The sequence below is a fragment of the Channa argus genome, chromosome 1 (assembly GCF_033026475.1).
Source record: "Channa argus isolate prfri chromosome 1, Channa argus male v1.0, whole genome shotgun sequence".
Lineage (NCBI taxonomy): Eukaryota > Metazoa > Chordata > Actinopteri > Anabantiformes > Channidae > Channa > Channa argus.
This window is the reverse complement of record NC_090197.1, coordinates 31,763,074-31,835,162: the sequence shown is the minus strand read 5'-3', so window position 1 is coordinate 31,835,162 and position 72,089 is coordinate 31,763,074.

Genomic DNA, 72,089 nt, shown 5'->3' with positions numbered 1-72,089 from the left:
CGGGTCACGTCAAACAGGGCATTGCAAAGACAAATTGCATTTTTCAACCACCTCACACAGATAGGCAGGTTTAGTGCACCAAGCGGCATGGTTTTATGAGTCCTGAAACTTTATTTCAGAGATGAATCTCCACTCTTATTCCAATGTTGTTGCTCTCTTTTTGTGTCAAGCTATCTCTTCAGATTATGGAGGTGGAAATAGTGTAAATAAGTTTAATGTTATTTGTTTTAATATATATATTCCTGGTATGTACACAAAACATGCTAGAAAAGGGGGATGTTATAACAATAATTTCATCTTTTTTTTTGCTGCAGTTTTAAATTAAACCGTGTAAGCACACGAATTATATTATAAAGTACTTGACTACGATCGAGAGCTTGGGTGTATTTGTCCGACTGACACATTGTGTTTTTACTGTGTGTGAGGAACATCGTTATGATTATTATACTAATATAGTCATAGTCTCTAAAAACACTTTTAGTATGAAGACCCACAGGTACTGTAAGGGTGACAGATGCATTACTGTACAGTATAAACACATGAGGTTTTGAGGTCTTGACTTACAATCATAGCTGGATACCACAAGGGTAAATTGAGTAAATTATTACTGCATGGTGCTTCATATTTTCACTTTTTCCTTCTGCTTCCTTATGTGCATGTAAGGCCCTGACACTTGCCATCAGTGCTGATTTTCTTTAAAGTTTTTCTGAGTGAGAATTTATACTTGACTACTAACTTTTGTATTCTCATTAATGTCAATGACAAGAATGTAATTTACTGTAATTTTACAACAATGAAAGCGCTGAGCAGAACGTAGCAGAGCACAGCAGAGCAGGGAGATGGAGGTCTGTGCAGGGCAGAGTGGATCGATTTCATATCTCATGCTAGTGCTAGCTTAAGTTGCATTTTGTAGCTTTAATGTGTTCTATGTAAGATTTATGAATCGTTAGTATTCTGAGAACCACATGGATGGAAAATCTTCTCTCTCTCTCCACATTAATGATGGTACAAGAGTGCAAGAAAAAGAAAAGTGGCTGCATATAACTAATGGCCACTGACTTCCATTAGGGCAGAAAACAGATCAGGCATATTTTTTTCTTTATATGTGGTTACAATTCAAATCAATTCCCTTCTGTACAATTTCATACAATTTGAGTCATCTCGGCGCTGTGTGTGGGTGGGGGTGGGGTGGAGGTTCTTAATGTGATTTAGGCCAGTAGAATCATGTCTAGATTCCATTTAATTGTGATAATATCATGGTCTTGATGCCCCATTCATTTATTCATTTCTTTTATTTATTCTTTATTCGTGGCTCAGTGTTGGTTCACACAATATCCAAATGCTTTGATCCCAATCTATAATGGTGCCTGACAATAATACCTTGACTGTAATACTGTAAGATAAGAGAGGGATTTAATAGCGAAGAGGAATGCCTATTATAATGTCAGAAGTAATGCACCATAAAATATGGTCACACGTTATATGTTCAGCAATAAAATGGAAACACCTTTGTGCCATGCTTAGTGTTGTACAGTAAGTTAGAAAAGTTCACCTTGTTGTTTTTCATTGTAGTTATGCTGAGGTCATTGGTTTCATCTCTGTCATACAGCATGCCGCAACCCAGATAATGACCTAAATTTGTTCACAATGTGTATGTGTTCACATCTAACATCTATGACTGTGAGTTACATTCTGTGATATACCACTAATTGGATACCTACTTTAGTTTGCATGCAACTTTAGTCTGTGCAGAATTACCTGTCTTCATGTCTTTTTCTTCCAGCTGTAACAGTTCATGCTTGTAGGAGAGAGCTGGGGGAACTGCTCTTCCTTCAGCTCTGCTGCTTCAAATAATGTTGCATATTAAAGACCAAACACTCTATTGCTTTAAGCAATATAGCTTTTTTATAACTTAAAATGTGTGAAACAATGCCTTTTACTAGCAATAAAGCAACTAAACTAGAAAAATTTTTAATGGGTAATTATGTGAAACATTTTCACTGACTGGTATATTCCAGTTGGGTGGAAAAGTTTGGATCCCCTCATTTTGAAATGGCACAAAAAAAATTTTTCATCAACATAATATTTAATATGCATTCAGCCAGTATAAAAGTTTCTTCATCAGAAATTAACATACATTTTTAATGAATTTGTCAAGGTAGTTGCAAACTTTGCACCAATAAAATTGAAATTATTTTGTTCTACTCTTTTAGCCATTTCCAAGTAAGGGGATGCAAACTTATGTACTAAAGCATAAGATTGTGTATGTACATTAATGTTTCAATTAACACTAATTTATATATTTTTTTAAATTAAGAAACAGCAATACATTTTTTCAGGGCTGAACTGTAACAGAAATTAATCAAAACACAAGTCATATTTTGAGGCAATCTTTGGTTTTTACTATATATTCTAACTATACAGGGAAATACAAGACAGAGTTGCTAAAATCCAAGGAAGGTGATGGTGGAAAAGAAGCAAAAGAAAATTGGAATTATAGTAGTGACCCTAAGCCTTCCTTATACAGTAGGCAAAGGCATTTAAAAAAAAATTGCATCTGCAAAATTCTGCAAGCATCAGCAGAAGTGCAGTAGGCATTTAATGGGAAATACTTAAAAGAACGGAAATAATAAAATCAGAGACTATAATTATAGTAATCACAGGTGAGAAGTTACATAACTGTGTAGCACTGTATAGGGTGAGAATAATGTGACAGACTTGGGTGGGAGGTTTAAGGTGAGGGAGGACGGCAGTGAGTGAGGGGTGAGAGAAGCGACTGAACGAAGATGGAGACAAGAGATGAGGAGGAGGAGAAGATATGGGGATGTGTGTGTTTAAAAAAAATTAAAAAGGCATGTCTGGGTTCTGGAACAGAGCAAAAGGGTGTGAAATGGAAAAAAGTGGAAAAATTGCCAGAAGCGACAGTGCTTACACATGCGAGGAGGTTTGCTGAGACATCCAGCTGTACTCATCTCTAAACTAGATGAAAATTGAACCTCATGCATGATGAGCTTTTTCTGAAACCTTAATTTGAATAGACAAACAAAGATAATACAGTATATACACTGGACATTGAGCTTGTTGGGTTTTTAAATGAACTAAAAACTGTTTAGCTATGTATGTTCTCATTTATACAATAGTCATAACATGGTATATTTACACAATATAAAATGGGGTGGCAGTGACTCAGTTGTTAAAGCAATTATATACAAACACTGGGGGTAGTGGGTCAATTCCTGGTTCTTCCTGGACACAAAGTGTACTTGAACAAGACCCTACAACCCCCATAGTAGTACCATCATGTATGTGCAGTTGTCCAACAACAAGTTATCAAGGGGGTCAATCAAGTGCATCAAAAACATGAAGGTAAATAAACAAATGCAGTGTTAGAAATCCCATTCCCTCCATTTTTGATCGTCCTTTAGGCCACCTCCAAGAGGTAGGGTTATTTCCCCCAGACATGTGTGTAAAAAACCTGGGGGGTCCTTGTGTTGATCGGCTAGAGGGGGTGTGAAGTTATGACATTTTATCGTGAGACCGGTCAGCAGGGGTGTTTTTGCCGGGAGACTCCCATGTGCACTGAAGGGGGAACAGCTCTCAAGACTCAGCAGGTAAATGTAGTTCTACAAAAACCCACACCAATCACAATGCGTTACTCTTTTATTTATATACTGCTGATTTTTTACAACCACATGGTTATCAATGCCCTTCATTAATTGTCACAGTGTGTTAACTGTTGGGGAATGGAGGGTCCATCTACTCAAGATATGTGCTCAGGCTGTACAATGAGTTATCTGCATACCTTCTGTTTTGTTTGGCTAAAAGTTATTAAATTCCTAAATTTGATTGAGATTGAGCAAACGTAAGGTGAATCCCCTCTACTGACCTACTGTGGCAGCAGCACTGACCTACAAACGCATTTGAGAATCTTGACAGGAAGTCAGAACACAAACTTTAACTCACCGCCAGAAAGGCAGGAGGATCCTCACAACATGGTGCATGAAAACAAAAAATCAGCTTCACATTATTTAGAGGGGCAGAAAGATAGGATAGAGTGTGGAAAGAAAAAGATAAAAGAAATGGAAACATGACAACAACCACAGTACAACTGTATATTGTTTAGTTTTCTCTTTTGTGTTTACATGAACTGAACTGAAACCAACTCTGACATGTGAGCTGCACATTGGAGACACGAAACCAAACCCAGGTCGGTGGTGGAGTGACGAGTTCAACTGAACAGGGCCTGCATGGTTTTACAGGCATCAGCAACTGAGAGCACTCAGCACTGTTTATGTTTTGGCCCGTTAGCAGCTACTCTAACATCGTATCCCATTTCAGACCAACAAATAATGTTCCCCTAAATAGTTTAAGTTACTTAAACCTAATTATACTTATACTTGCTGTAATTGTCATAAATGGATTATGTCAGGGGCCTTTTGCATAATGGTTCTATTTTTTCCACTTCAGTTGCAACACCTGCATCCATTTCCTGCTGTGACTTTTTTTTACTTGTCCAGGTATTTGATGTAATTCAATCTGCATGACTGTCAGCTAAAGGATTTTAGCTGAAATCTTCCTTCTGGTTAGGGCATAAAGCAGTAGAGTAAAATCCGGCGCTTCAGGCCTTCAACACCTCAGGACCACAGCATCATATTCTTCCCGGGCTAAGGTGTTCTTTCCTGTGAGACAGACAGCCTAATAGGGGTCACTCATCCGAACCTTCGGGTGCAGTCTGGCTGATCAATAGGGCACACAAACACAGAGGCACACTCAGAGACCACACATTTGAGGAAAATGTGCATTCAGACACATGTTATTAATGCAAGGACACATCGCTGTCCAAACCACCCACACCGTAGCTGTGAAGATGCATGTACATATAAAAAACATTCATAGATATAAGAGACATGTATTAATGCAGAGACAAGAAGACGTCCAATAACAAATCGACATTCTAGGCCTCTCTCTTTCTCTCTCTCTGTCACTCACTCACACACACACACACACACACACACACACACACAGAGCCTCTGTACACCCCAGCACTACAGATCAGGGAGGACATGTTGAGCCCACAGTGATCTGTCTTCATAGCGGCAGCATCTGCTCTTGTCCCTGTCTGTCTGTACAATGTATGAGTGGGAGGTAATTGCAGTGCACAACACCATCACGGTGACATTAACACATGATGGGGATTAAGTGAAGCCCAATACTGCAGTACCAATATTATCACTCTCCTTTTTTTTTTTGCCTCATTCCCATTCTCCTTTTTAAGGCATATTTGGTATTGTTCTTGTCATTATGTTATTGTGTTGTCTTTCGATTTGTTTGCTGCCAGATAAACGCAGTCAGTTGGATTGCTACTTTCATGGACCACTTGCATAATAACTAGTGCTATCACAGAGGCTCTCGACGGCTTTTTCTGGATTATTTTTTATGGCTTATCTTCTGTGTCAAAGTGTATACAGACACCATATAATGACATTAATGCTGTACACAGCGCTGGTCTCAGGCCACTAATCTTTCAGGACAGTGAGTCCTGAAATGCAGATTGGGCGTACATGTTGTATACAAGTTCATGTGGTGATACAGGAGAAGAAAATGAAAGCAAAGTCCTGCCGTACAGGAATAACAAACACATGTTTAGAATCTATTTTGTAACACTGGACATATGTGGACACATTTCTACAGTAAATGCAAGCTAACTGATTAAACTATTAAATGAGAGTTTAATAAGGAGAGTGGCTAACATATCTCAGTAATTAGCAGCATTTAATATACATAGTTATCATAATGAAGCTCTTCTCTAAACTTTTTGCCTCAAAATTATAACAGGTTGGTTATTAATCCCATCATGTGTCTTCATAGCTTTTTAGTCAGAGAATACTTAAATCTTGCCACACGGCTTGTTGCTCCCACAGCCCTCATGTGTCATTATTTGGTATTATTTAGTGGAAATAAAGGTCACAACAAATAATTATAATCTGATTGCTTTGCTTATTTCAGTAAGTGTTACAGATTACAGCTTCATTTTTTTTGTCATAGTCACATTCCTATAATCCTGTTACACGTAATCCCCCACTCCCCAGCCCAGACGCGTCATCACATCCATTAAGAAACAGTCACACACATTACACAGCTGTTATCTTACATAGCCTTTTATCTTGCTTTGCTCTCAGCTGGTTCCCTTATCTTCATAAAAGCAAGCTTTTATCCAGTGTTTTGCTCATAGCACTGTCTAGGGGGTAGGGTGGAGTGTGAGTGTGAGTGTGAGTGTGAGTGTGAGTGTGTGTGTGTGTGTGTGTGTGTGTGTGTGTGTGTGTGTCATGGTGGGCATTCCTCTTACATCCAAAGCAGGTTTCAATATTTGTTTCCCCTCTGTTGTGTAGCACAACATGCTTCTGCAAAGCATATTGGTTAAATGGCTTCATCTGTTATGTGAGTTTGCAATTTGGTTATTTTATCTCTAAGACAACAACCTTTTATCCAGTTTATTGCTCCTAACATTGTCTTGTTGGCCTCTGTAATCTTCTTGTTCTTATCACGGGCCTCTTGTTCCAAGCTGCACTCTTTTCTTTCAAAGCTATTTGTTATGACTGTAAGATAAAAATGCTGAATTATTGTGTTACCTGCTTCTATTGTAAATGCTATCCTTTCATTTAGTTTTTGGCCATGTATTGCCATCCCTTGAACATTTTTTATTTGTAAGCTACTGAAAATGACAGTATATAGTGACAAAGCTGCTTTATACAAATCTCTGCACTTTTTGTAATTTAACAGTGTTGGCTGCAAACCTGAAGCGTGAGTATAGGAATGTAATATGTTACCTTGCACCTAGAGAAATGCATCACTGTCGATGCGGATAACACAGCGGGCTACACAGTGTAAAAACTTGCCTCGGGCACAAAGAAGCAGAATGAATAGTGCAGCTTTTCATATTGAAAATTTCATTTCGAAAACGTTTGGCCAGTGCACTGGCGATTGAGCAGAAAGTTGATAAAACCTGCCTATTGACCCTTTGCTGTGTCAAAACCTCGATCAAAATCGTGTCAATGTGACATCTTTGTGGGAAGTGTTATCTGTTTATTTGTACTTGACCCAGCAGGATGTCTGCTGCACTGATAGTTATAATATAGATTTTTTTTACCGAGGGCAGAGCTTATAAAATGTTTGATAAAGTTGCCATGGTGACCAGCATTAAAAAGTAAAAGAAACCGAAAAAGTACATTAAAGGCAAAGGCATAGGCATCACCGGGGACTTATTCCACGCTGTGATAATGATTTAGAATGTTTTCGGGGCAGCTATGGCAAGAAGGTTAGAGAAGCAGATGGAGACAATAGTAACATATCTGAACAAACTAGGAAATTTGGGCAGGTACAGTAAATTAGAAACAGCTTCTCAGCATCTAAGGTGCCACTGAACAAGGCATTTAACCTTCAGCTGCTCATTTGCGATCAGTTAAACACAGAAGCAGATACAGTATAAACAGGCATACGAGTGACACAGGGTTTCGGTGAAAACAAATATTTGTGCTGTTAACCTGTGGCAGGATGAAGATGATTTCACAGACAAAACATTTTTGAGTGCACAGCGTTCTTTTTCAGCAATAACTTTTACTTAATCTCCAGAAATTCACAAATGCTTGGACAAAGCGGTATGTGAATGTTCTACCATATTGTAGTTTGATCTAAATGTCGTATGTGCTGTATTACCAACATGAAGGAAACGCCACCTATATTATTTACTAAGCATCTTTATCTCCCCAAGTAGTGGCTGTCTTATAGGGAAATCACTTGAGTACATGCGCACAGAGATAGGGAGACAGACTAACAGTGCAGAATACCTATGGGGGCGATGAAATCTAACCAGGCGTGTAATCTGAAGATTTATACCAGAGGAATATTCACTTTTCCATCAGTCTGTTGCTTCATCCCTCTGTTAACACCATCCCTCTGCCGTTTATTCTTACCTCCTTCTGCCTCCGCTCTTGCAGCAGCAGACGCTCTCACTTTCTAAAGTAAACATCACCAGATGGAAATTGACTTATTTTTTGTGTGTATTTGTGTGTGTATGAGGACTGCAACTCACCTTTTTCTTAGTGTCTGCTTATATATAAATATATTTTTTCTAATTATTCTGCATTATGCACTTCCTTCTCTCCTTGGATTTCTTTCTAAAAGCAAGTATCTCTTTCCAAGACACACACACACACACACACACACACACCCCTTAATGGACCAAAGGGCTCCCATGTGCCCAGGGGGAAGGCCAATCGTCCCATCATGGTATTTCTGCTGTATGAAAAATGTATGATAGGATATGATACAAAGCAGAACTCATATTGAAACAGTTGTGAATTAATCATTTGGTTTTAAAAGCACACAATATGTCTGCTACTTCCTTTAAAATATTTTTTATAATTATTTATAATTAATATACAGTATAGTCCAGTCCCTTTGACAGATTATGTGTTATTCTTTTGCTCTTCGTCCAATGCTAAGTTTCCATGTTTTTGTACTTGCTGCTTTAGTGTTTTGTGTACCCTTTTCTAACCATCTGCCTCCCACTCTGCACACTCCTCTATCACCTTTTTAAAATCACTAGTTATGACTTTTTAGGAACAGACAGGAAAAAGGACAGAGTCTGGCTGGAGTTCATGGATAATCTTCTTGTCAGAATGGCTGTCCCTGCAGGAGTACTACTGTCCACTCTGACCAAACTAAAGTTCTAAAGATAAAAAAAAGTATTTAGACTAAGATTGGAGTAGTATGTTTTCTGTTTTTTCCTGGCAGATCTGGCCCTTTGCTTCACCATCAATATCTGTGTTCTTTAACCAGCGCATTTGTGCACAGCTGAGTGATAATTAATTTAATGTAAAATGGATATAATTGCACTTCTGCTTTTTTGCAGCAACAGCCAAAGGTCGAAATGCATCTAGGGGATATGCACATTGACAATACCTGACAATGCATAGTCAGCCCTGTATTTGGCCATTGTTGAAATCTTTTGCAGATAGGTGTTAGGAAATAGTGGAGCACCTCAGTCATTTGGCCCTTTGGATTACCTGATGTGACTGAAGGTGTGAAAATTCCACTATGTTTCACAAAACCTAACAGAGTCATTTCTGTGCCTAAACTAAACCTAATGTTAGCTCAAGCTGAAGACTCTTTAGTGGCAGATAGTCAGTGCAATATGCAATGAAAAGTACTTACAAGCATGCAAAGGTAATCGGAGAGAGCAAAAGTAGGGGTGGAGAAGTTGCAGCACAAAGAATCAGGATGCTGTTGTTTCACCTAATGTCATTTGCAAACAGAACAAATGTCACCTTTACTCATATGAAAAGGGTACTTTGAAGTCCTCAAGAGGGTATCTTGAAAGGCCAAGGCCTTGAGCCACACATGTGAACACAGTTCTCACTCTCACTATATCAGGACCAAATGGCCCTCAGCTACCACTTTATACTCCCACATGGCCATTCCCTAGATACCCTGGATACACACACAGACTAGAAACACATCCCTTTTCTGAGAAGTACATCGTTTACACTACATCATATTCCTAAATTTGGTTAATCAGCCCCCTTGGTTATCTATGACAGTTAACAGATGCAAAAATGCAACCATGCTGGGCAAAATTTACAGTTATGTTCCTAAACTGTGAGGCTTGATGATATGATCACAGGCAGTCTTAGAAAGAAGCTGAGCAGTGTGATTATTTAATAACTGGAAAACATCCCTGAGCCCCTTTTAAATTTTTAAGGCTGAAGTTATTCAGTTGTTACTTCCTGGAGGTAGAATCACTGGTTTATAATATTACCCATAAGTGTTAAGTTACAGACCTAAATTGTAGCTTTTCTTGGAAGCCATTAGGTCCTCATATTGAACTGTTAGAAGGCGAGTAGATGTATTAAAACCTGCTGTGACTTTAATAGCAGGACTCGGTTAGAGTCATCCAGGGCAAACCACTCATGCTAGTTTTTAAAAGCCAGTAGCCAGGGTTGGCCATAGCAGTCTTAAGTGGTCGCCCTGTCAATTTCACAGTCAGGCATCAGGGCCTACGATGGGTAACTTGACACTGCAGGGAAAACTGTTGAAAAGTGATGAAAATATGGTGGGCTTTCTTTTCCTTTGCAAGTGATCTGTAATATTATAATCAAGTTCATTTTTTAAAACAAATATTTCAGCACAGGCTAGGTCATCACTGTGGCTCTCTCTATGCTCCCTGCATTAAAAGTCTCGTTTTCAATGCCTTGAGTCTCCGATGCTGGGAAAGCTCCTGTACGGTGGAATTCCCATTAAGACACACAACTATTATATCTGTGTTGTTGTTGTTGAATGTGATAAATCAGCAGCTCTGAATAATTTACCAACGTAGAGAAAGGGAGTGCAGGGGCCTGGTGACTCAGTGGTAGAGCAACGGGTTGGGATGCAAAAGGCCACAGGTTCGAATTCCACCACACCACCAAGGGCCACCTTGGTGCCAATCCTGTGCCCGGATGAAATGGGAGGGTTGGGGCAGGAAGTGCATCCGCCGTACAAAAGCCCATGCCAAATCAATGTGCGGAACACATTCCGCTGTGGCGACTCCTGAAGGGACAAGCCGAAAGCCGTTGATATTTAAGTGGAGAAAGAGAGCGGTGAGAGATTGAAAGGTACCAAACCAGAAGAGGAAATCTCCCGTTTGTTTGTCTTCCTCTGTCCCTCTTTCTCTCCTTCTGTTTCCGGATGTCTTTCTGTCCCCATCTGTCTCCATATATCTTCTCTGTTTCCTCTTCCAGCTAGCTTTAGGAAGGAATAATACCTCCTAATCTCATCCCTTTCCTGTGTCTTTAGAATCACATGTTGCCATAGGCAGGTCTCTTATCGAGCTAAACTAGGGTTTGGCACGTTTCAAGCGATACTGTTATCTTAATTATTTTCACAGAAATTTTCAGCTGATAAAGCTTATTGATTGATGGAGACTTTTTGATAAGGAGTGTCAAATGTTTGACAAAGACAAGGGTGGAATGTGTGGTAACCTTTGTGCAAGTGGTTGCTCCCTATCTAAACTGCATGAAGCACAATCCCACACAGCAGTGTTTCTTATTGTTAGTGTTCTGCCAGAACCTTCCATTTCCGAAAGGTCAGCTTTTCAGCATCTGAATCTGGTCTCAAGTAGTCAGACCTTTGCCTACTGTTTATTCTCTGTGCAGGAGAAAGGTCTTGCTGTGGCTTTTCTTAAGACAGAATGGAGACAGACGATAGTATCCATGTGTTTCTTTGTTTCTCTGAAATAGACTAGTTTAAAAATAAAATAAGGTCATTAAATTATAAGGGAGTGACTTACTGTAAATCACACTTGATAAGGTAGTTAAGTAATAGCCAAAAATGTAAATGTAGCATGTCGACAACTAGAAATGAACGTGTTGCAGGAAATGATGACGCGGTGGAGGTTATTTATCATTAAAACTCCCTCATTTCGAGAGAGGAAGTGGTTCTACAATTACTGTAATTGTGAGTGAAGAAAATATTTTACAGAAAGAAGTTGATATCTTCAACATCTTGTTGCACTGTAAAGCTTTGCCAACAAGTTGTTGTTGACTTACTCTTATGACTGAACTTCTCCTTCAGGATTCTCTGGTAGAGTGCAGAATTCATGTTTCCCTCAGTAACTTCACGTCATCCTGGCCCTGAAGCAGCAAAGTATCCACACAACGTCATACTGGCACCTCCAGGCTTGACTGCAGGCATGGTGTTTTTGTGGAATTGTGTGTTTTATTTAATCTAGATTTAATGGGACCCTGTGCTTTCCAAAGAATAATTTTTTTTTTTGTCCTGAAAGGTTGGAGACCCATCTAGGTGTGGTAGAATTCAGACAAGACGTAACGTTCTTCTGGACAGCAGTAATTGTCCACTCTTTCATATAGCCTGCAGTTTCTTGGATGTTTTCCTTGGATCGTTTGTGACTTCCTGTTTGAGTCATTTCTGTCTTCTCCATTTGTCTCCCACTGCAGATATGAGCCTCAGAATTTTACTTTGCAACCCTTCCCAGGCTTATGTATTTCACTTTGGTATTGTTTTGGCTCTATCAACCTACTGTAAGGAGGCAAATACTTCTTCCCATACCTAGATGGTATTTTTTAATCTTTTGCTGAAAGCTGTATTTTAACTGTACCTGTGTCTATACCTATTCTTAAGCTAAAGATTTAAATTATGTTTTTTTTTTGTTAGAAATTGGGGTAAAGCAGTATGAAAATCTTTGAGTCTTTGAATCTTTAAGAGAAAATAAGAGCAAACAAAGCAAACCTCAAAATCCAAATCCATTTAGTCAACGTACTTTAAGGTAATTTCCACCAATCTGCCAATCTATGAATGGGTGTAGAGAAATTTGGGTTTAAAAGCAGAAACGATTATATTTCTATTGTACTGTTTGTGAAAAGCCTTACACATTGCATCTATGACATTCTTTGTTTTTTTTCTCCTCTTCTGAATTACTTTTTATTTTGCAGACTAAAAAAATACCATTTTTAAATTTTGACTTTCAAATCCAACACTTCTTCAATCTTGGAAAATTCAAACTTTAATTGAACGTCCAAGGGCAATATGAAAAATATGCATTCACTTGAATAACTTTACAGACCAGGCTGTATATTAACAAACTGAATAAACATGCACTACAGTACAGATATGTAAGATAAGCCCCTTCCAATATTCACGTTGTGCATGTTTATTTATCAGTTAATAGGTGCTGCTTCTAAATTTAGGAATTTGTTCTAATTAACACTGGGTTCACTGCTCCACACTGTTCTTTAAAAACAACCAATTAACTTCATTGTGCAACTTTTCTATCCAGCAAACGTCACTGCCTAATTAACTGTGAAAAGGCAATGTTAATTACAATTATGATCACTGATGTATGTAATTTCTTAAATATAGTTTTGTCTTTAAAACTAATAAAGTAACCATCAAATTCCTAGAGTCAAAGAGTCGAAAAGTTGAACTTTCCAATTTGATAGATTTATTTTACAGGCTGCCTAAAATTCTTTTAGTAGTTTCAGGGCCCTGTTTAGCTCAGTGGATAAAGGAACATACTAAAACTGTCTGAGTTTTCGGAGGATGACTCCCGCTGGGCCACCCATGCTGGTGAGCAGATGCATTTATGAGAGTGTAAAGCACTTTGTATAAAAGCATTTGCCAACTGGAAGTTGTTAGTTATTGGGATGTTAGCGGCTGTGCTTCTTCAGCTGAATGAAGAATCAACTCAGCTGTGTCTAAACAATGTGGTTGGCTTCGTCAGAGGTGCAAAGTTGCAATGTCCACATATGAGTCAATATCATTTATCTCTTTTTTCCCTATATGAAACCTGAAACCTGAATGGTTTCGTGTTGCATATATTTTTTACATGACTTTTTTACTTAATTGTCTTCCAGACAGCATGGCAACTATGGGCATTTAGCAGGTGCTTCTATGTTGCTAACCTGATCCCATGGCCAACTTTTTCTCACCCGAAAGCACTGTACATCCCCCTTTCTCACGGCTGTTCTCAGACATTTGATATCAGTGACTGGTATCCACAAGTGTAGCAATGAATGAGAAACAAACAAGCTACAATTGTTCACTAATAAATGTAGCACGGATGCAACAGAGGAGAACAGTTCTCTTTTATAATGCATAAATCAATGTTCAAGGTAGAATGTATTGACTTTCTCTTCATAAACAGTACTCAATATGCATGGGAATGAAATTGAAAATAATGAATGCTAAATGGGCTGAAGCTGACCCGATATGCATTACTCAGGCTCAGGTTGTGTAGCAGATTTCTGTTAGTTGCCTTAATCCAGATTTAGATTATGCAAATATCTTCTGCCCATCCTACTGCAGATCTATCAAGAATAGGTAATTTATTGATTTGTGAAGGTGCTGCATGCTATGAAATTATTCCATGTAATTACATTTACATAGATTAATTAAGCTGTAGTACGGAGCATTATGGGTGGAGGACGATTCAACTGTAGCATTAGTAACTACAAAAGCGAAACTTTCAGCATGCCTGCTCACTATGAACGTGCTCTGCTGGCATCAGAAAAATGGCAAGAAGACCAGTTGTAGTAACATTACACATTCATTTTCATCTTCAAGGTGCATCTGCTACAATGGTGGAACTGTTTTATGCAACTACACTGCACAGACGGGTAGGTTTTTTTGAGGAACCTGATGCACACGATAGGCTAAGATACTCCTTAGACCAGAGTTCAAGACTTTGTCTTTGGTTGAGTTTAGAGCACTTTGGTTACGGAAAGATGGTGATTTTCTTTAAAGGTAACTAAACACATCGTGTGTAGTATCTATTGAGGCAGACCACAGTCTTTCCCTAACCTTAAAGTTGCAGTGTGCAATATTTTTTAATGGAGTGAAGTTGCCCTACTGACCAAAAAGAGAAAAGCAATCATCTATGCTAGATTATATATTTTTTGCATTCTCTTTCCTTGTAATTTGATAGCTCTGAACACCTGACTGGCTGTGCAAAATGTTGGAGAGTGTAAGAAATGAAACAAAGCTTTGTCAGACCAGAGGATGAAATGTTCACTATCAACATATTTGTGACTTGCCATTCACATTATTTTAAATATATTCTCATTATGTTAAATAAAAACCTTAATCCAGTTGAAATTAAATTCAATACAAAAGTTATTTACATTAGCGCTTTATTTATATCTAATATTTATTTCCAACAGACAGGGTTTCTTATCTTGAAAAGGACTCATATGTTTCTTTTTGCTCTCGTAGATCACAGTAAACAATGTACACATTTGTTCGCATAAAAATGCAGATATAAAGATTTACACAATCCCGATGCCTGTATTTATATGCATAATCCCAGTGTCTCAAAGTTACTCGTGCATTGGTCTGTTGAAACACTCCTGTGTAATGAAGCAGAAACTTTAATACGGACTTCACAAGGCAGACATTTGATTCTCCCTCTCTCACTCACGCATTCCTGCACACACCATTTAATTTAAATATCACCCAGGTTGAGCAGACAAGGGGGAGAGGAGGGGAAGGGACATGTAATGAATATTGGGACATACATTATCTGTCACAATGGGACATCCACTTTCATTTTTTTTATCTTCTCTCTTGCTTTTCATCCGGGTCACTCACCCTTCACTCTCCCTCAGAGCTTTAGCTGCTCTCCTGCTTTTGATGCCCCTGTCCTTACACTGTCATACTGACTAATACAACTCTTTGAGGACAAGAAAATGGGGAAGGAGACACAATGCATTTAAAAATTATGAATATTGCTATTAGTAATCAGGCAAACCTGATTGTGTATATTTGTAAATATATAAATATATACATGTGAAGGTGCAAATTTCTTGTTTGTAGAATTTTAAGTAAGATAATGAAATAATCAATTATTATTATATTTTATTATATATATATATATATATATATATATATATATAGTAGTACATTCCACTAAAGAAATTGTCTTTATGACTGTTGATCATGAAAATAGATGGTGTCACGGTGACACCAGATACCTCAAAGACATATATCTTAATAAGTCTAATAGAAGAGTTAATGGATAGGATTGTTTAACTGTAAGTTTGTTGTTTAATGTTTTTTCACGTTCTTTTACACCGGCAGTGACTAATAGGTAGACCAAGGTCTGGGTCCGGACCCAGACACTATTCTGTCTGGACCGTTAGCCAGAACATTGTTTATTCAGTTTTGGTGGAGATTACATTTCGAGCGGCAACTCTTTTCTTACATTGTTTCTACACCGCTACCCAGCAACAGGAACATCCTACCTGTCTCTGATTGGCCAGTACTCATTGCTCTCGGTTTAGGTACAAGGACTAGGATTGGTCAAGATGAGGATTTCAGCCAATCAAAACCAGCATCCTGAGTGAAAACAGTGACAGTGAGTGCGAGAGAAAAATATAAAGAGAGAAGTGAGAAGATAAGTGAAAGAAAAGCGGCAAAATTCTAAGTCAGTGTGTCATGGCCGGTGCTACAAGCCAGAGGTTAAGACAACAACATTTTGGGATGCCACAACAAGAACAAAAAAAAACATCTTTTGATGGAGGCATTGCCAAAGAGTGCCTGAGTGCAGTAGCTGATACCCTTTTTAAGTGAAATCTAAAAAATCAAACAAATACCTCTGTCTGCATTAACAGCCACAATGGAAAGTGAGGTATTATCCAGTTCAATAGCCAGTTCACTTCTATATAAATTAATTGTAATGTATAATTAATTTATAATGCGATTTAAACATGATGATGCTGTATAACTGTACATGAGGAAGTTTTCTCTATCCAAACCCCCTTAAATCATAATTGATGACCCCTGTTCTACACTATTTGAACACTCTTGGTGGGAGTACTAGAGCTACACAGAGAGAGAGAGAGAGAGAGAGAGAGATGGAGGAAAAAAAGAAACATGGGAGTGGAAGGATTGTAACCACAGCAGGGGGACTTGTCTGCCATCTCTCACTGAGACAATCTATGAGAGAGATCAGGGAAGGTGGAGGGGGAGAAACTGAGAAATGCAGGGGTGCAGGGAGCCGAGGAGGACAGGGTTTTCTTGAAGCTCAGTGGAGCATTGATGTGTCTCTGTCCAGCTGAGAGCAAAGAGATAGAGAACCTATCTGCTGTACCAGGGGGTCAGCACAGAGACACATGCAAGAGAAACAGAGAGCGACAGGAGCTGGAGAGGTAGGTTGCAATAGAATGGTAAGGTGAGGCAGTGATGCTAAGATAGAGGCCAAAAGAGACAGAGAGATTAAAAAAGACTGCTGTGATAATGATTGCTGTCATTATCGTTTTTTATTCAGTTCTTGCGGTGAATAGAGAGAGTCAGGTAGATCACTGGAGGACATTGCACCAGGACAGATTTGCATGTAAAAGCAGCCGGCCTAAACCACAGGCCAGTGCTACAATAGTGAAAAGATGCATACATACTCACACACGCGCACACGTGTATTTGTATATAGAGGTACTTCTACTACTTATAAAAGCACTCAAAACATGTCAGTGTTCTTATGTGAGCCATGCCTCACAGAAAGAGATCTCAGAGGACCTACACTCAAGAGTTGTTCATTTGCAAGTAGCTGAAAAGGGTTACAGAATAATGTCAAAGACTTTAGTTAGATATCTAGCACTACAACTATAGACAATTCTGTCTAGCTGTCACTACCCTCCATAGAAGTGGGCACCCAGCTAAGATCACTTGAAAGGCAAAACACAGAATGCTCTATGATGTTAAAAAACGCAATGCAAGAGTAGCAAGTAGAGCACACCCAAAGTTTGAAACTTCTCAACACTAGTGAAATAATGTCTTGTGGACAGATGAAACAAAGGTAGAATTGTTTGAAAAAAATACACGCCTTATTTATTTTAAATAGGGCGGCCAAAACATTAGAACCATCTTCTTAATGTATAATGCGCTCTAGTACAACTCCCACTTTGACCTCAATAATAAACAACGAGTAGAATGATCACCTTTCTGAAAGTTTCAACTTAAAGCTGAGAAAAAGTAAAAGTAGAAACTTGTAAAAGTAGGAACTATGGCAGAAACACTTTATTGGATTGCATTAAATTATAATGTTATGCCTGATCATATGCCTCTATATTGGAGCTTTAATTATTATCATATCCACATTATTCTGTTCCTACAAGATGTATCTGCACCTGTAGTGTAATTGCATAGAAACACATTATTATAGAGGACCCTCTGGTCAAAGCAGAACAACAAGCATCCACTGTTGTAGCAAATGCCCCATATTGACATGTTTGTAACAAATAACTATAGCAGAATAGGAGCAAAGAAAAAAAGTCACATGACAAATCCATGTTTTGTCTGATTTTCCTTAACACAAACAAGTGCTTATTATTGTAACCATGACAACTACGCTCCCTTAACCTTAACAAAATAGTAATTTTAAACCAAATCATGATAGTTCCTTAACCAATAACCAAGTTGTTTCTCTGTGTGTGTGTGTCTCTGTGTGTGTGTGATTAAATGTAAGTTGTGATGTACCACACGATAGCTTTGCATTTTGACCCCCGCTTTTTTGTCTTTAGTTGAGGGCAATGTTCTTTACCTCAACCTTCCTATTATTAAAACATGGAAATTAAACATCCTGAATACAGAAGACAAAGGAGAGAAAGAGGTAAGGAGGAGATGATGACGATTGCATGGGGAAGATGAGGAGAGCCGAGAGCAGAGAAAAGGCAAAAGCTCTTGTATTTAGAAGGTACATTAGAACTATCAATGAATCAAGAATCAAGAAAGACTTTAGGATACATAGAAGGAGAGTTTTATAGTTTTTTTGATTTTTTGTATTTTATTTTTCTATGTGAAGTGATGTTTCCAACTGCTGCTGTGAAGCTTTGCAATAGCATGTTTATAATTAAAACAGATACACCAAATCTAATTGCATTCCAGCTAATGTGTAATGGTTGGGTGGGCCACATTCAATTATGAAGGCTTTATATTTTATTTTAGGTATTCTTAATTATTTATGCCAGTTTCTAATAAGATTCCATGTTCTAATGACTTCTCTGTCTTTTTTTTATAAAATATTTTGTTTTCTTGTGAGCACCAAAATATGGTTTACAGGGTTATTGTCTTCTTTTCTGAAAATTCTTCAACTGTTTTGTTATTTTACAGGTCCTCTACTTCCTCATAATTTCCAGAGTAATGTTTTTTTTAGAAATAGCTCTCTAATTTGTTACTAATTTAGCTTTGGTTGTCATGTGGCGTTTATTAGCTGTTACTATCTTCCAGGGTAATTTCCTTGAAAGAACACAACACATTAAAAAAATTATTGGGCCCTTAATTCTGTTCTGTTTTGCTTATTCTTTATTTCTTTTCTTGGTTCACTTTGTTTAGATAAAGATATGGGACACATTCTCCCAACTACTTGTGTACCAACTAAAAAGCCTTGGTTTGTATAAAACATATCAGTCTTGTCTCCTTGTTTTGTTGCTGAAACATAATTTTCTTGTGGTAACGAGGGGTCAAGAACATTGTTAATAAGGACAGAGACGAAGAACTTGCTTTTCCTTTCTTGCTGCTCTCTCCCTCTTGAAATTTTATATACAGACAGTATTTCCTATTTATTGCTAGTTGGCCTTATATTATGTCCCATATAAAATCTAGAAAACTCCCGTTAACGTGTCAACTATAGTGATGAGCTTGTTTTATTGATATGTTAGTGAATGTATTTTTAACCCTTTGAGTTGAAATTTGTTTTGTGGTTTAACTTCTTCTTAGCCCTAGCCTGTAGCTCTCATGTATTACACACATTCGAGTCAGAGTGATAACTCTCCAGATACTTTTTAAAGAAGTATATTTGGCGTCAAAATCCTCAAAGTTGTCTGACAACATTTACTCAAACTCTAAAGGTATCGAATCCCCCTGATTCAAAAATAATCCAGTCTGGTCACAGAAAATTATAAAACCAAAAAAATTCCAGTTATTTTTATAACATCTTCGTCTCGGCAAAAACAAAGATGGCAACAGAAAAAGACCATTTTCCCCAAGGAAAATATTCTTTACCATTTCTCTTTATAGTAACTATCTTCAGCTTTATTCAGCCAAAATTATCACCACAGTTTTTTATCAACATTTTCTTTCTCTCTCTCTTAAAAAAATCATAAACACCCACACTTTTAAAATTATTCTAACTCCAGTTAATTTTTGAGTAAAATATAGTCAAATGGCTGAGATGGTTCACCTAAAAAATTACCTTAAGTTAGGTAACTGACTAACGTGAGAAAGCTTTGTCAACAAATCAATCGAACACATATATGGTTTTGCAACTATCCTCCAACTGTCATATAGTTTCTATTTTGTGGTCAGCTGTCCAACCATACTAAGATGGCATTGGTGCCCATGTAGCTGTGAATATATGTGAATATTCATTTACACAAGAGTATATACACTGTGATGTTTTGTGATATTTTGTATCTTGGCACTTTGTTTAGAGTAACTGTTATGGAAACTGTTAAGTGCATTGCTGCTAGAAAACAAACCCAAAATGCAGACATGACAACTTACTTTGGGGTTTCTTTGTCCTCAGAGGATAAATCACTGAACTTAACTGCTAAGAGGATGCATGATGATGCATCATAACATCTATAAATGAAAATGTAGAAAGAGAAACGAGAGAATGAGAAAATAAATGTTTTGATTTTTCCATCCAATACTTTAGTCTTGCTGTAGTATCAATATACAGTGTAATGAAGCAGAGCATGTAGAACACTGCAGCCTTTAGGTTGCTACTAGTGTACACTTACTTTTCGCTTCTTTCACTGCTAGTTGTTTCTAAATCTAGGGATTTCAACATGAGATGAAAGAGCGAGTGCTATTATGTGTGTGCATATGTACATACATTCTGTATGAAGGAAGCATGAGATACAGTTCTGAAAAAAAAAGGAATTTGCACGATAGTGACAACTGTTAAAGGTATAAGGCTATTTGTAGCTGGTAAAGCTGGAAATTGCTAGGTGTGAAGCTGTGAATTACTGTACGTGTAAGGCTTAAATGATGATGCCCACTGGCTCCTTTGTTTAAAACAAAAAGGCCTGTATATTGAGAACACCTTTGTTTTATCATCTTGATGACATTAAGATATATGTTGAAAGATAGAAAGGCAGACCCGAGAATGGAAAACGGAATATGTGTTTAGCATTTATCTGGCAGAAATGAGATCTGGTCTGATGACAGAAATATCAGAAATAACATTGAAACCAATAGGAAGCTACATACAACGAGTCAGTTTGAACTGTTTAGGAATTTGCTGTTTGAGAGTGGATGACAACAAATAGCATCTTAATATTTACATTCTTCTGTGGCTGATTGCTGACTGTGCCATACACAGAGAATGACTCACTGTTAAACTAAGCTGAAAAAACATGTACTCTATTTAAAAAAAAATCACTAGAAAGACAAATGTGTGCAGATGAGATAAAACAGAAATAAGAGGCTTATGAATGCAAGCCAAATTCAAAGCAAATACAAACAAAAACATCAAAACAAGCAATAAAACATCTGACTTTGATAACAGCATCAAAACTGGCAACAAATTGAAACATGACGGGGAACTGTACAACAACAAGATGCCGAGGTTAATGTTCGAAGAGAAAGTCAAATGAGAGGTGGTGCATTTTTAAATGTCAAAATCATGCTTTAATGATTGAAAACAACCAGTTTTAAATTAATTGACCTTCCATAGGCTGGATGTTTGTAACACAGCAGTACAAGTGTCACGATCTGGCCCTCAGTTACACTTCCTCGTTTTGGACTTTTATTTTGTAGTCCTGCTTCCTGTTCCTAGTCTTTTCCTTTAGCTTTACTGTTTGTTACCGTCATTATTGTTTGCACCTTTTCCCCTCTGTATTTAGGTCCAGCTTTCCCCACAGTTCTGATCCTCATCTCTCTCCCAGCCTACATACCAAACGCATTATTTACCTGACCCTAGCAATCCTGCTCCAGTGAATCGGACTCGGTTTCCCAGCAACTTTTGGTCTTTTCTGTTCATTTATCCCCTCACTCGTTCCCGAGTGTTAGTTTGGTTTCCCCGTTTGTAGTTTAGGTTTAGTGTGTTTGCATTTTTGTTTGAGAGTTCATTAGACTTTCGCCCCCGACACTACCTCTGAGTCTACCACGGTCCTGCCCATCTCCAAGCCAGCCAGCTGCCCACCTGTTCCTGTTTTGTCCCCTGTAGAACCGACTCCACCGACGCCTGAACTGTCCCCTTCTGTTCCTGGGGTAGCTTCGGGTATGGTCGACACCCTGCCTGACTCGGTCCTGAGTGTGACCGACCAGTCGGCCACTGAGCCACAGGCAGCTGATACCACGTAGGAAACGCTCAGCCAGACATCGAATGTCCCGTCGCACCTGCTCCCCCAGACCTTCCAGCCGGGAACCTCTCTCCAATATCACCCTAAGATCTGACTTACCAGTTATATCAGCCCCAGACGTCAACCCGCAAGAACAATACACGGTAATCCACCAGCTACTAGTTAGAGTCCATGAAACCATAGCAACTTCCAGGTTTCCCGAAGCTCGCATTTCTGCAGCATGCCAGCTGGAGGAAATGGTCTGCTTCCGATCCTGGCTGTTGAACCTGCCTGAGGTGCCCACCTTACTAGCAAGGTTAAGCGCTTTCAGGTGAGTCTAGCTCAACCCCCTTCTGTCCAGAACTGTTCGCCGCGCTTGGAGTTGGCCAATGTTTCACAGATTCAGGCTCTTGTCCCTGAGACCACCGACAACCTGCCAGAACTAGCCCCTGCCTTGGTCAACACCCCTGAGAGTGCTTCAGGTCCTGGGTCAACCGACACCTGTCCTGGTCCTGATTCTGCTCCATCGCCTGCATCCGGGTTGGCCGACGTCGACGCAGGTTCTGAGGTCCCAGAGGTCTCCAGTCTCAGACACCGGCCCCCGCAGGACTTTCACCATCATCACCGGCCTCCAGCTCAACCTCCTGCCCAGACCCCGAAGGGCTTCAGCCTTAGCCGGTCACCAGTCCGGCCTCCTGCCACACCTCCAGCCTGGCCACCAAGAAATTGTACGTTACTCATCAAGAAAGGATGAGTAACATGCCATTAAAGGACATAAACAAAATCAATGATCTCAAGAAAGATACGGAGTATTACGTATCGCTTAGCAAAGTGAAGAGTGTGTTACTAATTTTGATAAACAGTAGCTGGTCTTGCTCAAATTTGTATAAAAGCTGGTCAAATTTGAGCATAATACAAACACCCAGCAGGTGTATTGGCCAACTTTATCCTTTACTATGCGCTAATATTTGAGCTCCCTCCATTTGCACAGGCTTCTTCCTGTGATCATGTCTGCAGAATGGAGTGGCAGAGTGACAGCACAGGGGGAGAGAGGAAAAGAGAGGGGAGAGGTGCACAGCTGATACAAAGCGCAAACAGCCTGAATTTAAAAAATATGTATATCCGCAGTGAAAACCATGGCTCTTTGTTGCAGTTTCATTTTCAGTTTGACTTTGAGTGGACTTTGATTTGAGGCATCTTTGATTTGTTAATGAGGTCTCCTTCATTTAGCCATTCACTCAGCTGCTTGCCCCATCTGTAGCCTTTTGTTATGCACATTCACTATTGGAGAAAGACAATTAAAAAAACTAGTTATGCATATACATGACAAATTGGGATTGTCTGGGAGAAATCTACCTGGGGAAATCAGGTTTACCTAATCCCCTACTCTGATTATTAAAGTAGTAAGAGATACTGCAGATGTGAGTGTTTATACTTCTTCAAAGTGGAATGGTTCACAGGGCCACATCCCATCCATTTCCTACCGTGTGTGTGTGTGTGTGTGTGTGTGTGTGTGTGTGTGTGTGTGTGTGTGTGTGTGTGTGTGTGTGTGTGCGCGCAGAAGCGTTAAGCTGTGGAACATCTGTCCTGCAAGTTAGTCATACCACATTTAGAGAATATTAAATATAAACATGATCAGCAACTTCCTAACATACAACATTCATTGATGTCACTGTCAATAGTAGCACAACTAAAGAAAATAAAAGAGAGTGTGTCTGCGCATTCCAAAAGCCATTTAACACAAAAGAATCACAAAGTTTTAAGTAGTTTTTCTAACATAATTATCAGTATAAAACAGACAGACAAACGTGGTCACAATAAAATGTGCGTACACAAGTGCACAACAAGCTGTCAAGTCTGTGTGAGTGATTGTCATGATTGTTGGCAGGTCATTAACAACCTAGCAAGCTACAAAAATAGCATCCTGTGACACTGACATAAAGACATGGAAAGAAAAAACTAAACATAAACCAGTACACTGCACTTACTGGAACAAATACTTCAGCTAAAGCACACAAAGTATGTGACCAATTAGTGGTCAGAGGGCACTCATCCTGCGTTTAAGTCTAAATGCGGAAAATTGGATATAAAATTAAAGATTGGAGAGAGATAATAAAAAAGCGAGTGAAGCAGAGAAAAACCATACACTTGTTAACTAATCAAAATAATCACTAATCTACTTTGAGAAATTAACTTTGACAACACTGAAAACCACTTTGACTATAATTTTTAATTTCAATTTCTCTTCTTTGGACTTTGGTCTGACTCAATTCCCCTCAAACTATCGCACTAAAACCTGAAAAATAAGGTTTGGTACCTGTACAATCACAACAGTTTCAGCTACCGCAGTGCAACATGTTGACATCCAAGATTCCTGCACAAGCATTGCACAATGCAGGGAATTTAACCTCCAGTATTTTTTCAAAGATAGACCAGCACACCAACTGAATTTCCAGAATTAATTAATTTTTAATGCATTAATAATTGTATCTATTAATCACAGACTAGACCACAGAAACAAATTCAGATACAACATAAACTGTGTTTAAAAGCTTGCCTATACAAACATAACGAAGTAGAAAGCAAGACATTTATTAATATTTAACATATATAGTTTTTTCTTCAAGACCGAGGAATGGTGTCCCTTTTCCAGCTGTCCCCGATTATTCAGTAACATCAGTTAGAATGATTAAGTCACAAGGAGGGTTCTTCAGTATTGACAAACATATAATTAATACGATTAATGAAGAACGAAACAACATTCTACAGGCATGTTACACCTTAAACATACGAGTATATGTGTGTGTACTTGTTTATAACGATTGTAGAAGGTTGTATAGTTTTGAATCTTTGTGTGCCTTTGTTTTGGTGAGTTCAGTGTGATTTGACTTTGTGTAATGATTTAAAAAAGTGTCACTGTGTTAGGTCAGATGTGTGCTGGATCAGTGGTGTGATGATTGGGCCCTGGCTTTCATAGACCTGGGAACTTCACCAAAGATTATGTGAAAGTCGGCTCAAATTTTAGTAGGGACCTTTCTGTCTCCCAAAATAATAGTAGGGACATGTACCTACTACACAGCTATGCCCTTGTTGTAACCACTGTAGTTGGCTACAGTGAACTACTCACTGAATTATTTGATACTATACACAACCAATGTGCTAAAACATTTATGCTAATTAGGCTCACACAAGGCTCTGATCTGCGGCTACAAATACAGTTCAGTTTGGAAAGCTGCTTCTCCATTTCCCTCCATGCATTCTGCATGTATTCCCCTACAATTTCGTGCCCCCCCCCCCCCATGACACTAAAGTCTATTCTGTTCTAAGGCTGCATTGCACTGAATGTGCATTGAACTTTAAATTCAGGTTTTAAAAGTGCTCCATAACTCCACGCTTCTGACCAGAATCTGCAATTATGCAGAATGTTGGCCAGTTTCACTGACTACTACTAAATATGCAAACTCAAACCATACAAAGATTGCTACTTAGCTAGCAGATATTTTCTTTCTAAATCATATTTATAATTTCCACAGGAAGTAAATGATGTTTAGCAGGTATGAAAAAAACATCGAAAAAATAAACATCTCTGCTCCTGCCAAAGACACAGTCTGGTTGTGTGATTAATGTTTTGAAATTAGGCTGATGGATCCAATTTAGTCATTTATGCAGACTAAGCAAAGTATCCAAGACACAGTGTTAGAGCACCTAGGTAATGGGTTGGTGGCTCTTCTTTGAGCCAATCTGGGTGATCCTCCACACAGAAAATAACTATGAACCACTTGTCTTAGTAGTTGGGGAATGTGGTGAGTTTGCTGAGCTCACACTTGTTGTGAGGTAGACTAGAAATTCTGCCCTCTTCATCACAATAACCCTGGCTTGAAGTGCTTTATGTTAGAAGCTATTGAGTTTTATCAACATGACGATTGGAAAAGTTGTGTTTGAGTTCAGCTGAACTCCCTTGACATTCTTAGTGAGAAAGGGGGCTCTTTTTCCTTTAGTCCTGCTTGTATTTTATGGATTGGACCCTGTTTGGTTCCTCACCTCAAACTACTAAGATCCTGGCAGGCACTTCATTCTCAAAGCATAATATACAGTCAGTGCCATCTTCTGCTTCATTGTTCTGCCTATGTGGAATGTTTATGTTTTGAGGAATTATTAGGAAATACTTGAAAGAAATAAGTTACAGAGTGCAGGCATATACTGTCAAATCTGTCTTTATCTGTTGTGACAGTGGACTCAAACTCTTCAGTACTCTTACGGGAGGCTGTTGGTGTGGTTTTTAATGTTACACTTATTTTAAGTTTAGTATCAGCCCAAGTGAAGGTTTTTCCAGTTGTAGCAAACCCCCTAGTGAGAGGATTGCATTGGATCAGTACAGTATCTCTCCAACTTTAACTGCTACTGTGTCCTCACCACATTTGGTGCATCAGTCCTTGCTCCACTTCTTCTTATCATTTATCAATTTCCTCACCATCTCATGTCTCTGTCTTAACTTTCACCTACTAATTGTAGCTATCCCAACTCCAAATCTCATCACCTTTTTCTGATTAACCTTCTTTTCATGTTCAAGACATTTTAACAGTTCCTTAAAAATGGGTGTGTCTATCACTTGAAAGTCCTGTTATGTACTTAGATCACTGCTTGTAAACTACAAAATACTCTGCTTTACGTTAGCTTTTTTCAACAAATTTGGCTGTATATTCTGTCATGGAAATGCAATACTTTGCATCCACTCTGGGCAGCAGGATGACTTTTCTATACTGTATGATGTTCAAATGAAAGGGAAACCAAATGAAAGGGAAACAATGTTGTGAAAGAAAGTGAGGAGAAAAGAATAAGTAGAGAGAGATTAAAAGAGAGTGAATGAGATCCAAGAAGAGAGAGAGAGAGAGTGCAGAAAAGAATGACAGAAACATAGAGATGAAACTCCTCCAGTCATCCTCCTGTTGCTTCAAAGGTAGACCAAACCAAATCACCTGAATTTCTCCTTTGTTCCACTGAGCCCTGCTGCCTTAGAAACCGTTGTCAATGCTGCCATGGTAGACTTCAAAGAAATAGCCCATCATCTCCCACTCAGCAAAATCATCCATTACGCTCCAATCGAAAGCACCAGGCTTTATCTGTCTCAAAGACGCAGAGAGAGAAAGAGATAGAGCGACGCATACCAAGAGACAGTGGGGGGAGAAAATTTTAATATATTAAAATATGCGGGAGAGACAACGAAGGTGCGCGAGGGAGGCAGTGGGTTGCATAAATCAAATCAAAAACTCAATTGAGTGGCACAACAGATAGATATACAGATATAATTTGGCTGATTTAGTTTTAAGTCATCTGTGATTTTGTCCTATCAGTCACAATAAATATGGAGCTATCAACAGTCCTGGTGGGTAGCTGGGATGAAATTGTTTCAGGCTGTGTGCCTTCTCCTCTAGCTATTCCTATTTTTCAGTGGATGGAGAATTAATGATCACACATGCCACATGGTGGATATGTTTGCCAGAGTCCTACACAATATAAACAGTCCAAGTCCGGCTCTTTATTATGTCTTTGTGCCAACCTTAAAATCTGTTGAGTGGGATGCTCGTGTTTAATGTTTATTTGAACCACCTCCTCCCTGCATGGACTGTGTCATTCTATAACAAAATCACCTGCCTTCCTCCGCCCTTATCACTGTGGCCACACAACAAGTCATCACATGGATGTTTTGGGGCTTTTGCTCAAATGATTGGAAAGACTTGTTTTATAGTAAACGGTACTTAAACAATCCAATTTACAGCTTGTCTTGGGCACATTTTGCTCCACTTTGTTCACTTGCAGTTCTCATTTTGTGCTGTATTTTGTAGAAATACAATTCTGAAATTCTAATCTTGGTTGTTTTAAGGTGCAAGGACTGAAATTGGTGTGATTTTAAACCAATGTTGCGAGCTATATGGCATGACATTTTCCCTTTCTTAACCCCTCTATTTTGCAGTCTTTCATCTCGCCCCTTATTACTCTCTTTCTCCCCCTCTTATATAAAAGAAATGCCATAGAAAATAACCTTTAAATGTGGGTCTGACCTGTGTTCCCTGCTGGTTGGGCATTCTGAAGTTTACTGTTTGTATGAATAGTGAATATTGACATTTTGAGCCAACTAGGGACTAATGTGTTGTTGAATGTATGTATGCCCTGGAACCCCTGTGTTTACAGACGCACAAAGGCACAGCAATGGCGCAAACTTCACGATACTGTGAGCATTGCTCACAGGTACTATATACCCATCACCATACACATCACATCTATGTGCTCAAAATACAACCTCTGCAATTTAAACACACTCCGAATGAATACTCATTCATATAACATTTTACACACACACATATACACACGCACACACACACACACACACACACACACACACACACACAACTTATGCACATGCTCATATGAAAAAACATGCACACAACTATACAAAAACATACAGTAACTCTGTTTTGCTGATTTGTGTTTGGGTATGATTTGGGGTCTGATAAGACTTTTAAGCTTTTTTTCTGCAGAGAGTGATGGACAGCTGTTTTTTTTAACCCCCTCTTGCTTAGCTGTTCTTCAGCTGTCTTCCTTTTCTAAACATGGCTCTCCTTTCTCTCAGTATGTCTGTTTCACTCACACAATTTTTCTTTCTTCCTCTCTAGCTAATGTGCTCATGCGACTTCAACAGTGTGGATTCATGTTTTTGTAAAATTACTCATGCCCCATGTCTGTTTTCTTTGTTGCGTCAAACAGTTTGCACATGTAATATGAGTTTGTATAATTCTAAGCATGAGCTTAGTACTACATTTTAAATCCACATGTTGTAGGAATCCAATATTTAACTTTACAGCTCAGGTGGTTTGGGTTATTTCAGGAAAGTGTGAGTGTAACAGAAGAGTTGGTGAACAGCAGGTTAATTTTGTAGATTTTGTCCTTTGACAACAACTAGTAGACATTCTCTGCTTTAAAAAAAGAAAAGAAATGAATAAATGTACTAATCCAAAGCTTGTGTTTTTCCACCAGTATTTCTGGTGATATGCTGTCAGAGGAGAAGCTTCAAGGTTGTGGTTCGACATGGCAGATTAGAGTCTGCTGGTCTAAGGCTTTCTAGTTTAAAACCTCACTAAGACATCAGTGGGACTGTAATAACACACTAGTATTTTTAAAGCAGTGTAAATGTTATTGATGCAGCTATTAAAAATGAAATTTGGTATATAAATGTTTAATAGCTTAAGGAATTACTGCTACCACAGAGGTTACATTACGGTTGTTAGTCACTTGGAGCCACACAGTAAGCCTATGTTTTTTTTGGCTTTAATAAAATTAGAAATTTATCAGGCTAATCCATTTTGAGCTTTGAATTTTACCACTTTTTAAAAAATTATACCTAACTAACATTTTTTTAAACACACAAAAACTACAGACTAGGGGTGTCATTCAGGTCTACAATCCCTCCCGCCCTTTGCTGTCTCCAGGCGAATAATGTCTGGTGTCCCAGCACCGCACTGAAGACACCAAGCAAAATTCAATGATTCCATGTTAGTGGAATGAGTTGCCAAACTCTGCATGCTCAGCAAACTCACTACCAATATTCAAAAACTTTTACACACCTTCCTATGCAATTAAATCTATAAAAAAAAAAAAACAAGAAAAAAAAGTCCTTTCTTCTTTTTCTTGCACACTTTTCTGATAGGACTTTGCTGTGATGTTTTCTCCTTGACTTAGATTCTTGCTGCCTTGTACCTCACTTGTAAGTAGCTTTGGATAAAAGCGTCTACTAAATGACTAAAGGTAAATGGATGTACAGTGTCATGCCACCATGTCACATCATGCATCTGCTCACTGTTTCCCTTAACCTGTTGCTCTTGTATTAACAAACAGTAGCCTTACTGCTACTGCTACCAGGATAGCCCCATTTTAACTGTTTTGTATTTTACACACACACACACACACACACACACACACACACACACACACACACACACACACACACAAGGTTTGTTTTCACTTTTTTCTCAATAGTTTTGCTTTGAATCTTAGTCTAGATTTGTTTGTTCTATGTATCATAAAGTTTTGTTTTTTTCATGGCAGTTTTACTTGACCTGTAAACACCAACTTTCCTTTTTAAGTTGCACTACAGTTACAAAGAGGAGGGGTTCTAAAATGCTGCAATGCAATATTTAGCCTCATGGGTGTCTTAGGCCCAACTCAACAAAACACCAGTCAAAAAGGTTGCCTCCTGATGATCTTGTAGACTTCCTTGTCCTCCGACACTTACACACAGTTTCAATCAATCACAGGGATTGTTAAGTACTGGTTATTGGTCAGAATTATATAGTCGTCATATTACACATTACTGAATGGGTCTGTCTGTCAAATACATTTGCTTAAAGAATTAGCTGGCACAGCCAATGAAGCTTAACCTTAGAAGTTGTGATGCAGAGACTGGGTCCACCAAGTATCTGTTCTATGCTTGGATGAGGATAGAATCCAAGAACAAATTAAAGGTGGAAAAGTCCTGGAGTGGGAATTTTCTGGTGTACTGTTGTAGGTAGATAAGTGTGGAAGATGACTACTGAGCGTCCATGGCATTTAGATTAAACTCAGTCAGTAGGACCAGCCAAAGAACCTTAGCCTAAGCAGATACAAAAGAGATGTCAGGTGGGATCAGCCTGCAGGCTGATTTCAATTTTATTTTCACATAAACTTTAGAACTTTCAAAACAAAAGTCATCAGGTAACAGCTGTAAAAAATGCCCCCTTTTTTTTTTTATTCTGCCAGTTGAGGTAGGTAGAGAATTATGCTGTGACAGCCAAGGCAGCAATAATGAAGGATAAGTACAGGGTGAATGCAGGATTGTGGAATTCTGATGGTTCTTTGTGTGAATCTATCTCAAAGCTGAGTTTCTCTTTATCTATTGCGATATAACACGATTGTCCATTTCCACAAAATGGCCCTATAAAGTTTTATGGTATTGTATCATTTCTTTTTATGATCTTGTATCATATACTGCAGACTACTTTAGCTCATTTTACTGAGATGAAAACAAAAACGGTCCCTTCTGAAACGAGATGCTGCTTATAAAGCAAACTCTGTTATTGCAGCGAAATTACAAAAAAGAAGGCAAATATTAACAGCAACAACACGGTAAAGCAATATGAATGTAAAGCCTCTCTGGAAAAAGAGACATTTTAGGCAGTGGGCTTTCACAGTACATGATGCTCCCTTTTTTGTGAATCCTCTGTCTATGAAGCAGTGTGATATAGCACACACACAGACATATTCGTCCAGCAAGCAATGATAGTAGTGTGTCGTGGTATCTACATCAACTGCTAAACAGTGATGGGTTTGTTTCCTTTCTGTGTGGCACATACGCAAGCACACTTTTTTCCCCTCATGTATAGAGGGAAAAGGTTCTATTGGTTTCCTGGCTCTCAGACATAACCAAAATATACACACACACTCACACACACAGAGTAAATGCTTTCTGTAGAAACACAATCTGTTATTGTGAAAGTAAGAAGTCATCAAAATTAACTGCACAATGTGAGGAAAGGAGGTAGTTGAAGTGGAAAGAAAGAGGTGGGAGAGAGTGTGAGGGATGATGAGTAAATTCTGACTAACAGAGGGGAGGGGAGCACATGGTGGGAAAGGAGTTGTGGAGGAGAAAAAGAAAACAATATTTACAGTACTTTCTGGTGTTAGACTGCTGTTGCTTAACAGCTGTTGGTTAACAGCAGTCTAACGGCATTTTTTTGGTGGGGGGGGAATAAAAATCCCCAATGCAGCAGATTGTTTTGATTGGGTAAAAAGAGAAATTAGTCTTAACAGACAAAAAATGGAGACACGGGAGTGTGAAGTAGAGAGAATAAATTAGTAAAGGCGTGACTTTGTTTTAGCTAAGTTTGTCTAACATCACTTCACAGTCCATCTGTTTCCGTTGTTGATTTTGTTGAAATTGAGAATTCCTGAGCATGGATCCTTGTTGTGCAAAGTTGAATGCAAACAAAAGTGAGGCAAGCACAGGATAAAGTAAGACACTAGAGGAAAAGAGAGGAGGAAAGAAAGCAGGCGACTGTTTACTTTTACCAATTGGCCTGTCAGTGCTTCGCAGCCAATTTCTATCCATTGTTGACTTTGTGGTGAAAGGTTGCAGTGAAGAAAACTTTTGAGCAGGGACCTCTCTTGGGCAACATAACATCTAAACAAATCTTAATTCTATCAGTGCCTTTCAGAAAACTCAAAAATCCTAAAGGTCAACTGGTTTATTTAGCATTTAATGCCAATATATTTTATGACATTTTGGAATGATATGACCATGTTTTGACTTGGACTCAAGGGCAGGAAAGAAAATGTTTGCTATGCATTGGGGAGTCAAACTCAACATGTGATTACAATAAGCACAAAAGTGAAAAGACCATAGCAATGTAGGAAGGAAAAGAATGATTTTAGAAGGTGATGCTGAAGAGAGGCTGGTAATTAACAGTCTCTTTTAAAGGTATTGGAACAGCAAGGACATGTTGTTATGTTGTCTGTAGCCGTTAACCTCGATTCGTCTGCAGTTTACATTCTTATATATTGCGTCTTTGCGATTGAACATGCCCTTGTAAGCTAACAATGGCCAGAAGCAAATTCCTTATGTGTTCCTATTTAACAGCAGTGTGAAGATGGTGATCATCATGTGCGACAACCATAAAAAGTTAGAACAATTTAGGGCAGAAAGATGGAGAAATACGTGGAAGGATTTAGACTAGACAAGTCAATCACCAGACTTTGACTCAATTAAACATGCATTTTATCTGCTGACAAGGAGATTAAGGGGAGAAACCCGTTAAAACAACGGCTTTGGCCTTGGCATTCCAGTGGTTTTAGAAGGGATTGCAGGTTGTTTGTTACTAGGTCACAAAGTAAAATGTAAAGTCATGATTATACTAAAATTTTGGCAACAAAAATCTTTACTACATGTTGCTTTATTTTTCCATTTCTTATTTTTTTCAATGCCATTTTTCTACTCTGTAATATGTAAAAAAAAAGTTTTTTCTTTCAAACATCCAGATAAATTATAACGTAAAAGAAAGGTTGAAATAAATGCAGATTTTTGCATGCAGGGTCACTGAATTATTTACTGTAAGTATAAGAGTTGTGTGAATCGTGCAGTCACCAGCTCTCCTCTTGTCAGCTGTTTATGGGAGATTTTGGAACAGTTATTCACAGTCTGATTCATGTGGGTGGACCTGAACACAGTGGTTCAACCACCAAAGGATTGGTCTTGATATGTCTACAAACTAACTGAATCACATGTATAAGTAAGAAGTTTAAAGCACATAGTCATCTACTGATTTGGGCCAGATCAGGGAAGTACAGGTTTGAAATTATGCTTAGACTGCAATGTCCGTTGATTTCTAGAAATTGTCTTCATCTTTCTGGTTTCGGTTAGGGAATCTAAAGCAAAATACACTGAAGCTGTTCTGGAGGCATGAATGTTTTTCTCTTCACAAGCAGTTTCCCATTATAGGAGACTGTATCAGCAGGGAAATTCGAGAAAAAAAACAAGGTCAAGAGGATGCAAAGGTTTATGTGAACCCTACTACTACTCCGGAGGGGAATGTACAGAAGGAAAAGGATGTGAGGATCTGTAGAAATAAAACTGTTATCATCATATCAGATCAAATTACATCACAAAGTTGCTAGCAGTCCAGTTTGAACGCAGGTTGTTGCTGTTTTCCTCAGACACAGCCAAGCATGCCTTGACCCTATGAACTGGCAGCGTCATATCCATCTCATCACACTGACTCCCTGAAGTGGGGGTGGACCTTGAAAGGAACCCAGTGTAGTGCATCATATCTGAAGAATGACAGCGGTCTGGGCAGAGATCAACTGGAGTAGGTGGATGTTACTTATCACATGTCTGGCAGAGAATGATTACCAAGTTTAGCTACCTCATTTTTCATATGTAATTACCACAGCTGGGCAAGATATAGGGAATTCAGACTGTGTAGCATCTAAAGAAATGGCAGCTGGTACTCAGTCTGTCTCAGTAAAAGCCTTTTTAAGAGTCCTCTGAGACTGAGGAAAGAATATTGGACAATATGCTTAATGACAAAGTGTTAGCCTAATGAGTATTTGGGGTTCAGGCTAAAGCACATGAAATGACTTCAGCTCTGTGTACAAAGAACTTTTTGCAGCTGTTCTGGTAGGCTTGGGGTTGCTGAAATAGGTCTGGTTAGGAGGACTCTGGGAAAGGTAATGGGGTGGTGAGGTAATTTGAACAGACTCAGGCACTCGACTGGTGCCATTATTTGCAAGGATAAGTCATAGGGAGGTAGAGAAAGAGGCAGGGAGAGGGACATGCAGAGACAGACAGTCAGAGACAGAAGGTGATTAGGGTTAGACATGGTGCCACAGCGAGGCTGGATCTATAGAAATGGCCTCTTAACATGATATAAGAGGTACACACAAAAGCACACTCAAGGAGCTGGTGATGGCTGAATAAACAAATAGTTTAAGTAGTGTTATATATCTTGTAGCACCATGCACAGGAAACATTGATACTGCATACATTTATTTTGAATTAGAAGTGCTGCTTTGTTGAGTGTGTTTGGTGCTGACCAGCTCCTCTGTAGTTTACTGGATTACTCAGGTAGGTTATGTAAGACCTACATTCTTGTTTTACTTTAAAATGTGGCTTTTTTAAACTAGGGCATATACTTAATTAATTCCCTTTAGATTAAACTCTTTATATATTATCATTATTATATTACTATATATTGTAAGAAATCACTTTCGTTGTTTTCGTTTGTTGAATGTTTTGCATTGTAAAGTTGAGTTTACTATGGTGTTAATTCTGGCTGAGCACTCTTCGCAGCTGGGAAAAGTCCCTTGACCTGCTTCAGGGCAGGCTGGCTGTCAAAGAAACTAGCGGTGAACAAAACTATGAATTCCACCTGGTGTTTGCACCTTTGTGTGCGTTGTGCTGAATTCCACATTTTAACCACAGTTTATGCTTCAGAACACAATGCAGTACTGTATATACTCTGTGCATCATGATGTGTTGCATATGGAGGACAGCTCTTACATAAAACACATTTCCAAATGGCACTAGCAATTTAGTCCATTTTGTTCATGAAGGCAGCAACGGAGGCGTCCATAAGATGACAGAAATGAGCTTTAAATTGACAGGCTGGCAGTGGAAAACCTTGTACTGATAAGAAGGTGAAAGTTTTACAAATTGGTGTGGGGGGATTAGGGGTGGATGTACAGGCGACTGAAAATTGCCTTTCTTGATTTGCCCCCCTTTTTCAAGACAAGAGCCACGTAGAGCTTTAATACTAGTAGCATACTGAGAAAAGCTGTGTTAAAAGAAGAGATAATAGCAGTTTCTGAAAAATGTGTAACAACTTCAAAAATTCCCAAATTGATTCAAAATGATCTGCAATAACAAAATAATCTGCAGTTCATTGTAAATGGGGTAGTGGGTTACAGGTGGCACCCAGGGAGCTAGTGCTGTGTTGTTCCAATAAAATGCAATACAATGCAAAAACAATACAAACACAGAACTTGATATTTACAGTATTTCTCCTAAACCGTGACATTTCTATACAACCAAACGACAAACACATAGAGATTTCATACAGGAGCACAATGTCTGCCTGTACGGCATTTGCCTGTACTCTTAAAAATAGTTTTATATCTTGCGTTCCTTCAGAGCTCTCCCATAAGGTGTCACACAGATCCTGGAGTGTAGGTGCCCTTTTATGTTAACATAATCTCTTCCTGCTTGGACACAGTGAACTTTGCTACGAGGGTCATTTGATCATTTAGAACAGCAGCGACATCACTCTAGTGCATGTTCTCCATTCCTCTCAGAGAAACAGGGAGACGGAGAAAATATGGATGAGCATGGAGAAAATGACATAAAAGCCATGGGCCTGTGTCTTTATGAAAATGGGCCATTATGCGCTACATTACATGTTCGTCGTTTTTTGATTCCGGGTGGGGGGGTGGGGGGTGGGGGGGGAACGCAGCTTACTGTTTGAGTAGTGCATCTCATGACAGGTAAATACATTTTGTGTCACCTTGAGTTTTCAGCAAAACCATGACTAAACAATAACCAAACAAGTACACTTATGAATGCTTACCTGTACCAAATGTAAAATTATTGATAAACATAAATAAGATATTATTTAAAGATTAGTGCAATTATGTAATCATCACTGATAGATGAACACTGCTTAAATATCTTAGCTTTTATATTATCAATAACATTCACAGTCTCTGTATAGAGAGTGAGTGCTGCAGAAACACAAATGTTGCTGCAGTACATACTGAAGACCTAACTGACAGATTAATTCACAGCAAGTAGTTGTTGCAGCGTGGTTATTTAGCTGTTGAGTTTGTGTCCTGCTGGGTCTCCATTTTTGGGGGTCACATCTTTCTAAGATTTGCTTTTTTTTGTTTTCTAAAAGTTGTGCTAGCGCACTGAGTGCACCTTGCATTCGGCCACCTTTAGCAAACAGAGACACACCCCCTGCTGAGAGAGGCTGCCTATTGTTGGTAATGTACACGCAAAAATCATACCGCAATGGTAGGAATGGGGTCAGGCGGTTTGGGGAAATTACTTTGCTAACAGAGAAAAAGGAGAAAGAGAAAAAAGTTCTGAAATAGGTAGAAAGAAAGAGATGGATAGAGACGCCAAAGCAGAGCCAGTAACTAAAGAGTGAGAGGTGAACTAAGGTTTTCAAGCCTCTCAAGGTTTGATGAAGAATTCCTTGTGCCTCAGATGGGATCCAAAGTTTGTTTATTCTTTCTGAAGCGGTTCCTGCCTTTCAACAAACCACCGACCCTTCTGGTTGTTGTGGAGTGCAGAGGAGTGAAATGACCTTTCAATCCAAGTGTAGCAGAGTGTGTCATGTTGTTTAGACTGTGTGATAACTTTGCCCTGCTAAATGTGCCATTAAAGACAATTTCTTTTCAAAGTGCCAGGTGAGATAGGACAATTGCTGCATTTAAAATCTGTTTAGACCAAAATTATGATTTCCAAAGGACAAACGTGCAATTTTTTGTAATATGGATGAGTATCAAACTTTCTTGATGTGCCTGAACTTGTTCACAAAGGCAGATTTCATAGATTTAAAATGTCCTGCTTAATTTTAATAGACATTATGCACATTTCCGTACATAATAGCTAAAAATATGACAAATATTGTAAGGGAATCGTAGTTAGTGAATGAAAAAATCAGTTACTAAATCCTATAAAAATATATACTGTAAAATAGACTACAGAGCAAAATATATGCGACTATTTAATAAAGGGTTTTAATTGAAGTATGTTTTAGAAACATTGTTAAAATATAACAAAAAGTCATTTGCTGTACCTGAAAAAAAAATGTGTTTCAAATTAATCCTCATCTCTAAATCTTTGAAGTCACAAGCTCTCAGAAATGCTCGACCTCCTGCTCTCAATATACAGTATTGCAACAAAACTAGAACAGTGTGAGGTTTGTAAATTTAATAATGAAATGGCTAATCAGATTATGTATTCTTGTTAGGGCTAATCTTTTAATCCCTAATCCAGATAAAAGACAGTAAACTCTGATAAATCTGATATGGAATCCCCCTCCCCATGTTGTTGTGTTATCGTCAGATAAAACTGAACAATGAACAAAAAACTGACCTTTGCTGTGTGCTGGGTGTGTGTGTGTGTGTGTGTGTACTCTACCGGCATACAAAGTGACTACTGCTACTTTTGCACTGGCTGCATAAGGGCTTGACTAAATGTTTTTGACAAAAAAAACTGTTTAACATTAAACCATGAAAAGCGTAACGGTTACAAAATGTCTTCTCATATTGAAAATCAAGCCACAGCTTTTCATCGCATTTTTAATAGTACTCGTGAATGATTAAAACATAATTTGCTCAAATGAAAAAAACTTTTTTTAATATAAATTAAAAAATAAAAGACAAAGCAAGAAAAATTGGCACATAGCTAATGGGACAAATCTGGCAGAGGAAAAAAGTGAAATATGAAAGGAGAAAAAATACATGCTGTAATACAAAATATTATTTATTATTAAGATATTTATCAACACATGGAAAAATAAGCTTTCTATAAAACTCTATTTAAATTTAAAGGACACCTTCATCGATTTTGGACTTTCTTCTTTTGGTTCCCCTTAATTTAGATTATGTCATCTTGTTGCTCATAATATGGAGTTTGTAATCATTGTGACCTGTTTTCCAGAGCTCCCGCACATGACATCATTTGAGCTCCTAATGATGGCAAACTTTTTCAGCTAGAAACACAATAATATTTTAGTATAATGAAGCCTGAGGGAAGTTTAAAAGCATTATTGTACATTTATTCCCTAAACTAAAGCCATAGAAAACAAGTAGAAAATTGGTGTAGTCGCCCTTTAAGTCTCTGAGGGAAGTGACTCTCTTAGCAGACAGTTTGTGAAACATTGTGTATCGTACCTCTTACGCCAAAGCCACATGCGAACAATCAGAAATATTATTTATTCATATTTTCCTGAGACATGCCCTTTAATTGTAAACTGTGTTGGTATTTTTCAACGTGAAATTTCATGTAGTGATCAGACAGTGAAGTACAGGAAATCCAGTTAATGGAGTTTATGTTTACAAAGCTTATTGGACACCAAAACGCAGCACAGGGGTTTGTAATACTCAGAGATGGGATTGGACTCTAGAAAGTTCTCCCAGTGGTGTTTTTATCTTTAGTTGTTATGATTTTGAGATAAACTATAGAAATGTAGAAACATTCATGTTACAAAGTATTCCATTAGGAATGTGCGCTTGCATAACCGTGATTAGCCAACGTCAAGTTGCATTTCAGTTTAACCACCTTCAACTTTTTTCTGCATGAGACCATGTTATTTGTGTAGTGGGGTGTCAGTCCCCGCTGCATGGAACCAGCTTCACCCTGTTTTTGATGACCCCTGCATCATTAAACTTTTTTCTGCCTGTGTTTAGGCACTCTCGGCCATAACGAAGGAAGGAGTAACAATCACTACATGTACATGCTTTTAAACCGACCTTCCTCTAAGCTTGACACCTTTCTTGCAAGTAATTATCTGTTAATAAATGTTTTACTTTTATTCCTTATAATATATAACGTCTGATAATAAATTTCTCTTTAGAACATAATCATTCTCTAATTACATTCCACTCAGAAACATAATTGTGCTTCTAGTTTAGTTGCATAAGAATGTAATTTTCAGGATGACCTAAATAAATAAAAAGCTATGTTGTTTTTGTAAGAACTAAATTGAATGTTGTAGCAAGTAGTTGAGTCCACCAGTTAGTTTGTGGTGTAGGTATCTTTGTTTATGTTGATATTTTTAGTACATTATAATATATATAAAAAAACTGGAACAAAAAAAAAAAAAACACACACATTTTCCCATATTACCTGTTCCAAAATGTCCCAAATGGATAGACTACAATTACTCAGTTGGAGTCTTCACATAATAAGTGCACTTAACATAAATCTGGTAGTAAGTGAATGCTTCTCTTTCATGAGAGTTTTTACTATGAGATCTGTTAAATAGGTGCACAAAAAAAAATCATAAAATGCCCTCATTAATGTGGCATTGTGCTGCTGCTTCTGACCTGACATTTAGTAATTTTAAATTACTCTGCAGTCTGAATTCCACATTAAGAAACTAAAATATCCAAGTTTAGGTCCAAGCTTGAAAAATTAAACCCAGTGGTATGAAATAAAGAGAGAGAGGAGACATCCTGAACCACTTTAATACAACGACACCTGTCAGGGAGAAAAAGAAAAGATGAGAGATCACATGTCCAGCTTTTGACAAAAAATTGCTCTTCAGCTGAAAATAAAATTCACTGTGGAATTTTAAGTAACTGGATGACTTTTGCTTATGATATATGTCCCAATTTTGGAGTGCTGAAGTTAAGCTATTGCGACAATGGGTAGAGCATTTTTAATGCTTACCGAACTCTGTGCTTTTCACCACAGGGATATGTTTATAATCCCCTTTATGCTTCTAAACATTATAGTGTTTAATCCCCAGCTCTGCCACAACTTAAAGGGCTTCATGGAAGTATTCCTATACCATTTTGTTTACCATGCCATCATGAGTATTATTTGCCAATTAATTGATAGATATTTTAGTATTTTATTGGCAGCAGTTTATACACTTCAGAAGCTAGGAGAGAAAGTGTGTAAAGCCTGTATTGTATGAAAAACTGTTATATGAACCCGTACATATATGGATAGATAAGGCTTTTGCTCAATCTTAAACCTGTTAAAGACCAAATATATGAGTAAATTATTGTTACCAATGGATTAATATGCAGTTTAATATAGTGGTGTGCCAAACTATCTTAATGTGTCTGTGTGAACTTGTTTACTTCTGCATCATAGTAATTGTCCAAAAATGCAGTTTTAATTGATGTTATTTTTGTCACAGTTTTGTATAAGGACGGACACAAGTGAAGAGACAGTGAGAGGCAGTAAACTGATAAACAGGTTTATTAATCAAAAAGCTAAAGGGTTAACATAAATTTGCTCCTGAGAGGAGGACACAAAAAGCACGATAGTAAGCAAACATTGAAACACGAGGATAAATGGCAGAGATAACTAAACTGAATCAAAAACAGAACAAACTAAACCTCAGACAGGGGACAGGGAACAGAGTTCAAAAACAAGAATCAGGAATCCAGAAAACAGATCCATGGAGCAAGGTGCACTGTCTGGGAGTTAAATGGAGGATCTGGCAGGGGGACTGTGGGAAGAGCCAGGTATAAATAAACCAGGGAACAGTTGAAAACAATCAGGCTGATGAATTAACATAGGGCAGGAAGCAGGTAAATGGGGCTACAAAATAAAAGTCCTGGGGAGGAAGTGGAAACGAAGTCCAGATCATGACAATTTTCTTTGCTTGAGGTACACAGACATTTACATTTACATACATAATTGTTAAGTATATGAAAATCACGGTTAGGGAATTGTTGCTGGGATGTCTGCACAATGCATGATTACTGAATGATCTGTAGCATTTGAAAATACGTAAAATAGACTGCAGCACTTGAGAAAAACTGGTGTCCTTATGGCAGTTTGTGTTCATCAAGTCTCATAAATGCACAGGGTATGTAAATGTTCTTATGTGAACCCCGTTATAGTTTTCACGGCCAAATAATATTCAGGTGATATAATCAGGTAATTTAACCTCTTCGGCATAATGTGGGATGATGTATGCGAGTATTTTTACAGGTTTTCCCTTTGAGTTCACTTCCCTTTGGTTTAACACCATATATTTATTAAAAGCATTGGCATAAAGCTTAAATTAATTAGTTTATACTCAGACATGTAGCTGCTGTCATGTTGATCAGCAGCCTTTTTTAACTACAGAAGTTTATACGCTTACATTATCGAGTGCAGTTAAATTCCTGATGGCAGTATTCTTTCAGTATGCTGATTTTAAAATACTTCTTCAAGTAAATGAGGAGGGAGAATTGCATTGTTTGAATTTACAGGACATTTCACCTCCTGCTTCCTCTTAATTGTAAGTTGTTGAATAAAAATGTTGTTGAATAAAAATAAGGAACATGGCATGTTGCGCTTGAGTTTTTTAAACGAATCTGATTACTTGACTTCAGTAGCAGGTTGCCACTTAAGGCTGCACCTCCCACACTGAGCTGTGCGGATGTACTCACTGACATTTGTGCTATGTTCCCTTGACTTTCCACATTGTATCATTCACTCAAATATTTTTCCAGAGAGCAGGTGGTTTGTCATTGGGAAAAAAAATGTAGAAATCATTTCCAAGGGGACACCCTTTCCCTTTTATTTCTCCTTCATATAATTTTCCTCCACCTCATCTTTGTTTTCACTCCAATTCATTTTTCTCTTCCACCACCCAACTTGGTCCATACCTTTTAACCTCTTAACACTCTTTGTATTTCTTCTCTTCTAACCTAACCATCCTCTCTACTTCACCATTATTTTAGACTTTTTTATTGACTCATAAAGCTAGAGCTTAGATAGTTAAAAATCTATGATAACGGCCAATGAAAACACCTATGAGTTATGGCACCGGCCATGATTAATTAACCGGCAGGGGAGACCTTTCGTCAACATGGCTGTAATACTGAAAAGGGCATGAACAAATTACATGGACTTGTGTTATTTAATAATTCAGCAAGAAATGCAATGCTAAATGTCTTGTAACAATATTTAATGCGTGTATAACATTTGCAGATGCAGTGTGGAAGAGACCTAGGAGAGTCCCGGGTTCAATACCCAAAACGTAATGTCTTCTTTGTCCTTGCGAGGGACATTGCCTGCTCCATCATGTTTAATTGCACAGGTTAAAAATGACAACTAAATTTATCATTTAGGGTTCAATGATTCTGATTTTATACAGTGCATGAATATTCCTGATCACTCTGTTCTACAGTATCCATCCTTGGTTCCTCTGTAGACCTATAGTTGAAACTGGTGGCTCAAGTTTGATTTTGTTATACTGTACAAAAGTTACAAAATAAAAGTTAGTGAGAATAATCAGGTGTACAAACACAGTAACGCTGCAAGCTACTTTCCAGATGTTGTTGGAAGTTGTAGGCTGCTACAACTCCTGGCTAATAGAAAAGGTCAACACAACTTGCTTCACATCTTGTTGTTGACTTTTTTTAAAGACCCAAAAGAATTGTTATTGCTTCAGAATGGTGCATACAGTACACGTTTTTCAGATCTTACAGCGGATATACACTGAAGGTTTGATTAGCTTTGCAGAAGCTAACTGGACATGGTGAGGTAAAGAATGTGCTCATAAATACAGTTAGAGAAATCAATATTGGCTGTCTTCTATAAATGTTTGGCATTTTGCTGATCCATTTAACCATGCTGATCTCGGCCTTCTGTGGACTTTGTGACAGGAGAATCTGCCAACCCATATAAAGCTCTTTCAGCTACCTAAACATAGAAAAATGACAAAAAAATGATATTCATGGATAGCTTTAAAGAGTTTGGATTGTGCGAAATCAGATTATGGTTTGAATACTTTCTATTTCTCAAAATGTAAGTGAACTTGAGATTGGGATACATCTTCAAATGGACTACAACTTTTTTCTTTATTTTTCACTCTGTCCTCATTTACTGATGTATTACAAACTTTAGGGCTCAAACACAAAGCCTTACTCTTACAGTACATCCTCCCCTTTATCCTTGGATTTAACATAACCAATATACAATATTTATCAAAGTCGAAGCACACGAGCTTTAATGTCTCAGAACACCCACAATATTCTGAGTTCTCCTTCCTCTCTCTCAGCACTCGAGGGACAGTGTGACCACACACCACGAACACACTTCTTTTTGTCTGTACCTATGTCTCTGTTATGACCAAGAGGTCGTCTGTCTAATGAGCTTTATATGTAGACTATTCTCAGCTTAACAAATGACTTTACACAGAGCATTTCACATTCAGAGACATTTACCCAGAAAAGACAGAAAGGAAAAGGGGGGGGGGAGTATAAGATGAGTCTCCTGGTTAATTGTCCATTGCCCTGGGACTGGGGCTCAACCCACGGCTCATTAGCTAAGAGTCTCAACCTCTACTGACACACACAGAGATGATTGCTGCATTTTATCCCCTATCTGCAGCTTTTTACAAAGTCATTTATGTAATTAAATATTAACAGTTGTTGTTTTATCATCCAACGATTAGACCTGATGGCTGAAACACAAAAGCTGGTAAAGAAAAAAAATCACTGCTGCACGTGAAGAAATTAACTGCTACATTTCATTTTATAGGAAATGGCTTTATGGGTAGTGTCAATGGGTTGTTAAAGACTGAATGAATGCGAGGTTTCCATTACTACCAGTGTTACATTTTACTTCACAATAGCCCTTTGGTTATGTACATATATGAGAGCACAGCAGACCTGCACACTGGATTCTATATTTGACTTCCTTTTTCTGACATATCTAATTTGTATTGACTTATGAAAAATTCGGGAAGGTGTTAAAATCAGCACTGCTGCATGCACTCACTCGTCACTTCACTGTAGCTGTGCCAATATCTTGTTTGCTGTCAACCTGTATTTCAGGTTGCCTTGAAACATGTCATTTATTACTTCACCTCCAAAACTTGATTTGAAGAGGTTTTCAGGATTAAATAAATCTTAAAATTTTTAAACCAAGCCTAGTGTGTTGTTGCCAGTTCTCATTCCTGAGGTGTTAAAAAGCACCACTTTGTCAAGAACTTCTGAGTTCATTATGCTGATGCTGAAGGTGCCCATTTGCATTGTAGTTAATTAAAAAACCCTGGCGCTTCAATATTTCACACCAAAATCAATGGCATAATATAAGAAGAGAAAAAGCCTCATAGGGAGGTAGATGGGGGTGATGGATGGTACGACAAGACACAGGACTTTTCCACGGAAGACCAGGGTACAACTCTACTGCGAGATGTTATTCACTTTATTGACGATTGTTTCACGACTTAACCTAACTTAAGTTTTTGTGTCTAACCGTAACCATAGTTTTTTCTTAACATAAAGTCACCCTGAAGCTGTTTTCTCTAACCCCAAAGTAGTTGTTTTTTTGTGTGTGCGTATAAAGCTGTTCCTGTTGCATTAAAAGGTGACATTCCTGGAGCATCCAATACTGACGCCAGAGTGCACCTTCAGCCTGAATACCGGACGCTCCTGGAGCATCCAGTTGTCACTTTGATATGCCAAACATGTACAGAGTGGCTGGTGTTGGTTGTGACTACAAATAATAGACAGGAAGAAGACAGTGAAGTCTTCTTCTGCAGATCCAATAATTACATAACTTCTCACATAATTTAAAGATGTAATGGGATTTTTTTTTACATGTAGTGTGAATCAGTTTGTTATATTTAATTGAAACTGAAATCAAAACTTTATTTAAGTAAGCAGAGCCATCACATTCCTGGAATCAACAAAACAATGTCTCTATGAACGCAAACATGTTGTAGCTATGTGCAGAGACAAACCAAAAATATCTATTTCACTAAAGGAGATCACAAATTATGAGGACTTAAAAATATTTCTGATTAAAGGATTATCATGTCAGTTAATGGTTTAGTAGGTCACCTACTACCTACTAGCATGTTTAATATTGAGTTATGGGAAATTGGTGAGATCCTGCAGCCATAGTAAATATAACATATATAACATATATGTTACATAAACGTAACATAAATATAACATTCTTTCTCTGTGGTGTTACTGTGTTGTTACCAAATGTAGGGTATTTTAATTCACCCATTGATCTTTCCATAACATTAAGAGACACTGAATCCCAACTTAGTTGCTCCCGGTGAGTGTTGGCTGGCTTCATAGCATCTCCCCCATCACTGTGTGAGTGTGTGTGTGTGATTGCGAGTGTGAATCAGTGAATAAGAAGCAGTGTAAAGTGCTTCGAGTACCAATAGGTAGAAAAGCGCAGACCATTTACCAGTTTTGTTTTGGTGCCTAAACCTAATTAGAAACATGGAATTTAAATTTTTTATATTTGTGCAAAAACTAAACTGCATTGCAGCAAATCATATAACATAATATTGACCCACTGAGCCTAATAGCATGTACCTACTTGCCCATACTCTTGTACTTGCAGTTCTCTTCTGCTGTTTCCAAAAAATAACAGAATCCCTATCTTTGTATGCATTGTTATGTTTTGTAGGATTTTGTCCCACTGCTAGACTGGAAAAATAATAGTTTTATCTAAAGGTCAGCAATGACGATGTTACCTGTCGTGTCAACTGTAAATTTGTGTTTACACATAAAAATTAAAACTAAAATAAAAACTATAATATATTTATAGATTAAAATAAAACTGAAACAAGATTTCTTTTGAAAACTGATATAAAATGAAACTGACAGATCCAGTGCCCATAACTAAAACAAAAGAGTAAACTAAATACTAATTGGAAGTGATAAAAGATTATAGAGAAAAAAGTTGGAAGTATAATAATACTACTGTAAAAGTACGGAAATGAGTCTTTGCTTTTATTTCATTTCGCCAGAATCATAACAAAGCCAAAGATTGAGGAAAGACAAAAGAAAACATGCTGTTCTTTGTGACAGATCTCCAGTCCTCTTGTTTAAACATTTTCCAGTCTCTGGAATTTGATTGTTATATTGTGCTGAAATCACTGTTATTGAAAGTAATGGCTTCCAGGGAGGTGGGAAACACACATTTATCAAACTGAAAATGTGACTGCATTTGCACTTCACACCATTTTACACAAGAGTAGACTTTAAAACTTTGCAGAGTGGGGCTCACAATGTAAGGTGATTGGTAGCGTGGCGTTTGGCCGAGAGGCACTCCAGAGGAACACTCAGAAAGCACAGATGTGCGTTGTCTGCCTACTTCCTGTGTATTGGTGTGAACAGTGATATGTCGTGAATGCTTGGGTGTTTTAAATTATCAAGTTCTTTGGGGGATTTTCTTCTGGTACTCATTTTCTCATCACTAGTGTGATCATTTTATCAGTCACTGAAGTAAATATTGCCAGAAACATATCATATCAACATATTGTAGTGAGGGTAAAATACACCAGATGAGGAGAAAAGGAAGAATCATAAAAAGTCATATCTTCTCAGCTTTTATTACACAGTGAAATATATCTGGTCAGTTGAAATGAAGAGGTGATAATAAGCAGTTGCTCAAGGAAACCACAAATCTTTTTGTAAGTGGCAGCTATATCAATACAACATCCTGGAAGGCTAAATGATTGAAAATACAAGGTCAAAAGTTCTTTTTATGTCAATAGGAAGTTTTACAGGAGAATTTAGTGTTTCGCTCCTGTCAGTGATTATGTCTAAAGGTCAATTCCCTTTGACTTTCAGCATAAAAGCAAATGTTAAGCATCATATTTACTGTGTGTGCTCAAACTGATGAGACTTTGTGTATTTTAAAAGGCCTTCTGAGTAATGAATGCTAGCGGCTGGAGATGTCTTCCATTTTAAAAAAAGAAGCATTTTTTCACTTTCCTATTCATGCAGGGTCAACAAGTTTTGACCCATCTTGCATCTGCTCTCTATTTTGCCATTTTTCATCTTTCTCTAGATTGTTAAACATGTTGCCATGTATACGTACTGCAATGTGTTCAAGTAAAAAAAAACAGAAAGCTGCAAAAAGAAAAAAATCTTTTTGTCCTTGCCAGAGAAAAGTTTTTTGATGTCTCATTGGTGTGAATCAGGAAGATCCAGGAAAAAAATCGAAGAGAATAACAGAAGCATGGTTGGTCTTTAATCTATATGTGAAAATACTGCCAAAGTAAACTACCTCTAATTTTTATTGTTTACACACTGAAATGAAGTAAACCAAGAAGCTTAAAAAAAATCAATAAATGAATAGTGATCCTCAGCCAAGGAAATCTGGTTTATGTCTCATTGCTTCAAAAGTGGCTCTTTTGGAGTTATTAAGAATTAAAAGCAGCCTTAGGGAGAGAAAGAGAGAGAGAGAGTGGGAGCAAAATGTTACATGTGCGAAGAAGGGGAGCAGCTAAAGGAAAAAATGTGCCTGTATTTGTGCAGATTTAGCCACCAGTGGTGTTAATATAAAGTTAATATTTGTGTGGGTTCCATTGTGATTCAAAGTAACTAATATATACATTTTAACACAATTATTGAGGAAGAGAATGGGGGCAGACATGGCTCAGTAAGTAGGAAATGAAAAAAATGTGCCAAATCAACATACAAGCCAATAGTCCACTGTGATGACCCTGAGTTTACAGGATAAGCTGAGAGTAAAAAGTAAAAAAAACGATTTGTATGACTTCAATGATATTTAATCTGTACATATTGTACATATATAGAACTGATATCAGGTTTTTTTGGCTTGATCTTAATACTCATCAAAAAGAAAAAATGGTCTGACGAGGTGAAATAACTTCTGTATGGCACTTATTCACACACACACACACACACATACACACACACCTAATTTTTCAGGAGCTACTTGAAGCCCTGATTAATAAAAATATTTTTTTTATTTGCCTAAATATATTGACAGATAGAAATGAAACCTAAACTTAACTGGGCGGATACAGCTTATGAATATGACATGGTTCAGTCCTCTAGATTTAAGATCTATAATTCATTTAGTTTTCAATCTACACAGCTACAGTACAATACTGCGGTGTCTACTTGCAGTTTTACAGGACTGTGGAGTCGAGCATTTTCCCCACAAATGATCTTGGCTACAAACAGTTGCTTGTTGGCTGCAGTGAATACGTCAAATAACAAGTTACTCACAAAATTAATGATCATAAATTACAGTTGGATCGACCTCTCATCTACAGTGTTTGTCATTTTAACCAGTAAATGAAAGGTTCAGCACCGGCTAAAGATGAGAAGATGCTAAGTGTAGGTTTTGTATGCTGCCTTTTGATAATGAAATAGCATTCACCTTTTAAACGTTTTGCTGACCTCAGTATCTGAACTAATGTAAAATCGTTAAGTCCGAGTTCGCTTTGTTACAATTTCCACGCCCTCCATCCTAGATCGTGTCACTATGTAACGTCATCCTACTTTCTTAAAAGCTTCAGATGTAATTTAAGTAATTAGTAAGTAATTTAAGTTGTTAGTTTTGTTTTTTTTCATACTCTTCAATATTTAATCTGCTTTATTTTGTTTTTCATTTTCCTATTTAAAATATATAATTCATACAGAGGTGTTTAAAACAGCATTTTCCTTTTTAATTGTTAATTTGGGTTAATTCTCTATAGCAGCAGATGAGGAGGAAGAGATTAATTAAAAGTGAGAAGAACTTTACCTTCTGTTGGCATTTATACAATGAACACTGGACTTAGCAGGGTAATACTGCAGTTAAATATAGTCTTTAAAGTCTGCTTAGAAGTGTGGCCCTGAATGGAAACATAGGACAGATAATGAATGTAGGTGAGGGAGAGAGAAGAAGGATATGAAAATGCAACAACACTTCAGGAGTGAAAGAGGAAGTAGATCCTTGAGCTGTTTGCCTGCATACAGACACAACCACTTACAGAACTGTCAAGCAGATACTTATGTTAAATACACCCAGTGAAAGAGAGAGAGATGGGAGCTAACCAGGGTGAGAAAAAGAGACACAAATCAGGAAAAAGAAAAAGAGGAGTGGGAGAGACGGAAAGGAGGCATGAATGGCAAGAAGTGCAAAGAAACAAATCTCTGCAAAGATGCTAAATCGGTCAAACACTTGTGGACTTGTCAGACTAATAGTCACATTAAATACAGCGTCAGTGGCGGTGCATTGAGAAGATTGACTGCTGTATCTAGGCCATCATAAAGAACCATTAAGACCAGCTAATAAAGAAACTTCTCTCAGCCCAGAAAATATAGTCATCATAGCAGTTGGAGGATGGCCCGAGGCAAGGGTGAGAAAGAGAAGATGGGAAGTGGGGGGAGTAGAAAATAAAGAAGGGAAATCGGGAGATAGAGAATAGAAGACAATGACCAAGAGAGAGAGAGAGAATAGAAATACGGAAACAACAAAAGTGTGTGTGTCTGTGTGTGTGTGTGTGTGTGTGTATGTGTGTGTGTTTGTGTGTGTTGGAGCCAAGAAGAAAAGAGAGTGAAAGAACGAGAACAAACTGTCCCAAAGGACCACTCATCCAGGATCTAATATAGTCATATTCCCTCTGTATGTCTGTTAATTACTTCCTCTGTAACCATAACGGTGAAAAGCCCGGGCTGGTAGGAATACCTGGAAAATGAACTGCAAGCAGAACAAACTGTATCTGGGTTAATTACTTTATCTGCTCTTACGACGACAAAGACCTCCACTTCTTGCTGACTGCCTCAAGCGTCTGCTCAACATGGTGTCACGGGTTTTCCCAAAATGAGCACGAGTAAAAAAACATATTATAACAGAAAATATTTGAAGATAATGTGTCTCCACGATGATAAAGTGATAATAGGGTAAAGTAGGCAAATAACTTTCAGTCGAAGTCAAAGTCAAACAAAAAGGATGCGTTTGTTTAGTAATATCTCAAGTTATAGCTGGGGGTAAGAGTAGTAAACTCTTGGTTGAAGCCGTGTTTCTCACAGCAGGAAACTGTGTTTCTTTTGGATGCAGAAATTACCCCTTTGCCTTCCTACATTCTATTTAGAAACAATAAATCACATAAATAGGCAAAGAAAAACCCCAGCACAGTCTACACTATATCACAAATCATAACCCATATCTCTGAAGTCAGATGTTCCCTTTCTTCTTGTTTTAAGTGGACCTCTCAATTATTCAATGTGTGTTGTGATCAGGCTGTCAGTATGAGTGGGAGGCATTCAGGCATTGCACAGAGCGCAGGTCAGTCATATTTAGAAAGTACTCAGGACATTAATCTGCACTTATTTAGGACCGTTAAAGTAAATGTTAGAATCAAACATGCATCACTTTGGCAGATAAAGATCCTTAAAAATGTGTCCAGATTAGTACTTATACTGCTACTCAGACGCAGATACAAATTATAGCATAACTTTTAGTTAGTTACCTAAACATGAGTTTAGGACATTTAAAAAACATCATGCCAGGCTAAAATACAAGGAACCTATGCTTGCATTAAAGGATAATTTCACAATCTCTCATTTGATGAGAATGGTAGGTCACAGTCTAGTTTAGTTTTGTATCACCAGTCCACACTCTGATTTCCATGCACACAATTTGCTTTCATTCATTTTGCCTTCTTTCTGCATCTAACTGTCTACAAAGTGTCTTTCTATGTGCCTCCATACCACTTTCCTTCCTCTTCTTCTCCCTGTCAGTGAGAACTGATCTTATATACAACATTGTGCTGATGACAATCTCTGTGGAGCAAAACATAAAAGAAAGTGTGAGCATGAAACAGCAGGGAGAGATGGGGAGAGTGGGAGTGTGCTCTGACAATACAGCGCTTTATTAAAACGTCAAACACAAAGGACTACAGAAAAAGGGATATTACTAGTACCAAAAGCATTTTAGGCAGAAGCAGATTTCTTGGAGTGGGATGAAAATGTCAGTATAATTTAATTTATTCTAACCTCAAACATCTAAGCTGACTGGTGTTCTCAGCTTAGCTGCTTTAAACAAAGGTTGTAAAATTAATCAGTGCTGTCATAAAAACTGTGCAACAAGGAGCTTTTTAAAATTTACTTAAACTACATTTTGTATCAAATGAAGGTACTTTGAGGGAACAGCTGCCACATTGGTGCTACCGGGTAACAATAAATTCATGTAATGTTTTTAATGTTAACACAATGACACCTTTCAAGTTGCATCAAGTGATGTCTGATTGATAAAATGGAAGAAAGAAAGAAAAACTTAAACAACAAATTTACTATACTATGCTAGAAAACATCCCGCTAACATATGTTCAAGAAAAATAGAGCAACTGCTATTTTTACTGCTTTACTTCTCAGAGAAATATCTTGGTGTTCTTAGCTTCCTGATCACCTGTGTTCAGAGGCCACTTACTGTGTGTTTTATTTTTCTTTCCAACAGTTCACAGACGCTTTCTGAAAAAGAACATGCTAAAACAACCAATACTTCCACTTTCCAGTAGGCCGCCAGTTTGTGTTAAAAGTGTTTCATTTTATTCATGAGGTATTAAAGAACAGGTGTGTTTTACCTGACTGACTGTGGCTTTGCTGACCACCATTGTGCTGGCTACCAGTGAACCAAAAAGTTTCAATTAGTTTAATGTAACTGGTGATTGGCCTCTTTGAACCACATGCACACATTTTTGTTTTTTTGCTCTCATCACATTTTTACACACATTCACTGGGAAGTTCCCCAGTATACCCACCTGTGAGCTTTGAGCAGCTTCACTGGTTAATGGTGTTGCTCAAGGGAGCTACAGTGGTGTTAATGAGGTGTTCATTTTCCTGCTGGTCTAGGGATTTAACCTGCAAGTAGCGTTAGGTTGCCAATTCCTGTCCTCAGCTTACAGCAGTCTAAATATGTTAGGTTACCCGTCGCTACAACTGGTCCTGTCACCATCATTTCCTCTTGTATGTTACCATTCTCCCAGTGAACAGCCATAGACCTGGTGTCTTAATGATTTCTTCTACCTTAAGAACCTACCTACAGAATATTGTAACATTGTTGAAAATACCCTAACCACCAAATGGCTCAAGACAGAACCTCAGCTTTTCACTCCCAACAACTTGTGGAGTTTTAAGAGAAAACATTACATCATACAGTTGCCATTGTCTGTTATCAGCACTTTCCACCAATTTCCCTACAAGTTTCACTTATAATAAATATACCAGAAGGTAGGGCTTTGATAAAAACTAATAACAACCATTCAGTGCCAGAATAAAACTTGCCTCAACTGATAAGACAAGAATAATAATAATAATAATAGGTCATGTTTTCCACACTACTATCAGCTGCTTTTGTGAACTTCTTGTGGTGAACTAGATATTTTATTGTGTTTTATTGCTTGTGGCTTTTCGGTGGTCTTCTCGTCATTAGATGCATTACGTCTGTGAGGTCCCATTCTGTCAACAGTGTCACGGATCTTATGTAAGCATTTATGTTTCACAGATGTCTTACAGGTGTTTATCGCCATAGACTTCATAATATATCAAACTCCTTATTGCTTTGTGTCCTAACCACACAATTGACTTGTAATTGTACAAAATTTCTATAGTTCCAGTTTGTGGATTCAGATGCTGAGGTACTGTGGTCTCTGATAACCACCGCTCATTTCTGAGCAATCTGAATTAAAAATTTAAAAGAACTTGTGTGTTTTATCTGTTTACTAAAGGAATGTGTGAAGTACGAGTAAGCTGTTAAATCACTTTTTTCACACAGCTGTCTCAAAGTGTGATCATGTGAAAGATTCAATGAGAGATTGACTAAATGGACTCAAAACAGTGTGAAAGCTTGGGATTTTTCTGGGAATTCCTTATCACGTCCTCACCAGGAAAGCATTTCCTGTCTTCCTGTATGTTATTACATAAGGAGATGGGGGAAAAACAACATGTAGCTATCTCGCTTCATCTTTGTTTCTTTACCTGGCTCATCTCCCTCTTGCTTTCAATGTCTCTCTCCATCTTCTCACTACTAGAAGAGAAAAGGGATGCAGGGAGTATGAGCTGTCTTCAACCCTTATAACACAATGATAAATCTGAATCAACAAATGTTCATGCACAAGCTTATACAAACACGCACACACACAGAAATATACGGCCGTAATATGGCTCACTGCTCAGACAGGAAAACAAAAGCATCTTTCTCTGTCAGAACACAAATATTCTTCTGTTCATCTCTGTTATGAAAGGTGTTATGTATTGCTGCTGGGTAGAATACACCAACATCCTATTTGTCTTCTTAATTCTTTGCAGTGAGGCAGTAGCCCTAATCCTTACAAACAAAAAAAGTGTGATAAAGAAGCCCCCTATTCAGACAATGTGCGGGTCAAAACAATATCCATGAGTGAAATGCAATTTAATAGTTATTCCACAGGAGGATCAACAAATTCCATAATGGAATGGTCCCCTCTACGTGCAGTACAGCAAGGTGTTTCTCGACAAATATGATAAACAACTCTGTCTTTCAACAGAGAACCAGTGACCTTAAGGTCGTCAGTTCAAACCTCCTAATGTCAAGACGGGGAAAACAACAGAGACATAATCATGTCTGCCGAGGGTCCATGCATATTCAGCATGTCTTGCCTGGGTCAACTTAGGTTGAAGCGTGAACTATCTGGGAAAAAGGCCCATTTGTCAACTTGCTCATTAAATAATGAGATTATGCTGTAGACACCAGTGCATCCCTTATGTTCCAAATTGTTCATTTAGCCCATGGTCTCTTGCAGTGTATGTTGAGGAATTGCACACAGTTTTTAATTACTGTAGGCTGTGCTAATAAGATTATTTTTGGCCATTTGTGTGATTATTTGATAGTTCTTTTACATGAGGGATGACAGGAAACATGGGAAACGAGATAGGTTATAAGCCACTCTAACCAAGGATGTTACGGTTACGTGTTATGTACTGTAACTATTGAGATATCAGTGTGCTATTTCCTGGTCTTTATTTAGTAGCATATGTAAATATTGTTAAAATTTGTCAGTATAACTTAGTTTTTTTGCCATGTGTCCAACAATACATGATTTGTTCTCATGCAGATCAAGAATTGAGATAATAATTTTGTTTTTGAAGCCTTTCCATATTTTTGTTACCTATTTAAATAAAAAAAAGTAGTATGCAGTTAATGTGATCAGGTATTTTAGATGATTGCATACCCTTGCTGGGCAGATGTTCTCAGTGAATAGTTTGTAGATATCTCTTATAACAGTTAGTACAACTTAATTATATAACTTAAATTGGTAACACACTATTTTATTAAGTTTTTTCAACTTAGGTTTACATATTGATACCTGACCAATTTACTTCAGATATACTAAAATTATTTGCTTTATTTCAAATCAAAAATTTGCATTACTGCAAACAAATAAAACTTACATTAAATCCACAGCATTTGTCATCAAACAGCATGACTGCCATGGCCTTGAAATGTTCCAGTATATAATAGCACTATATCCGGCCAGGCATCCTGTTCTGCAGTAGTTCACTGACTTTATTACAACCTCACCTTTATCATAATACAAAATAAGGGCTTACTCTGTATCCTTTCACCTTTTTGTATAAGACCTACAATTCTTTAAATCCATGGATTGTTTGGACCTCAATTTTTGCTCTGTTTGAAATCAACAAGCGCTTTTGCTCTGAACCCTTTTGAAACACAGCTGATCTACACTCTGTATTGTCCCTAAATGCACCACACAGCTCACGCTACATCTTTTACGAACAATGTCAATTTTTTTTACATAAAGCCTGCACTTAAAGGCAAGGGTTAGGTTATATTACAACAAGAAGAGTATAATAATAGAAGACATTTTTTTTTTTTTTTGTTCCTCTAGTGAATTTGCAGATATCAGGGAACTGCTCTTAAATGCAACCGCAAGGGGCCACAAGCCAGTGTCTTCTTGTGCCAGTCCCAAGTCTGGATAAATGCAGAGGGTTGTGGCAGGAAGGGCATCCGACGTAAAACACATTCCAAATCAAACATGCGAATCGTGACTAAGACTTCCATACCGGATCGGTCGGGGCCCGGGTTAACAACGACCGCCACCGGTGCTGTTGACCTACATGGTACCGGTGGAAATTGGACTACTGTTGGTCGAAGACGAAGAAGAAGAGGAGGAAGGTGTGTTCGTAGGCAGAGAGAGAAGAGGAAAGCTAAGAATGTAGGACTGACAGTAGGGACTTTGAATGTTTGTACTATGACAGGGAAGGCTAGGGAGTTGATCGACATGATGCAGAGAAGGAAAGTGGACATACTGTGTGTCCAGGAGACCAGGTGGAAAGGTAGCAAGGCTAGAAGCTTAGGAGCAGGGTTCAAGTTGTTCTACCATGGGTCAGATAGGAAGAGAAAAGTAGTAGGAGATATACTGAAAGAGGATTTTGTGAGGAATGTTCTAGAGGTGAAAAGAGTATCAGACAGGTTGATGAGTCTGAAGCTGGAAGTTGAAGGGGTGATGTTCAATGTTGTGAGTGGTTATGCCCCACAGGTAGGATGTGAGTTAGAAGAGAAGGAGAAATTCTGGAGTGAGTTAGATGAAGTGATGGAGAGCATCCCCACAGGTGAGAGAGTGGTGATTACTGCAGATTTCAATGGGCATGTAGGTGAAGGGAACAGAGGTGATGAGACTGTTATGGGCAGGTTTGGTGTTCAGGACAGGAATGCAGAAGGTCAGATGGTGGTTGACTTTGCAAAAAGGATGGAAATGGCTGTAGTAAACACTTTCTTTCAGAAGAGGCAGGAACATAGGGTGACGTACAAGAGCGGAGGTAGAAGCACTCAGGTAGACTACATCTTGTGTAGACACTGTAATCTGAAAGAGATCAGTGACTGTAAAGCAATGGTAGGGGAGAGTGTAGCCAGACAACACAGGATGGTGGTGTGTAAAATGATGCTGGTGGTGAGGAAGATGAAGAGGACTAAGGCAGAGCAGAGGACGAAGTGGTGGAAGTTGAAAAAGGAAGAATGTTGTGTAGTTTTCAGGGAGGAGCTGAGACAGAATCTGGGTGGTTTGGAGGTGCTTCCAGATGACTGGACTACTACAGCTAATTTGATCAGGGAGACAGGTAGGAAAGTACTCGGTGTGTCATCTGGAAAGAGGAAAGCGGACAAGGAGACTTGGTGGTGGAACGAAGAAGTTCAGGAGTGTATACAGAGAAAGAGGTTAGCTAAGAAGAAGTGGGACACTGAGAGGACTGAAGAGAGTAGACAGGAGTACAGGGAGATACAGCGTAAGGTGAAGGTAGAGGTGGCAAAGCCCAAACAAAGAGCATATGAGGAATTTATGCTCGGTTGGACACTAAAGAGGGAGAGGTGGATTTGTACAGGTTGGCCAGACAAAGAGATAGAGATGGGAAGGATGAGCAGCAGGTTAGGGTGATTAAAGATAAGGATGGAAATGTATTGACAGTTGCCAGGAGTGTGATGGGAAGATGGAAGGAGAACTTTGAAGAGTTGATGAACGAGGAAAATGAAAGGGAACGAAGAGTAGAAGAGGTGACTGGTGTGGAGCAGGAAGTAGCAAAGATTAGTAAGAGTGAAGTGAGGAGGATGTTGAAGAGGATGAAGAGTGGAAAGACAGTTGGTCCTGATGACATACCCGTGGAGGTATGGAAGTGTCTAGGAGAGGTGGCAGTAGAGTTTCTGACTAGTTTGTTTAACAAGATCTTATAGAGTGAGAGGATGCCAGAGGACTGGAGGAGAAGTGTACTGGTACCAATTTTTAAGAACAAGCGAGATGTGCAGAGCTGTGGCAACTACAGAGGAATAAAGCTGATGAGCCACACAATGAAGTTGTGGGAAAGAGTAGTGGAAGCTCGACTAAGGGCAGAGGTGAACATTTGTGAGCAGCAATATGGTTTCATGCCTAGAAACAGTACAACAGATGCAGTATTTGCTTTGAGGATGCTGATGGAGAAGTACAGAGAGGGTCATAGGGAGTTGCATTGTGTCTTCATAGATTTAGAAAAAGCGTATGACAGGGTGCCGAGAGAGGAGCTGTATTGTATGAGGAAGTCGGGAGTGGCAGAGAAGTATGTTAGAGTGGTGCAGGACATGTATGAGAGCTGTAAGACAGTGGTGAGGTGTGTTGTAGGTGTGACAGAGGAGTTCAAGGTGGAGGTGGGTCTGCATCAAGGATCGGCTCTGAACCCCTTCTTGTTTGCTCTGGTGATGGACAGACTGACAGATGAGGTTAGACAAGAATCTCCATGGACTATGATGTTTGCAGATGACATTGTGATTTGTAGTGAGAGCAGGGAGCAGGTGGAGGAAAATCTAGAGAGGTGGAGGTCTGCTCTGGAAAACAGAGGAATGAAGCTTAGCCGCAGCAAGACAGAATACATGTGTGTCAATGAGAGGGACCCTGGTGGAACGGTGAGGTTACATGGAGGAGAGGTGAAGAAGGTGCAGGACTTTAAGTACTTAGGGTCAACGGTTCAGAGCAACGGTGAGTGTGGAAAAGAGGTGAAGAGGCGAGTGCAGGCAGGTTGGAACGGGTGGAGAAAAGTGTCAGGTGTGTTTTGTGATAAAAGAGTATCAGCAAGAATGAAAGGAAAGGTGTTCAAGACGGTGGTGAGACCAGCCATGTTGTTCGGCTTAGAGAAAGTGGCACTGAAGAAAAGACAGGAGGCAGAGCTGGAGGTAGCAGAGCTTAAGATGTTGAGGTTCTCTTTGGGAGTGACAAGGATGGACAGGATCAGGAATGAGTACATCAGAGGGACAGCTCATGTTAGATGTTTTGGAGATAAAGTCAGAGAGGCCAGATTGAGGTGGTTTGGACATGTTCAGAGAAGACATTGTGAATATATCGGTAGAAGGATGCTGAGGTTGGAGCTGCCAGGCAGGAGGTCTAGAGGAAGACCAAAGAGGAGATTTATGGATGTAGTGATGGAGGACATGAAGTTAGTTGGTGTGAGTGAAGAGGATGCAGAGGATAGCGTTAGATGGAGGCACATGATTCGCTGTGGCGACCCCTGAAAGGGAACAGCCGAAAGGAAAAGAAGAAGAAGAAGGGAGCTGCTCTTAATATGTGAGAGACTCCTGGAACTTCCAGGAGTGGCTAAGATGTCTGTGATAGGGTGGCAATAAGGTTGGAGAGGTGGTATTGGAGTTCCAACAAGAGATTGTGGGTGTTTATGTCTCACTTCCCTATAGCACTGTCTGTCTAATCAAGACTTTATTCGCCCAGGTTTAGAGATCTACACCTCAATACAATGGAAGTGGATAAAATTTCTTTTATACTTCTCAGTGATATGAATCAGTCCTCAGAAACATCTTATTCAAAAATTGTGTCCCTGATATAGTGAATAATGTCTGTAGTACTTTGTAATCTGTAGAGGAGTTTTCAATTCTGGTCTTCAAGGATCCCTGCCCTGCTTGTTTTTCATTCATCTCAGCACAACCCACGGCTAATTGACTGGGTCAGGTGTGTTCCGTCAATCAGAACCTGAGAGATAACAAATAACTATGTCTTTTCGAACTCCACCATCATCTAAAAAGGTATCTTCCATATTTTTAATGACCGAACACAACTGATAAAGGCAATCAGCAGAAGGTAGGGATAGCTGGAAAACAAGCAGGACTGCAACCCTCAAGGACCTGGAATGCCTACCACTGCTGTTAAATGCTTTTAAAGACATTTGCAATTCTGTGAGCAGCACAAACTAATTTAACTTCAACTTTAACCTTTTGAAGTCTGTTATAATAATCTGCAGTAAAAAATCACTAAGGATTTGAAAGGACATTGAGATTTTTGGAATTAGGGTAAACATTAAAAAATTGCCACCTTTTTTGATGGAATGGATTGAGAAATTCACAGATCAGTTTGGATCACGATCGTTGGGTCAAAGATTGGATCATTGTTCTGATTAAGAGAAAAAAATATAACAGAAATAAAACACATTTGAGCTTTTAACTTCACATTCTTTTTATTCACTGTCCTCTGCCACAGACAACATTCTAGAAACTCCCAGGTACAAACGTATAGTGTCTTGCCATCATGGCAAGGTGAGGGTAGAGGTTTTGGTGCATTCCCATTTTAATTTCATAAAAATTAATAACTGAAGGCAAAGTGTCGTGGAGCATATAGAGTGAAGCAAAGCTGTAGCTGACTGGAGAGGTGGAAGGCAGAGAGTGGATTGATTTATGCCACTATTATCCTAAGTCGCATATTGAAGCTTCCTAATGTTAGGTCTGAACCATGGACGGTGATCTGTATGGATGACAGATCTCCATTTAACCTCTGCAAAACAGTCAAAAATAACATTTTATTTCTCTAATTTGCTGCTTTGCTCTCGCAATTGGAGCTCCATCTCTCCATTCATTGTTTACCTCACTCGACCACCAGTGTGCTCATGGATTCGGGGAGGAGAGGCACACTTTAAATGGTGTGTTCCCAGAATAAGAGTGTTAGCTAAAAAACAGCCACCACAATAGATATTTTTCTGAAAATGACGGGGAGGAAATGAGCTTATAATCGCTAACAATAGCATGACTTGGCTAAACTTAATGATACCTATCTTGAGTGGTTAAACGCAGATAGGTTTCAACAAGCAAATTTCACCACTGCTGTCTAGTCTGTCAATTAACTTTGTGCAGCTATGTAAAAATGCTTAGTTAATTGGCACAAAATGTTGAAACTCATCTCAACGTTTTCATGATCTCCACTGCAGAAGAAAATGGCGGATGAGTGGCATGGGAAAATGACAAAGACGTCATAATGTTAAATTCTTGCTGTTAGGGGAAAACCGATTAAAGCACTTCCAGTCAAATGGTAATGTCAGGTTAATGGAACAAATGGGGGTTTTAAGTTGATGGAAAGCACAAAATTGCATAGTAGTCACTGAAGAGTCACTAAATCAGAAATCTAAGTAAACCTATAGTAAAAACTTAAGTTAGACCCACAGTTGCTCAAATACACTTTTTAGAGTGTACGGAGTGAGTCCAATCCCAAGTGAATCACTTGATGAACTCAACCACAGATGTTTTGTTTGATATGACACTAAGCATTGTCAGCAGAAGCAGAAGCTCGGAGAATCAACTCAGAGCCTACTCAGCTGATTTTATTTCTACCACTGTGTGCAGTATTGTCCTTATTTGGGGCTTTCGAGGCTCCGCTCTGCCCAAACAGGACATGCCTTAATTCTCCTACGCACTGCATGCAAACAGTCTTGTATACAACTCATTGCCTGAATGAACACAAAACCTAATCTTGCATAGCCCGACGTGTGTCTCATCAAGTTCAGTAAGTCTGGAGACAAGATGTTTACCATAATAGCTGAGGTATCGGTTATTGCTGAAAAATTAAACCAATATCAAATACTACAAAACACCGTTTAGTTCCCAATAAAATTGACCACAAGTGCTGTTTTGGGAGGAGAAAGTGGGAAGTGGAGGCAGGAAAATGTCTGGGAACTTGACAGGAACTTGACATAAGAGGGAGAAAGAGAGATGAAAAGAAGACAGTAATGAGTTAGTCTGACAGCACGGGTTTTGAGGCGGGTCAGAAGGTTAACTTTGAAAACAAAATTGGTTCTTCAACCTACAGACAGCAGATATCCATTTATTTCTGACTTTTGACTTAACAATGACAGAAGAAGTTGTTGGAAAAAAATATAAAATTTGCCACAGAACATTCTGAAATATTTATTGAGTATTACATTATAATAATAACATCTGCCCCCCCCCCAAAAAAAAACAAAGCAATGATTTGCAAATAGATTGAAAACCTCTCTATTGTAAATATTACAAAGACAACATATTATCTACTGAGTTCTCAAACACTTAGCAAGTGTTGTAAAAAATTAAACACCACAGAAGTCAACGGGCACCTGTTGAACTTTTTGAGGTTTAGCTCAATCAATACAATTCCATACATCATTGTTATTGTCATAATGACAAGGGTTATGAATAACTATCAGATATTGTTAGAGTGTCACACAATTGCATAGCAACATAAAAAGGGGCAAAAGTGCTGTCCCATTTAAATATCACTATGCACAAAAACATGGGGTAAATCCGTCAGTGCAGGCGCAGTCTTTGGATCAGTAATGGTACGTCATGTTCTGCAGCACATATAGGGCATACCAAAAGAAAAGGGACAATAAAACAAACGTGTGGAGTATCTTGTGAATGTTGCAACAATGCAAGGTCCAGTTCACAGGTATCGCAGTGGTGGACTGTGGTGTGTGATAATGGGTGGGGGCAGAGATGGGGGAGACTCGCCATTCAGCAGACTCAGTGCCTGAGGATAGAGGCTGTGAGCCAGTCTGCTGGTTCTGTCACATATGGACTTTCTACATGAGGGCAGCAGATGGAACAGGTGATGTGCAGGGTGGTGCTGGTCACGCAGGATGCACTCGTTTTAGACAGCGAGTGGTGTAGATTGTGCTCATCTCCAGAAGAGTAGTCCTGATGATTTTTCTTGCAGTTTTCACCCCCTGCTGGAAAGCCTGCTGAGTGGTGAGTGTTTAGATTGTCTAGCTTTGGAGAAATCCACAACAACATTTCCTTAGTCTTTTTGATGTTAAGGACCAAATTGTGGTTGTCACAGCATGATGCCAGATGTTTCACCTACTTTCTGTAAGCTGTCTCATGGTCGTTGTTAATAGGTGTAGAGGGTGTAGAGCAGTGGACTAAGCACACATCCCTGAGGGGCCCCAGTGTTGATAAAAATGGTGTAAGAAGTGCGCTGGCAATTCGCAATTACCATATACATTTTTGGAAAAAAACAGTTAAGATATTAACTTTGTACCTTTTTTTGATTGTACAGTAATGGAAATGGGTTGGTATTTGTGTTTTTTTTATGAATAAAGGCAGCATGATTAGCATCAACTGACACTGGGGTATTATTTAAGTCCTTCATGTTTAAAATTTGTCCATGCCCTTTGGAACAATATATGAAGGCCAATGTGACACCTCTATCATCAAGATTAAATCATTTGTCTTTGCTTTATATTTGAACAGTAAATCTGTTTTATGACTTGACAACTGTATGATTAGGTTTTGGTTAGATTTAGACACAAAAAATGATGTGATTAAGTTTAAGCAAATGATCTGAAGGTCTGAAAAAAGTTACTGCTAATTTATGAAACACTGATTAGGGTTTAAATGACTATTTCATCAAGTATTGGGGGAGGGGGGGGCTTCCTTTCTGCCCTGTCTTGCACTTGCATCTCATGAAATGGAAACACCTCTTCTGACAGGACTTTGCCCTGATGTTTACCTCACTAGTAAGTCGCTATGGATAAAAGCACCTGCTAAATGACTAAGTGTAATTGTAAAGTATTATGGACATATGGGTAAGCATGTGGTTATCACATGGAGGAAAAATAAAATAAGTGCTGGATTAAAAGCATATTTCAGCTCTCTGTCATGGTCGTGACTTGAGGACTTTTTTGGAGAAGATTGGGACAGAAGAGGGAGACGGCATGCAAAAGAGAGTAGTGCAAAGAGACTGTGTGAGCAGTAGAGGAGAAGAAAGATAAGAGTATTTAGCCCATTATTTCCACGGGCTAGGTCAAAATGAATAAGAGTCAGTGAGAGAATGAAAAGTCATCTTCAAAGAGCGGAGAAGACTCTGCTATTATTCTCTGTCTGAAAAGTGACACTCCACTCTAAGTGTTCCGCTTTAGGATGGCCTTGGGAGGTTAGAACCATGAATGTCAAAGTTGATTTCACACTCTGTAACTCTCTGGACTACGTGATAGATGTGGCCCCTGTGCACGGGTACACACTAACACACACCAACGCTTGTGGGAACACATACTGTACCCACGCAAACAGAGAGCACACACAGACACCTGCCACCCAGGGGTGTGTATATGCTCACATAAACAGATTTATGCACGCACACGTTAGGTAGAGATTATCCAGTATTACAGCCAAGGTCAGACGGGAGCATTTTTATATAGCTTGCCAGAAAGTACTTTATCTTGAAAGAATTAAAGGTCAACTGACGTTGCTTTCAGTGTTCATTTAACAACACATTTCTTTATTTGTCTTAAAATGTGACTTCTGTCGTGCCTGCTTTACACCAAAACAATGACATAAAACTAAGGATCCTGAAGGAAGTTTTTTAGAAATGTGCTTTTTTTACTTTACTGGGATGTTTTGCTTTCTTGAATAAAGAATGCAAATAACTTTAGAATACTGTAGTTTTGTTGCTTTCTGTATACGAGACATAAATGCAAAATCACGGGTCACTATTGTTACTTTTGAATAACCAAGTCTCGCCCATTTCCACTCTCTAAGCTAACCGGCTAGCTTTACGTTGTATAGACTCCAAAGTTTCAAACTATTCCTTTAAACAACAGCCAACCAGTGGGACCCTGTTGTTTTAACAAATACTGCAGATTTCTGTGTTGTGTTTTCTCATAGATTTTTCTTGTACTTTGACAGGAAGCAAAACACTGCAGTTTTTTGGCACATCCCCAAGTTTCCAAAGGAAGGAGACTGAAGGACAAACCAGATACAATATTGATACAGACGTAATGGGAAACTCCATCAGATCTTTTCAGCACAAGGGAGTATGGAACACTGGTGTCACCAACATATGGCCAATCAACACACCTTTGGCCCAGTATCAGCAGCTGCTGCTGATGAGCTGTTATGTATGACAGACTGTACAGGGAAAATTACATTTTAATGACATGAAATCAACAGATGTTCCTGTCAATTCCCCACTGTAAACTGTATGCATGAGTGTTTACAGTGGATTGCATGTCATTGACAAGGGACCACATCATCTACAAAGGCATAACATGACAGTTACACAAGTACAGGAACCCTGTGGAGTTGTTTGGGTTTCTGTTTTAATTGGCCATAAAATGTGCTTCAGCTGATAACACAGTTCTTTGTATCTTTGTCAAACATACTAATTAAATATTCATAGTATCCAGAGTAGGACTCACAGTAAGTAAATAACAGTTGGTATTTTGGACCATTCTCCCTTACGGACCTGCTTCAGCTTAGACATATTAGGATGTCTGGTGTGAACAACTCTCCGAGCTCATTTCCCAACATCTAATTGGGTAATGTCCATCCTCAGCCTGTGGCAGTCCAAAAGCAGGATTATGTTAGTTTGAAGTCATTCTTTAGTCGAAGTACTTTTAAGTTTGTAATCATTGTCTGTCCTGCTTCTCACCGGTGGTCAGCCAACCTTACATTGTAGAATACCTTGATAAATGTGCCCCTTGATGATGGTAAGCTCTCCATGCCCAGATAAAGCAAAGCGGCACCAAATCATGACGCCCCCTCTACTGTACTTCACCCTCCTGTTACCTACACGTCTTGTTTTCAGTGACTGGTCTGGAGGTTTGCTCTCATTGGTCAGTATTGTAAATCAGACACAGATCTAGCCATATTTTAGTTGGATTTATGCAGAAATAAAGACAATTCCAGTGGGTTTACTTTTTTTTCCTTACTACTATTGTGTTAAAAAGTTTCATGACTTTCTGAGTTCATGAGGGGAAAAAAACAAGCAACCTCCACTCAGTAATAGATGACTTGTTTTGTTGTAGTGAAAATCTTGTTGCCCTGGGAAAAGTTACTCTTATCATAAACAAGCAGTGTTGTACAGTGGCTTTCTAGTTTGAGTTTTTGGTAAGTGCTTGGCACTTGGACATACACTAAGGGCTGATAGTTGCTGATGGTAGTAAGTTACTGCTGCCTCATTGTCTCTTGAATTATCACCACAAAATTAAGCTCATAACACATGGTCATTTATCATCTATCTGTATTTGTGTGTATTAAGGCTTGCAATAGAGCATGACACATTTCAATTGTGAACCTTGATACCTTGGATATTCTGTCACTTATCTTTCAAGGAGTTGTGCACAAAGGACTTGTAGAACTCAATGTTACTCCACACAGCTTTGATCAAATCCTATTCTGATATTATTGGATGATGTTTGCTTTTAAAACCAGAGAAAAAGACATTCTTGGACCTGTGTATTTGTCCTTGTAGAATAGGCAGCCTCTATCGTGAACAGCCCAGTTGTCTTATTGTATTTTAGAAATGGGTTGTTTTGGCCATCATTACTAAAGGTGTATTAATGGATTAACCTCGCAGCAAAATATCCACGTATGTACATAAATGGCGAAACAGACTGTCATACAAAACAGAGCATATACTAACAAAAGGAAGCTAAAGAAACAGTTGATTAAACTATCTGTATTCAAGGCCCAGTTATTGAACGACTTTTGAATACATCACACTGGCACACAGTATATGACTTGCTCAGTTTGTAACTTTTCCTTTTAAAGGTGAACTTGGCACTGTATGTGTAATGCATGATTGAAAACAGGTCTGAGTAGAGAAGGGAGTTCAGGAAATTAACGAACAGTGAGTGGCATGTTAAGGACGTTGACTTTTGGTTAATCCGCACAGCGCAACGACAGAAAGTATATGAAAATGTTTCCCATACCTGGCTCCTACTTCAAGGAACCACAACATTACGATCCACTCAATGTGCTCTAAACAAAACATGGTGATTTCCACAACAGACTTTTATAAGCTTCTTGCACGCTCTACCCAGGCACCAGCCCTCGTCTAAATCAAGTAGCGTGTTTTCAGTAAGGGACAACATGTCTGAGACTGAAAGCCTGGTGTTTTGTGGCACGTGTGAAATAGAAACTCGTATGAGAAAGCGTCGAAATATCTCCATCTAAATGTTTGTGATGTTTACTGCAGGGACAGGTGTTAAAAATGCATTTAACTGAGTCTTATGGAAGGTTTATACATAGACACACTAATGACGCAGACAGGAAGACAAAACATCAACAACATCATACAACAACAAAAGCATATTCTACACATTAACCTAAACATGTTCAGTATGCAGGAGAACTGATTCCCAAGAACTCACACACAACATGATCCCAGGTGGCATTATTTCATAAGCCCTCAGAGTGCAGATAGTATCTCAAGAATATGTCATGTAGCAAAGCAAAACACCACTCAGTTGCTGACAAATGCCTGCAACTGTAAGAAGCTGTTTTTGTAGATACATTAACTTCAATTCCTCCAGGAAACACCAGCATATTTACTATATGCACACAGCATTTTAAATACCAACTCACATCCTGCTTTAGGCCATTGCAGGATATTTCAGAATATGAACCAAAACTTAAAATTGCATCTATAATCATGAGAAAAGGAAATGGCAAAGAAATAACACATTTGGAGTTGAGGTATAGCTGCAAAAATATGTTGATATGTTGGTCACCTGCTTCTTCAAAATCATCTTTGTCTAAACATTTTGTCGAATATAATATTGTTTACGCCCACAAAAGTTTTCATAGTTATCATTATGTAGATATTAATTCAGTTCTATAATTACTGTTGTTTTGCATTATCATAGGAAATCTTTTAATAAACTATAATAAATAAATAAACCAAAAGTAAACTAATAAATAAACTCAAAGTATACAATGTTAGGCAAGTGCGTGAACAGCAACCCTCTTATAATACAACATAAAAAAAGGGAGGAAATATTCTTGTAACTCCATCTAGGTGAAGATTACTATTATTCACATTTTGTCTGTAATACACACAGGCTCATACGAATCAGTCTCATGTAATGGAGGTCATCTTTAATGTGTACAGACTATTATCAGTCTCTCGGTGTGATTTGCTTCTTTTCTCCATCGTACTGTTATTTTCTACCTCATTCATGTTGGTTTACTCTCTTCTCTTTGGTCTCTCTTTTGTCTCCCTTCTCTGTGTCTCCCCTCTTTTGCTCCCTCTACAGCATCTCCGTCTATCAGTTTCTCCATGTCTTTCCTCCCACTCTCTGCTCCCTTTGGTCCAGCCGTCACCCCTGTCATTCAGAAGCACAATGCCACTCTGCTTGTTTCAGTAATGGAATAGTCCATTATCCGACTGTGTCTGTTCAGCAAGGCACTCCTGTCGTACATTTTCCTAGACCTTCACCTCCACATGGACAGATATAAGGAGGAGACAGGTCATGAACAATGACATTTCGAGGAGAGAGAGGTAGGCAGAAAGGGTAATAAAGATCAGGTGAATACGTGTAAACATAGTGAAAGTAAGCTCTCTTGCATCTCTCTATCTTTCAGTCTGTTTCATCAGTTGATTGCCCCTATCAGAAAGTTTGAAGGAGGCTTCATGGCTCTGTCCGACCATCTTAATAACGCGGCTGCAAGTTGATTTTCATCACCAAGCACCTCTTTCCACTCAAATAATTTTTTTTTCCCACAGTCACCCTTATTCAACCAGACAGAGTTGCCAGAGATCATTTTCTTATTCAAAGCTTTAGCTTTGGGGAAACAAGATATTAGAAACAAGAGTTGCAGTAAACGCAGTAAACCAGAATTATTTTTCAGTACACTTTTCAACTAGCTTGTGCACAGCCGCTGTCACTGACATGCATTTGTACATACATACATATACATACACACATACATATATATGTATATATATGTATACATGTATATATATATATATATATATATATATATATATATATATATATATATATATATATATACACACATAATATAGTAAGCTGCCAATTACTGCATTTACATTCATAAGTGAGTTGGAGGCTTCATCTGGAGACACCAGCTGGCAGAATTAGACCCGCTGAGTAAAGATAGCAGAGTGGAGAAAAGCGCAGAGGTTACATGTGGATCGTAGACCCCATGGACATACACACGCTAGCTAGAAGCAAACAGTGGCAGCAGGCACATGTAGAAGGGAGATACGGGCTTAAGCAGATTGCACAGGGCACTTCAGGATTGTCAGATTGGAAAGTCAAGTCAAATTTCTATATTTTTGTGTGTGTAGTTTATATAGCCCTCTTTTACAAATCACAAATTTTCCTCAAGGGACTTGAGGAAAAAACTACAAAAGGGAGTGCAAACATGTTCCTTTAAATTGAGGAGTGTTGCTGAACAGTGATTTTGACATAAATTCAGGGTCTTCAGTCATCAATAGTTCATCTGATTGCCAACCGGCACAAGCCTGTTTCATTCTCTCATCACAAATATACTACTGGCTGCTGAAATACTGTACATTGTATGTTTGTTTTATGTGCTAGGCAATGAATAACTACACTGTGAAATTTTCAAATTTTCTTTGTGGTGCTGCCGAAGCCTCCCGTAACACATGCTTAAAGAACAGCACTGGCATCAGTGCAGAGATATTCACTTCTGAAGGTTTATGAGTGAGTATTGCCCTTTTAACCGTCAGAGAATGTTGAACCTTTTGCACCACATCCACAAAAGTGTACTCTGCATTTACCTATTAGATCCCACAGGCTTCGACTCAGCATCTGTATTTGACGCCCTGTGTGGAATGGTTTGAGTCACAGACGAGTTCCAAAAGTAATTTCCAAAAGTTGAATATTATATAAATTGCTCTGTGCTATGTACAGCCTAAAGACTAGTTTTATTATGTTATTCAGTCCCTCTTCTGTAAAATACTGTTTGGTAACAGAATAAACGATAAATACAAAGCTCCAAAAGAGATTGAAGTGACTCTCTTCACAGTTTGTGATCTAGTTTGACTTAACAATGCAAAAATTTTTGACAAACAGAATGTACGTCATGCATTTAGGAGAAGGAAGAGGAAACTTATTTTGTAGCCAAGTCATATCTCTGCATCTGCAAAGTGCATTACCACCTGTCCACAGAATGAAGTTACTGTGTATATAACAGTTTAACACAGTGTTTCTAAAAACTATATTACTATACCTTTCACATTATTATTGCGCTTTTAGATTCAAAGGTCAGTGTTGTTGATGTTTGTTTGACTTTCTGAGTCAGGAGTCAATTTCAGGCTGCATTCCAGTTGAAATATTTGACTGGGAACTCTGACTTGACATTTCTAATGAAATGCACCAGTCCTGCAGTCAGTTTCTCAGGCAGTGTCTCAGCTATGGACTTTAGGTAAGAATTTGGATGATCATCCATTTAGGTGGTGTAAGTGGGTGTCTTGTTCTCAATTTTACGGGAGAACCATTCGCCCAGCTAGTCAGTGAGCTAACCAGATAAAGGTTGTGTCAGTTACACCAGTGACTTGACTGGATTTTAAATCCCCACTTACATACTGATATACTTAGAGTTCACATCTACCAAGAGGTGCAATAGTCTCCTGCTCGGCAGGCCAGTCATTCAGTCACACAGCTAGTGAGAATTACCCATGAGAAACTTTGCTTTATGTTTGTGTTCTCATTCATAATCTAATATACAGTGTAGGGAAAATATCGCCCGTTTATATTTACTGGCCAATTAGGAAAACTAGCCAGGATATACACCAGCCAGACATCATAAAAAATATCTCTTCTCAGACTTTAAAGTGTCATTTCCAAAGTAATATGTTCTTAATGTCAGCCAGTTACTGTGTGCAGCCAACAAACTGATCTGCAATATTGATAGATGAAATATCCCCGGCCCCACATGTTAAACGTTTTCTAGTCTAACATATTAGACATTCAGTGGCTAAATCAGTGCCACTGAATTCTGTATTACTAATAATCACATCACCCAGAGAGAGCCCAGAGTGACTTATGATTTTATAGATGGATCGCACTGCAGTTTATTGCTGTAAGTGAACTCTGTGTGTGTGTGTGTGTGAGTGTGTGTGTTAGAGAGTGAGTAACACACTCACACTCACACACACACACACACACACAAATTTTATTGAGAGCTTTACAATAGGCATCCATTCCCAGCTACAGGTATTAAAATGCCACTCTATATATGGGACTTCAAACGGAGAGAGCAAGCCAAAGAGCGAAAGAAGGAATGGACAGAAAGTGAGAATATTTTTCTTCTTTTGAGTGCAACTGCTACTTGATCCCAAAGACATCCAGAAACAGCTCACCATTCAGCATACACTGTACCTTCAAACCGTGTGCAGAAATATAAAAAATGCATGAGTGAGATTGTTTGACTTTGGGCTAGTAGGGAAATACAAGGGTTCTGGAAAAAGCAAACCTAATGGCCAGTTCCAAAAAAACATGGTTTACAATTGGATGATTCAGGGCAAAACAATGACAAACAAGAGGACTAACAGTTTTCACTTTCACTGTGAAAAAGACTTTAATTCATTTTTCATGTTACACTAATTACATAAGTAACCGTTCTTTTGTTACCATTAATCTGGGACACGGCATTGGATTATTTAGTTGCAATCAGTGTTCAAAATATCTGTTGGGCAAAAGGTTGCAGAAATAATAATGATATAAGTGCTGTGCGGATCCATTTTGGACAAAATAGCAACTCTATGCTACAAAGCAAAAACATTTCAGCATCAAAATCAAATCAACGGTTTATGGCTTGTCCCCTTCAGGGGTCACCACAGCGGAACGTGTTCCGCATGTTGATTTGGCATGAGTTTTTACGCCTGATGCACTTCCTGCCACAACATTTTATCAGGGGTCGGATGGCGGCTGTTGGTGGCTGGGCAGGGGCCACACCTGGTGGGGTGGGATTCAATCTCGCGGCCTTATGCATTCCAGTCCGAAGCTCTATCCATTGATGATATCTTTTTAAATGAAATGAGACACCTCCTATTAAAGTCTTCACCTTTACCTTGCCTCATTCTGGATTTGTTTGCTTTTTTCTATAGATTCACTGAAAAAATAAATAAATAAAGAAACGGGTCTGAAATATATATTTCTTAGCATTTGCCTCCTATCTCCATCTGCTGTTGCCAGACGCTCAAACTTTGTGATAAACAATACACACATAAGAAGTAGCTGCCAAACTGGTCATGAGTGTCATTAGTTTACAGTGATTACAGCAATGTTTACAAGTTAATAGGGTACTGATGATTACATGGTGTTAAATTCAATTCTCATTTGCATAAAAAAAATAAGATATCATCTTTGTTTTTATATGCTATTCACTCACCAACACTTTTACACTCACACTTCACAAAATAAGGACCTTTTTTAACAGTAAAGAAATATTTTGTCACTTAAAAAAAATAAAATAAACAGCAGTGGATCATTTCATTATGCAAATCCAAATTAGTAAATGTCGTTCCAATTTGGCTAAAAACTGACTTAGTGTTTCTTATAACAGTTACAACAGGAAAAAAAGGAGACTGAACATGATTCATAATGTACATGCTGCCAGCTTTTTCTGCCAGCACTTCCAATACAACTTGAATCTACTTACACTGTTGGTGTGAAGTTGACACTCAGTGTGTGTGTGTGTGTGTGTGTGTGTGTGTGTGTGTGTGTGTGTGTGTGTGTGAGCTTGTGTGTGCATGTGTGTGTAGGCTATGAATCATGGGCTTTTGTGTGGCGATGACAGTTTGGGAGCTTAGCAAGAGAAAGAGGGGATTGAAGAAGAGAGGACAAAACTGGACAGTGGAGGAGAAGCCTTGAGACACACAAGGATGAATATACTCCATTTTCTTCTTTTATTCCTTCTTTCCTTTCCTTCTAGTATTGTCTACTACACACACACACACACACACACACACACGTTCAAACTCAGTCAGTCAGTCAGTCCCAGTAGACACTCTACAGAGGAGATAAGGCTGAAAGACTGACAGGGGTCAAACTCTATTAGTTAGCCACAGGGAAGTGTCTGTTTGTGTGTGTGAGTGTGTGTGTGTGTGTGTGTGTGTGTGTGTGTGTGTGTGTGTGTGTTTGTTGGTGTTTGTGTTGGTGTGAATAGAATTGAACCATAGCACAACATAGAAACATGTGGATACTATTTTCTATATGATAGAAGTCATCATATCCAAGCAAACTTAGTTTGTTAGTTTATAGCTAAAAAATTGACTTTTTGTTGTTTGGTTATGTCTAGGCAACTAAAACTACTTGAAGATGTAATTTACCAACACTGAACTGACTGTTGTGAATATTCTTCACCTTAACCAGCATATTCTAAATCCCAAATCTGATATAAGTCTTTTAAAACTCTTTTTAGAACTCTTTTAAAATGCATTGCAAGTTTATGTTCATGTTTATTTTTGGCAGTTAAATAAGCGAGTTACAGTCAGAGAATTATGAATCATCATCTTAACCAACACATCACTGTGTTTACCGCACAGAGTTGGTATTATATGGAAAAAGTTTAGTGCAATATAACAATATATTGAGGAATCTGATGGGCTGACATGTCAGGGTTGATGACCAAGAAACATAACACCAGACCTAAACATGAAAATGTTCTCCCTGATG